Consider the following 72,089-nt stretch of genomic DNA (forward strand, 5'->3'; position numbering starts at 1 on the left):
CTGGAAACAGTTGTCTTGGTAACGGTTGCCATGGAAACCATACGAGTGTACTACGGACAGACGGACGCCAAAGCGAAACTATAAGGCTTTCGGCCCTGGGCCACGAAACCCTAAAAATGACTGGATGAGTTTTACATTTTTTTAGAACTTATTACTCGTGATATTTTTGAGTCACTCAATTAGAAGATGAAAGATCTAAAAATTTTAAAATGGCGGCTTTAATTTGACTATTTGTAAACCTGACATTGAATTTTGATTAAGTGAAACCAAAATCCTCATAACACTGAAGTTACCAACGTTGATTCGACGAAAAGAATTTTTTTTCCTAAGATTGAAAATTTCCTCGCCTTGGTTGAGGATGTATTTGAAACCAAAATAAAGAAGTTTCAAATTTTGAAAAATTGGTTCTTGTCCATTAAACTAATTTGAAACCCAAAAATTCGTTCGTTGATTCGTCAAGTCAACGTTGGTAACTTAAGCGTCATAAATCCTCCTAGTAATAATAATTGAATTCAATCAATTTTTGATAATCTAAATGAGGACAAATAATAATCAACAAGCTTAACCCTGCTAAAAATAAGAAAATGGAAATAAAAAATATAGTGCAAGAAGTTAGCAACGCTATTTATTTAAATTTAAATTTAAAAAACGATTTTTTACTAAGAAATATTAATTTCTTCAAAAAAAAATTTTGTGCTGAATTCTCCAAATTGAGCACAAAACAATCATAACAGTTACGAAAAATTAAAAAATTTTCAAATTAATTCAATTTTAAAATTCAAAAACAGCATTTTTTTAATCCGGAAATATTCAAAACTTATTATTTTTCTTTTAACAAATTTTGTGCTATATTCTGCAAGTTGAGCATAAAAAGATAATGCAGCACAACATTTGATTCTGAAAAATAATAAGTTTTGAATATTTTCCAATAAAAAAATATTTTTTTGGAATTTAAAATTTAATTAAACTACCGGTCAGAATTGGGAGACTACCCATTTTTGAAAATTTTAAAATATCTATAAGCATAAAATGTATAGGTACTAAAATAAAATTTTGAGAAAAATAAGACCTGAGAGAAGTGATTTCGTTAATATTTCATTTAGATATTATAAAAAAAACTGTCATTTTCAATGTTTTATGAAAATTTGAATTACTTCTAAAGTAATCAATACTTTTTATTATTCCAAGGCATATATTTTAAAGCAGAATGAGAATTATGCGCTCCAACATATAGTTTTTCTTAAAAATTGCAGGGCTTCAAAGTTGGTCCAAAAGTATATTTCTAAAAAATTTGAAGTGATTTTTTGAACAAAAAAATGATTTTTTAAATTCTAACAATTTTATTTTATGTAATTTCCTTAAAATATCTATAAGTTATATTTATGTTATGTTCAATATATTTTTAAAACGGTTTTTGGTATAAATAAATCATTGACAATTTTTTTTCATTTTTTTGGTCCGAGTTTGAGAGCCTGCAATTTTTAAGAAAAAATTATACGTTGGTGCGTAGAAGTAATTCTCATTCTGCTTTAAAATATAAGCCTTGGAACATTAAAAAGTGTTGATTACTTTAGAAGTAATTTTTATAAAACATTGAAAATGACCGTTTTTTTATAATATCTAAATGAAATATTGACGAAATCCCTTCTTTCATATCACTTTATTCTGCACAGAGGAACGAAAGAATTATTGCAAAAATTTATTATTTTTGGATGATATACGATTTTAAAAAAAAATTTATTTAAATATTCTCAAGATTTTTATTTACTTATAACTTTTTTGTCGGTGCTCCGAAAAAATTGAGGTTTTGCACAAAGATTTTTTTATAATATTCTTTACCTTCTATTAAAATCTTACGAAGGTGTTTTGCTTCGTTTTGGAGATATTAATTTTCAAAATTTTTTATTTAAAAAGGTTAATTAAAAGACTTGAAGTTAACTATCGAAATTCAAACTGCTCCATTTTTTATAAAAATATATTAAAATGTAGCGATTTGAAATTGGTCAGTTAACTTCAAGTCTTTTAATTAACCTTTTTACATAAAATTTTTTTTAAAATTATTATCTCCAAAACGAAGCAAAACACCTTCGTAAGATTTTAATAGAAGGTAAAGAATATTATAAAAAATCTTTGTGCAAAACCTCAATTTTTTCGGAGCACCGACAAAAAAGTTATAAGTAAATAAAAATCTTGAGAATATTTAAATAAAATTTTTTTTAAAATCGTATATCATCCAAAAATAATAAATTTTTGCAATAATTCTTTCGTTCCTCTGTGCAGAATAAAGTGATTTATGTTTTTGGTGAGATCCAACATCTAATTTTTAATAGTTTTTTAATAATAGCGTTTTTAAAAAAATTGAAAAATTTAAGGTTACAAAATCACATTGTGAACCTCCTACTTTTGATATTTAATATTTTTAAAGGGAATAAAATTTTTACCATAATATTATGGTTAATGAACTCAGGGAATCATCGAGTTTCACATATATTAAAACTAGATTTTTTTAAAATTTGGTCGCAACCACTATTAGACGAAAGTCAGTGGACTGACCCAGCACAAAATTTGTTAAATGAAAAATAATTCGTTTTAAATATTTCCGAATAAAAAAATGCTGTTATTGAATTTTAAAATTTAATTATTTTGAAAATTTTTTAATTTTTCGTGACTGTTATGATTGTTTCTTTTTTATGATAGACTAGCACAATTCAGCACAAAATTTGTTTTTAAATAATAATAATTTTTTAATATTCCTGAGTTAGAAAATCATATTTTGAATTTAAATTTGTAATTTAACATATTATATTAAGTATATTCAATATGTGAATATATAAGATATAAGTTAGATGTTTATCCAAAACCAAATGGTGTTAACTATGAATAAATATTAATTAATAATATAATAATTTCTTTTTGTTCTGGTCTTGCACAAAGGTTTATTTTTAATTATACATAGAAGTGTATTTTTGAACTAAAAAATGTTTTTTTTTTAATTTGAGTCCTAATTATTATTTTTTTGAAAAGATAAAATGTCGCTTACTTATTTAATCAAATTAATTTAACAACTGATGAATGTCGTTGAATCTATTTTGAATTTTTAAAAAGACAATGCTTAATTTGAAGATAAAAAGTCACTTAAAAATTTTTTTTTAAATATTAGGTAATAACTTTGACGTGGTAAAAAAATGTTCACTAATATAGGTCAACAGGTCGGTCTCAAAAAATTCTAAAATAAAAGAAAAATATCTATAGATGTATGTATGAATAAAATCATTTTTTTCGAGTCAAATATAATGAGAGAATAATTTTTTTCATACAATTCTCGACCAAGTGATAAATTCATCAATAAGTATATAATAATAAAAATAAGTTGATTCTTCTTGGGAGGGTTTTTTTATTAGACAAGACTCTTCTTTGGTCTTTTTTCGGTCCAAATACTGAGGAGACTAGCGATTGTTAACATTACATGGGTAATTAGATCAGATGACAGAAAGGATTCGAACGAGTTAACTTTGTTACTGAAAATTGGTTGCTGACAGAAGAAGTTCCGAGATCAATTTCACCGACACGAAGGGACCACGCACGACGTACTGAGAATTTTTCCTACTTTTTGTAACAAATTTAATTGAGCTTGACTTCAGTCGACACATAAATTACTGAAATCGTCTCGACACAGTCATATTCGACCTTCAGTCATGGAATTACACAACATGTCAAATATGTAACATATTTTTCGCTAAATTTCTTTTGTTTAAAAATAAAATTTAAAAATTCATAAAAATATGTAATTAGTTATATACAAGTTTCTCTTAATTGAATTAAAGTTGGAGGAATATAATTAAATCACTTGCGCGAAATAATTTTGTAATTAAAATTAAAAATTGAGTGGAATTATATATTTATAACTGCGAGAACTATAGTGTAATATAAAATGTAAATAATTATTATATATTAGCTTTAATATATCCATATGGTTGGGTATAAAATTAAATCTTATCTGAAAAGAGTTATAATGGTAAAAGGCGGCTAAATCAGAGAATCATAATCAGAGCAATGTGCGAGTATAAAAATGGCAAGCTGGATATAATTAACAAACATCAAACGCGGAAGTGCGCTGAAAAGCAAGAAGTAAACTAATCTAATTAACACTGCAGTCTTCCATGAATACATTTAAAAAGAATACAAGGCGGTATCGTTTTCATCGCTTTTCGCTGTATTGTGAGGAATAATAAAATAATTAACCAAATAATTAATTTTTCATCAAAGTACTATTGGACGTTCTGATGCATTTTATTTGTATATAGCTCAAGATTAATTTTTATAAATTACTATTTTTTTATAATTCACCTTTAATGCTTGTAATTTTTTAATAGTTATTAATTTCACAGTTAAATAATCCGTTAATGATTCGGTGAAATCAAACTTTTTTGCTTTTAACAAAAAAGGTTTGAATATTGATAAGAATTTTTAAAATCGTTTATTTTATTATATTTTATTAATTATAAAAAATTAAATTAATATCACGTTTTCAGCTTTAAACATTTTTTAAGGAACAATATTTTATTTTTGTTTTCTTTTTGTCGTTTGTAACTTTTAAGTACGATAAACTTTAATTAATGTAAAAATCACGAAAATAATCAACAAAGAATAAAGTATCACTTATAGTTATATCAAATAAATTTTTGTTTTTTATAATTTAAAGCCTAGACACTTGAAAATTAAACTTTATTTTTTAAAAACTAAGCAAAACACCTTTGTGAAATTCTAATAAGTAAATTTATCTAATACAATATTTTAGTGCAGTGCAGTTTTTTCTCATTCATATAAAATTGATTAAAAATTTAAAAGAAACAAAAAAAAATTAATTTTTAAAAATAATGTGCTTCCACATACATCAATTCTTATAAACTATGTTATAAGGTAAGATCATACTAATTGTAAGTTTTAATGTCTTCAATTTATCAAACCATTTAAAAATAAACTAATTTATATAAAAAATAAAAAATAAACATCTTGTTTCTTATGATTAAAAAAAAAACAAATGATAGAATTATATTCCTTAGTGTTAAAAACTATGTAATTTACAGAAAATAAAATATTATTAAAGAGGACCCGAACCAAGGGTCGAAACGTCTAACAAAAAAACATCTAGTTTCATTTGTATTACATTAAGGAACCTAAAAAACCACAAAATGTTCCATTCAGCAATAATAATAATAATAATAATAATAATAATAATAATAATAACAATAACGCAAATAAATTATATCGACATTTAAATACACGGAAAGAAAATAAATATCAAATTTTATAAAAGCATTTTCAAATTATGTAAAAGTATATTTTCAAGTTTTGGAAAATATTGTAAAAAGCGAAATTTCCATATCAAAAATACTAATCTTTAATAAACTTTTGTGAAATTTACTATAGTTATAATAAAATTTGGTAGATCGTATTTGATTTATTATTAAATGATACCAAATTTTATTATAACTTATAGTAAATTTCATATAAAAGTTTATTAAAGATTAGTATTTCTTATATAGAAATTTCGATTTTTTCAATATTTTCCACGACTTGAAAATACTTTAACAAAATTTGAAAATGCTTTTAAAAATTTGATATTTATATTATTTTCGTGTATGTATAAAACCTCAAATTTTTAGGAGATTTCAAAAAAAAGTTACAATGATAGAATGATTGAATGAAAAATGTGGTAAGAAAATAGCAAAAACTAAAAAAACTTCAAAATTTTGTTATACTATAAAAAATAGTGTAACTTAAACAATTTAACTTTTTAAATAAATTCTAGTAAATTTGTTAAGTTGAATAGATGTACTTTAAAAGCCCGCGCCAATAACCCATTTTTGAAGTTTAAAAAAAATCACCAAAAAATAAATAATAAAATCAATTTAATTAATTATTCTTATTCTGAATATTAAAATTTATTACAAAATTGAAAAATAAACAAATTTTATTTTTCCAAATTCATTTTTGAAAAGTTTAATATCAGTTTAATGTCTTTGTCAACGATAGCAAAAAATTTAGACTTTCCTGTCAATAATTCTTGGTCTAAAAGAACGAGATGGTGCGTTTTTGCAATAGTTTAAAAAAAAAATTATTTTTATTTACCTATTAAAATTAAACACAATTAGTAATTACTTACGTAAAAAATTTGGCCTTTCGCCAAAATCAATTATCACATAACCTCACTTTTTTGAAGACGCATCTTAGGCGAGCATTCATCCATCCATAATACTTAATTCCGTTTGACAAATTCAGTGTCATTGAAATGGATAATCTTCTCAATTTATTTCAATATGTTTAAATAAATCAGTAAACGGAATTATTACAAATTTGACAATTACTTCATTTTTATTCGTCTGTATTTGTTTTCTTACTGGAATATTTCCGCAAACTTTTTGATCTTCGATTTTCAACATTTTCTGTTCATTCTACATGTCTATAACTGACAAAGATAAATAAAATAATTGAATTTATTTCTCCTTTACTGTTTTCCAAAAAATAAACAATTTTTAATTAATAAGAATTAAAGAAACTGAAATTTTATATGAAAGAATTAAGAATATATCTGTATCGTCTGTAATATTATGAAAAAATATATTTTAGTTGCAGCGCCATCTGTTACAAATGGGACAAACACTTTTCTAGTACCGACTGGCCGGCATCAACCACTTATCAACTGTTTCAGACTACATAAACCGATGGTAATAAACTTTCGACAGCAGCGCCGTTTCGAATGATAAAACAGTGCCACTCCAGACCTCGTGCGTGTCTTGTTAGACATAACCTCAAAAATAATTGAAAATAATTGTCAGTTCGAGAAAACTACATGCAAGTTTAATAAGTTTTTTATTAAGTAAAGTTAATAAATATTTCACTTTTAAAATGATAAGACGACAAGCTCGTCTCCGTCGGGAGTATCTATACAGAAAATCCATTGAAGGAAAATTAAAAACAATACAGGAGAAAAAGGACAAGCTAAAGAAGAGCTTGGAAGAAAATGTACCGATTCATCCTGATCTAAGAAAAACTGCTCTTCATTTACAAAGAAAAGCAGAATGGGAGGATGCAGGACCGGAACTTGCCATGGCAATGGGCACAGAAATGGGAGGTGCCCTGGGCGACAGTAAGGATGACGAATATCGATGGGCAGGTGTCGAGGATCCAAAAATTGTGATCACAACCTCTCGGGATCCAAGTGCACGATTGAAAATGTTTGTAAAGGAACTTCGTCTCATTTTTCCCAATGCACAGCGAATGAATCGAGGTAATTATGAAATGAAGAAATTAATTCATGCCTGCCGGGCAAATGATGTCACTGACTTTATTATCGTTCATGAACATCGAGGTGTACCGGACACACTTATTATTTGTCATCTTCCTCATGGCCCAACCGCATATTTCACGATGTCGGGAGTTGTGATGAGACACGACATCCCCGATATTGGAACAATGTCCGAGGAATATCCACATTTAGTATTTCATAATTTTAAAACAAAACTCGGCATGAGAACAATGGATATTTTAAAGTATCTGTTTCCTGTGCCAAAGAAAGAGAGCAAGAGAGTCATGACTTTTGCTAATCACGATGATTATATTTTTTTCCGACATCACACATATCGGGAGGAAAAAGGAAAGAACGTTGAGATGACTGAAGTGGGACCGAGATTTTTATTAAAACTTTACGACATTAAATTGGGCACCCTGGACTCGATTGCAGCGGCTGATACTGAATGGGCTTTGAGGCCATACATGAACACATCTCACAAAAGAAGATTTTTGTCTGATGAAGATGGTTGGAATCAAAAGGACGATCAATAAATTATTGGTAAATTTAATTTTTCTTTTCATAAATACTTTGTTTTTTTTAATATTTAATGGTTTAAATGTTTTTAAAACAATTACTTTCTATTATCTTCTATATTTATAGAAATTTATTACAAATATTTCATGAATAGTTTTAAATTTTCATTTTAATTTCAATTATTCCAGGCCTTGGATTGTATGACTTTTACCACTTTCTTCAACTATTTTTCAAAAATGCAAATTTTTTCGACTGATTTTAAAAAGATGCGACTTTTTTTTACATTTTTACAAAAATTTTAATAAAATACGACTTTTTTATAGTATACAATGCAGCTCTTCCAAATTTAATTACATAGGTACTTAACAAATTTTTAACTATAATTCTTCGCTAAATTGATTATTTTCAATAATATAAATAAAATTTTTCAAAAATTTAATTATCTGAAAATATTCATCAATTAAATATTTTAAAAAATTCAATAATTATTTCTAATTTCAAAAAAAAGACAATTTCAGCAAATAAAATTATAAAAAATTTCAATTAAATATCACATGTAATTTATTTGTTTACAAAAATCTAAACTTAATAATTTAATGATTAATAATAATTTCAACGAATAATTTCCATCAAGTTTTTTAAAAAATTAATTATTTAAAACATATTTTAATTAAAAATTCTGTAAAATTTAATTACCTATTCACAGAAATTGAAAAAATTTTCAGCAATTAAAATTTTTAAAAATTTCAATTTAAAATCTTTTGAAATTGAATTGCTTGTAAAAATTTTAATTTAAAACCTTCTAAAATTTTCAAAATAAAACTTTCTGAAATTTAATTATTTCTTCAAATTTTAATTAACACCCTTCTAAAAGTCAATTATTTTAAAAGAATTTTATTTTAAGTAAATTATTAAATTGTTGTCAACCAATAATTTTTATCAATTTCTTCGAATATTGAATTATTTAAAACATTTTCAATTACATTTTCAATAAAATTTAATTATTGTCTGAAATTTAAAAATATCTTGAAAAATTAAAATTTTCGAAAACTTAAAATCTTTTGAAATTTAATTATTTCTAATAACTACAACTGTATCTCTTCCATAATACTATTATTTTTTATTTTTTTAAATTTAATTATTTAAAGAAGTTTCAAATTAAAACTTTTAAAATTTCAATTGTTGTCAGAAATTAAAAAACAAATTACAGCAACTCAAATTTGCAAAAATTTATTTTAATTTAAAATCTTTTAAAATTTAATTATTTAAAAAAATGTCAATTAAAAACTCTTTAAAACTTAATTATAGTCCGAAATTTTTTTATTTGTTAAAACTAAAAACTGTGACAAAATTTTGAATTTTGAATCTGTCTTACTGAATTATAAAAATCTTGAAAATTTTGTTTTAGTTCGATTTTGATATATTCAAAATAAATTTTCTTGATATTATTCCTATAGAATAATTCTTATCAAGAAATTAATAAAATTAATTTAATATTTAATAACAACAGTTAATTGAAATAAAATATTTAGTAAATAATTAAAATTAAGAATAAAAAGTAGACTTTTTCGACTATTCTTGGAATGTAGATTGAGTAAGACAACTTCTTTTGCGCCTTATAGTCGATCCGAGGCCTTTTATTCTATTATCAATAATTTTTATTTTTGTTTATATTTTCTCTATATTTAATAATTAAATAGGTATTATTTTCAAAATATTTTAAAAAATCCCTTTTTTATAGTTAATTAATACAAATAAAAATCATGTTTCAGCAATATTTATTCTGAAGAAGATGATTGACAGCTTAAGGAAGCTGATTTTACATATGTAAATAATATAACAGTATGTACATTTAATAAACGAACTTTGTAAGTTTTATTATCATCAACAAATTTTTATAAATTTTCATATTTTTATAAAAAATGAAATTGTAATTTGCTAAAAAATTAAATACTTTATTAAATAAATACATAAATAGGCTTAAAGAAAACTAAGTTTTAATTTATTGAAAATACCTATATAATTCATAATTTTGAAATTTTAATTTAAAAGAAAAAAAAAAAATTTTCATTGTGAAATGATACAAACATTTATCTGAAACTGACCAATAAATATTTTTTTGATACAAAATTTTTCGCTCATACACAAAAGTCTTACAAATCGTGTTTTGTTATTATAAATATTTTTATACTGTCATATCTACATACCTTGAGGAATTTTAGTGATATGACATGAAATCAATAGTCTCTTACATTGCAGAGAGTACATTTTTTCACTCTTCAGTGAAACTTTTTATTTTATTCTTATTACTTAGGGAGTTTTCATAAAATTTTTTAAAATTTTTATGAGTAGATCGGGTCTGATTTATATAACAAATTTTTTTTCTTATAATTTTTTATTGAAAAATAAGCGCTAAATTAAATAAAAACGTTGTAAATAATTTTGAAGTACCGAAGACGATGCGAGACCCGAATATTACCTACGGTATCGTGACGTCATATCGGTATAAATAAAACACTGTTGTCATGAGTTTTTTATGTAAAAACAAAGATTATTTTGGAAATCGTATTCGACATGCATGGCAATAAATATAAAATATCTCAGAAGACATAAAATAAATATGTAACAGGAATAAAATTAAAAATTTTATTTTTTAACCAGCTAACTGAGAAAAGAACTGTGTTAAATAAAAAAGTTTTTTCTCAACTAAACAAAATGTGCATTGAAATAAAATATTTATTTATTCTTGTAGTAATTATCAACACTTTTATAAATAATCAAGGAGAGGTTTGTATTTTTATTGCTGAAATATCTAAAACTATGAATAAATTAAAATAATTATACAATTGATTTGAAAATCACTAAAAACAAAGTTATATATTTTTGCAGATAACTCAGTCTGAATTGGATAAAATTGCCATTGAAAACTTTCGAAATTATCTTCGAATTCCATCCGTTCAACCAAATATTAATTATGGTATGTGTCTTAATATATTTTAATGAAATTAAATTATTAACTTAACTTAATTATTAACATTTTTTTGTAGGTATTACTATTTATGTAATTAATTTTAAAATTTATTGAAATTCTCTTATACTTTCATTACAGAAAAATGTTTAAATTTCATAAAAAGTCAAGCCAAGTCCTTAGGACTTCCTGTAAAAATTATTGAAGTTAGTCCTAAAAAACCTGTTGCAATAATTACGTGGGAAGGAACGGAACCTGAGAAATCGTCAATTATGCTCAATGGACATATGGATGTGGTACCAGTTGTTGAAGTATGTATTCCACGGGACTTTTATTCAAAAATTATTTTTAATTCAGATACAGTGCAACCTCGATTATCCCAACTAACTTAGACAGGACCGGGTTCGGATAAACGAAAATTCGGATAATAGAAATTTCAAATGTTTTTATATATAATTAAAGTAAAACAATGTCACAGTTAAACTATAATATATACTGAAAGAAAATTTATTTGATTCAAATACTTGATTACTTAAGTATCATCAAATAAATATTTACTTCAACTAAATAATTTTTATTTGAATTAAATAAATTTGTATTTTTGAACCAATAATTTCTGTATTTGAAACAAATACCGCATTTAATTGATTCAAATAATAATTATTTGTTACAAATAAATATTTATATTAAATTAAATATATATATACATATATTAAATAATAATTAAGATATAAATACATTAATAAAATGAAAAGACAAAAAAAAGTTCGGATAAAATGTTTTACGGTTCGGATAGCAGAAGGTACGGATAACAGGGGTTCGGATAATCGAGGTTCCACTGTACATTTTAATTTTTTTAGATTTTTCTTTAACATTATTTAAATTAAAAGTAAAACAAAGATATAAATTTTACGCTATTAAACACTTCAACCATAATCCATTAACAAATTAATATGTTTGCGAAAAACAGTATATCACGACATTAATTAGGATTAATATTAATATTTAAAAATTAATTTTTAATTAATTAATTTGTTACGTTACAAATTAGAAATAAAATTTAGAATAAAATTCCATGTTCTTAAACAATAATTGATAAATAATTTTACTTAATTGTTTTAATGAATTTTTAGAGTGAATGGAAATATCCACCGTTTAATGCTACAATGGATGAAAATGGAAATATTTATGCGCGCGGTGCTCAAGATATGAAAAGTACCAGTATTCAATATCTCGAAGCTATTCGACAACTGAAACTAAATAATGTGAGATTGAATAGAACAATTCATGTTACTTTTGTACCAGATGAAGAATTCGGCGATCCTGGTATGGAGTATTTTGTAAAAAGTCCAGAATTTCAGAGTATGAATGTCGGATTTGCATTAGATGAGGGTCTAGCTAACGAAAACAGTCAATTTTCATTATATTATGGAGAAAGAACTATTTTGCAAATATGGGTCAATTGTCCTGGTGAAGCGGGACATGCCTCGATTTTAGCGAACGACACTGCAGCTGAAAAGCTCAGAATTGTCATTGATCGTTTTATGGATTTTAGAACTTCAGAAAAATTGAAGTTGAATGATCCAAATGTTGATCCTGGCGATGTCACATCTGTCAATTTGTCGAGACTCAAAGTATTTATCTCAATTCTTATTATTATTATTTTATTCTTCTGAGATAAACTATTGTTTTTTTAAAAATAAATTTCAACTTGTCATTCTTTATACTTCAGGGAGGAATTCAAGATAACGTACTCCCACAAGAACTTTCTGCAATGTTCGATATTCGAGTTACTCCGAGTAGAAATTTAACAGAGTTTGAAAAATTAATTGAATCATGGCTTAAAGAAGCCGGAGAGGGAGTTAATTATACAACAATTTATAGAGGTACTCCAGTGCAAAGTACTAAATTGGATAACAATAATATTTTTTGGATAGCATTTCAAAAAGCAGCTTCTGAACTCAATATGAAGTATGTTACTCGTATTTTCCAAGGAGCAACAGATATACGATATTTGCGAGAAGTAAGATTTTATTATATAATAATAATAATAATAATAAGAAAATTACAAAAACAAAATTTTAATTAGAAAAACTTGCTTCTTTCTAATAATTTGAGTTACAATTTTTGAACGTGCACAAGCAACTCCATCAATTTCAAAATTCATTTTATGATATTAATCAAAAATAGCATGTTCTATTAACATAAGATACTATTAATTACGAGAAATATAAATCAATTTATTCTGCACAAAGAAATGATGGAATTGTTATAAAATTATTTTATTTTAAGATTATAATTGAATTAAAAAATTTTTTTAAGCATAACTTTTTTAAGTAAAAAAAAATTTTCAAAATGGAGCAAAATATCTTTGTCAAATTTTAATAGCTATAAATTATTATTACTAGTAAAAATATATCTGAAAAACATTAAAGTTTTTAGAGCTTTCAGAAAAAAATGTGAAGTTTTTTCAACGAAAAAATTACCAATTTTATTTATAATTAAAATAAAATAATTTTATAATTTATATTCCATCATTTCTTGGTGCAAAATAAATTGATTTATGTTTCTTATAATTAACAATCTCTTATGTTAAATAGTTTTTGGATAATAGTTTTCAATGTAAAATTTAAGTTTACGAACTCAGATATTCATCAAGTTTCACATATATTAAAAAATTTTTTATAAATATATACAAGAAATTTTTTTTTCAAATTTTGTAAAAGTATTTTTAAGTGGTGGAAAATATATGATAAAAAGTGAAATTTCCAGAAATACTATAATCTTTAATAAACTTTTATGAAATTTACAATATAGTTATATTAAAATTTGGTAAAATGTATTTATTACTAAATGAGACTAAATTTTATTAAATCCTGTATTATGTTTATAAAAGTTTTTAAAAAGTTTAGAATTTCTTATAATGAAAATTATAATTTTTAGCATATTTTCCACGACTTGAAAATACTTTTATAAAATTTGATATTTATTTTCTTTCGGTGTATAAATATATAGGTATAGCAGCAATTATTAAAAATTTTATTAATAAAATTTTGACTTCAATAATAATTATTTCTATTTAATTTTTTAGCTTGGAATTCCAGCATTAGGATTTTCTACAATGATTAATACACCAATTCTTCTTCATGCTTCAAACGAATACTTAAACAAAGACATATTTCTTAATGGAATTGGAATTTACATGAAAATTATTTCGGCTATTGCAAATGCTTAAATACATAAACGATTTTCTATATTATTCCTTTATTCAGAATATTTACTATAACTAATCCGGATAAAATAATAAAATGTAGTCATAAATTGATAACATTAAGTAAATTCATAAAATATTAATAATAAACTAGTTAAAATATAGCGCGCGTGCAGTTTCTACGTCGTGGAGTAATAAATTAATAATATATTTCTAATTTTCACATTATCATTAATTTAAACAGAGAAAAATCAGTTTGATGTTATATTAATAGTGATTTTTTAGCTGAGGCAGCTCATAATTAGCTAATAGCAAAATAATTTAGCTAAGTCAATTTTTAAATTTAATAAACTTGTAAAACTATTATTTCGATTGTTAACGGTAACAACAATGAAAACCCCAAAAAAATTCCACCGAAAAAGTAATGATGATAAGAAAGACATAAATTAAAACCAACATGTGACAATTGGATATGTAAATATTGATAAACCAATTTTCGTATCGCCAACATAAAAAACATTTTGAAAAATATAAAACAAAAAAAGTTTTGTTAATGTTTTGAAATTTCAACTTAAATTGAAAATTGGAAGCAAATTGACAAATTTTTAAAAATATAAGCAATTTATTTTCATATAAAAAAAAATTTGTTGTTTCTCTAATATGAAAAGTTTACAGTTTAAAAATATTATAATAATAATTAATAATAAAAATAAATTAATAAATAAATTTATAAATAGTATATTATTATTTATTCATAGTCCCCACCTTTCGGTTTCGGACGAACTTCCGGTTTACATCTTTCATATTCTTATATTACATCAAAATAATTGCACAAAACTTAAATTTAAAACTTAAATTAAATCAAAATGTGAGTAAACTATAAACTAAACTATAAATAAGTCTTAATTCTCTTTTAATTTATAAATAGTATATAATAAATAATAATGAAAAAAATAATAATTATATTATCTGTAATAATCATTATATAAAAAATATAAAATATTATTAATATATAATTTATAATAAATTATTTATTTATATAAAAGTTATATTATATAATTGAAACTTATTTTTCTATAAATAGCAAGTAGGATAGTAGCAAGAAGTATATATTACTTAATTTCAAGTTTAGCGTGGACAGACGGAATGAATGAATGAATACGGATATTATTATATGTAATAATAAAATAAAAAAAAATAATATTAAATTTTAATTTTCTAATCTCTGTGAATATTAATAAAGCGTACTGAAATTTGGCGCTGATAAAGGCAATTCTGTCCACAAATTCACAACGGACAAAACTACTTTACCTTGCATGAAGAATCGATCGGTAAAATGTGAAATGTCGACAAAAAAGCTTTCTTTTTTATCGAACTAACCCCATCGTCATTGACGTGAATTTACCGGATTCTTTTCACTGCGATTTGCTGGATTTGCGTTTGTTACTTTGATCCGTGTGTGTGTGTGTGTTGTATGTGGTTGTACCCGAGGTGTGGTATTTGCGGTGGTTAACGAACGTCTCGTCAAAGATAAGAACAAATTAAAAAGGGCGAGCCGCTGCGTTAAATAAAACATCATGCCTCTTGGACATCTCCCCGCGTGTGTAATAGATGTAGGCACAGGGTAAGTGATTTTGTATTGTTTCTAAATTTCCATTTTCAATGAGCACAGTTAGGCTAGGAAATGATGATTAACCCTGAAACAACTCCACTCTTGTGTCAGTGACAAAGTGTATCATCATCCGGCTTGATTATAAACTTCCGATCTAAGATTAAATATACTTTCTTTTAAAACGAATTTCGTTTCTTGTTTAGTGTTAAAAAAAAAAACTTATTTCTGTTTTTATATTGATAGGTCGATTAATTTACTTACACTATTTCACTTTTTGACATGCCATACCGAGCCTACTTTTTCAATACATTGTTTTCCATAACAAATGTTACTATTTTTGTTTTTAAATGTATAATTTTTTAATTATACCACAAAAACATCTACAGTTATAGGAAGGCTGGTATTAAAATTTACAAAATTATCTTTGAAATTTGCGATCAGTTCATTATTTGAGGTTATGCTGGATGCTATTATAATATGTTTCATTGTTTAATTAATTAAATCATTTATTTAAAGTTTTATTTTTAAACGAGATTTTTTTTAATAGCTTGGATAAAATTACTAGATTTGTTTTGATTAAGTTTGGAATATTTTTGGAGTAGTCTTTTGTCTCGTCATGGGAGCTTCAAAGTGTATCTTTATATAAAAAACAAAAGAAATGTACAGTAGTACAGTTTAGAAATGTAACTTATTTTGTTTCCAAACAAAACCAAAAAAATTTTACTATAAAAACCAATACATTTTTGTAAATAACATTATTAAATAGAATTTTGTTTTAAAAAATATATTTAAGTACTAAATTGTTAAATAATACGTTATTATATATAAACATTAAATTATTCACATTTAATTTATCTATTAATAAACGATTAAAAAATTTTATTGGAAAAGCAATTGCTTGGAAACTAGTTCTTCCTTTTACTTTTACTAGATATTTATAGAAAATATTCAATAAATAAACTTTCTGATAAATATGTTTCTTGTATGATTATGTCAATAACACATAAATTTAGAAACTACAAACTATTTTAAAATAAAGTAAACAATTGGTTTATTTTTATTAAATAAAGTAATTTACAAAAATTTGTATTATATTGATAGTGTAATTATAACTTTACTATTGATAATAATCTCGTGGACTAATAGTTTTTATAACTTGTAAATAGGCGAATGTAATAATAAATTTAAAAAATGGTTTTAGGTACACAAAGTTAGGTTTCGCAACCAATAAAGAGCCTCAACTAGTAATACCCTCGGCTATAGCCATCAAAGAAACAGCAAAAGTTGGAGACAATAGTGCAAGGCGTGTTACAAAAGGAGTTGATGACCTCGATTTTTACATTGGCGATGAAGCCTTCGAAGCTACGGGATATGCTGTTAAAGTAAGCAAATTTAAATGTTTCTATTATTTTTATACTGTATCACACTTAAAATATTCCCTGAAAAGAGAAAGAGACAAATTTAGAAAAAAAAAAAAATGAAGATAATTATTTCGCCTATTTTAGTACCCAGTCAGGCATGGCCTCGTGGAGGATTGGGATCTTATGGAACGATTCCTTCAGCAGTGTATTTTCAAATACCTCAGGGCTGAGCCCGAAGATCATTATTTTCTACTGACTGAGCCTCCACTCAATACTCCGGAAAATCGAGAGTACACAGCCGAAATTATGTTCGAATCTTTTAATGTATCTGGACTGTACATAGCTGTGCAAGCAGTGCTTGCTTTAGCTGCTTCGTGGACAGCGAAAAATCTAGAAGACAGAAGTCTAACGGGCATTGTTGTCGACAGTGGTGACGGAGTTACTCACGTTATTCCAGTGGTAAATCAATCTATTTCATTGTTTTTTTTTTTACTACTTTAAATCGTTAATTTTACTATTCATCTGCTTCACAAAAAATAAAGGTTTTTTTTGGATGTTTAATTACATTACTTTGTGAAACAAATTTTTAATTTGTATTTGACATACTTTTGTCAGCAAGAAGTATAATTTCCAATTAAAAAGAAACAAATTTTCTTTAAAAAATTGTTGATCAAGAAACGTTGCAAAAAATTTTTTAAATTAAAATTATATTAATAATGTAAATTTTACAAACGTTAAATTTTTACTGAAAATAAGTTTCGCATGAATCCAATAATTTTTGAAAAATTCGTTCACTATTTGTAACACGCTCTGAAAAAAGGGACCTTAGAAGCTTAGAAGCATCCAAAATATTTAATAAAAACTGATTTTAATTTTACAAAAGTAAAAGGAAACTATTAGTTCTATTCAGAGCGCGTAAAATTTAAAAATTTTGTAATCTAATGTCAGATTCTACGAGCCTAGAAATTTCGGAGTAACAAGTTTCAGGCACCTTCCATCAATGTTTTTTTTTAATTTTCCGACATTCTGAATTTTGAAAAATCTGACTCCGAATTCCTAATCAGCGATCTCGAAAACCTCTAATTACCAAATTTGATGTAAATTCATCAATCTTTATAAAAATTTAAATCTTTAGTTAAGAAAACAAAAAAGCATAAAATAAATCTTTTTTTTACAGGCGGAGGGTTTCGTTATAGGAAGTTGTATAAAGCACATACCAATTGCTGGTAGAGATATTACGTACTTCATTCAAAGTCTTTTAAGAGAACGTGAGGTAGGAATTCCTCCCGAACAATCGTTAGAGACAGCCAAGACGATCAAAGAAAAATATTGTTATATTTGTCCCGATATTGCGAAGGAATTCGCAAAGTTCGACAGTGATCCTAGTAAATTCCAAAAGTTCGAAGGCGTCAATAATATTACAAAACAGCCCTTCGTCGTGGATGTCGGTTACGAAAGGTTTCTCGGACCAGAAATTTTCTTCCATCCAGAGGTGAGTTTATCAATTATTCAAGACAAAATATATTTATTATTATAAATTATTATTACTGATGTGCTTTTTCTTAAAATTCTTTATGATTTTACTTTCTTCATTATTTTTATTTATTGTCGATAGGGCTACAATCATTTAAATCAAAGGATAATTTATATTTAATATATTTTTCTCATTCAATTTTATAGGTCCTAAATTTTAAAATTCAACTTTTAATTTATTGTCGAATACTTTACTGACATTTAATTTAAAGTTAGTTATACCTTTTAAAAATAACAAATTTTTAAAACATAACTTTTTGAAGTAATTATTAAGAATATCTTTGCGTCAAAACTATCATAACCAGTTAATGGAATATATAAAAACGTATCGATTGATTTATTTGATAATTTTACTATAAATTATTACAAAGTATGTTACTTTCTAAATCTGAATTAATAAAAATTTTAACTAATCTGAATTAGTGACTCACTTTTTGTTTTCGAATTAGTAAAATTTAACTAATTAACAGTCAAAAAATATTATTTTACTATCGAATTATTAAAATTTAACTGATTCAAAAGTAAAAATTGGATCACTAATTGAAATTATTTAAAGTTTTTACTAATTCAAATTTAGGAAGTATTGAGGTTTCAAAAATCAAGAATTTTTTTTTTTAGATAATTTGAGTTAAAAATTTTTATACAAGTTCTAATATAATTTAAAGAAAATACATAATTATTCAAACTTTATTTCGGAATTATTGTGATTTTTTAAAAATCAACAATTTTAAAAAACCTGAATTGTTGGACAGTTTTAATTTTTAATTAAGAAATGATACTTTCTTTGAAAAAAATAAATATATTTCCTAATAGTTGTTTTAGTAAATGTATCGTATAAGTATTTATTAAAAAACAAATTATTTAAAAATTAACTTTTGAAAAATGTTACGTAAGTAAAAATAAATTTGATTTAAGTAAAAAAAATCCTGATTTTTATCAGCTCTGATTGTCGAGTCACTTTAAGTCAAATTAAAATATCTAAGAAATTTCTTTATCTTTGATATTAAACAAAAAATAATTATTGGAGAAATAAGAAAGATTTGTTTTTATAACATAAATAATTTAGGTCATAATTAACTGTTGTTACAATAATCGCTATTTTTTACAGTTTTCAAACCCAGATTTTACCACACCGCTCAATGAAATCGTCGATGATGTTATTCAAAATTGCCCCATTGACGTTAGGAGGCCTTTGTATAATAATATAGTCTTGTCAGGTGGATCGACAATGTTTAAAGACTTCGGCAGACGATTACAACGAGACATTAAGAGGACAGTGGACGCAAGATTAAAACTGAGTCAAAAACTCAGTGGTGGCCATATTACGGTAATTATTCAAACAAAATCAAATAAAAACTTGTTTTTTAAATTAAATTATCATTTTCACTTGAATTGAATTGAAAATTGAATTATTTAGTTCAAAATAAATTATTTTGCTCAGAACTACTAATTTTTGTTTGTTTTAAGATTTAATTTAAATAAAAATTAAGTTTTTTCAACAATTTGCTTGTCACGTCAAATTTTTCTAATGAAAATATTTGTTGTTTAGCCAAAACCAATAGAGGTTCGTGTATTGTCACATCATAAACAACGCTGTGCAGTTTGGTACGGAGGTGCATTATTAGCTAGTGATCCCGAATTCTACCAAGTCTGTCACACTAAACAAGACTATCAAGAATATGGTCCAGGAATTTGCCGTTACAATCCAGCCTTCCGTAGTATGATATAAGGATTTTAAAAAATAGAATAACGCCAAAGGAGCGCGTTAGTTTGATCGAACGATGAAACTTAAACCGACGACCTACCTAAACGAATTTTTAATAAAATTTCGTTTGTTCTGCATTTCGTAAAACTACCGACCGTGTCCAGGAACGATCAAACGGGTCACTAAAATCGTGCAATTAATTCTTACGTAAACTGCCCAGAGTATTAGTGAACGTACAAGGAAGTCTTACATCTGATGCATGAAGATAAACTAACTGAAGATTTTAATCAAGTAACAAAAAAGAAAAAAAATGAAGCCTGCATTTAAAAGAGGGACTTTAGATAATCAAGGTATTATTATTAATTACTATGGCTACACGAATGACTAAAATGATTAAGTGAACTATGAAAACAATTGTATAGAATATGTACATACGAAGCGTGTGTTAAAAGAATCAACTTTTTAAAATAATATCTCTGTTTTCAAGAACCTAAGAACTCCTCAATAATTTCTCAATGAGCTGTAAAAAGACACACAGGCGCGTTTCCCATTGTGTGAATGTTGCCAAAACTTGTTATTGTAGCTAGGACTATTTAGAAATAAGACTAGATACTTACATTTATTAAAACTGTTATATTACAATCTCGAATTCCTTGCCTTTGCAAATTAAAATAATACATTTTTCACATCGACGAATTCGAATACATATTCAATGATATTCTTTCAAAGAGCATCAAGCTCGACAGATTCGAATACATATTCAATAATATTCTTTCAAAGAGCATCAAGCATATTTACAATAATTATTATATCTATAAACTTCATCAAGATCTCAACTGCATTAGAAACATATTTAAATTATTCTTTCCAATTAAGCTGGTGACATTATTTTAGGCATTTTCCTCAGGATTATCTCTGAAAAAAGACCATTTTTTAAGCATTTTTATTATTTGTTAGTTTTTTCAAAAAAAGATAGTTACTTGTTTTTAAGAAATTCAAAAACTGATACAAAATTTTGTTACCAATATCGTGAATCAACTTAATTACTAATTCTTTTATTGCTCAATAATTCAAATAATTATATTTTTAAATAATTTTAACTTACCCAACCAAAAAGCCATTAAAATCTGGCGTGTTACCTCCCACGTCTCTAAACAAAGAGGTAAAAAATAAAGATAAAACATTTGAAGCCTCATTTATTCTCCTTGAAGCTCTGGGATTAGAATAAATATCAATTGTTTCCAGAGGGGGTAAAGGATCGTAGGATAAAATTGGTCCATTACTTGGAGCTTGTTGAGTCTGTGAAATACAAAAAAAAATTGATAAGTAAATTTTCAAAATTTACTACAATGTATGTAAAGTGTAACTTTGTTAATATTGCAAAATTACTTCTGAAACCGCGATGGTTACACCTTTCAAATCCGAGAGAATAATGTGTCTCAATATATTTCTCGGTAATTTCCCTTGATATCTTTTGATACGTTTATTTTGGTAAAATTTCACAGCCTCATCTTTAGAATCCACTCTGTCTAAAACAATGTTTACTTGTTTTTCAAGCCAAGGAAGAACCTCGGCTTCTTTCCACACATGATAAGAACGATTTACAAATAAATCCTGCAATTTTTCTAAAGATGGTGAAGTAGTATTGGCAGCTTTACTATTAAAATAATCATGTCCTTGAACCTAACAAAAAAAAAAAAAACGAATATTTTTTGAATTGAAAAAATATTTTCAAAATAATTTGTTCCACGAACAGTTTATTCATAATTACGATTAATTTTGATTTCTTATCTAATTTAAAATTAATTGATTAACATGAAAAACTAAATTAGTTCGGGGTTGCTACAAAAATTTCATTATAATTTTCCCTTTTCTATCAAATTAATTCTATTTAAAAAAATTGTGATAAATGAAAATTCAATCAAATGAGAATTATGTTAAACAAATATTGTATAAAGAACAATTCAAATTCTTAAAGAAATTCACTTACATATTTTAAAAAGTTTAAAGAAATATCAATATTTCAATTATTTTGAAATATCAAAATTAAATTTTTACGAAAAATTTGTACCTACAAAGTTTATTATATACTTTTAAATATTTGCCAAATTTTCAATTGAAAATATTTTAAAATTTAAACATTAATAAAAAATTAAACTTCTAAACTACAACAATTTAATTAATTAACCAAATTTTAACAAAAATTCTTCGAAATTTTAATAATTTGAAAAAATTTTTAATTAAAAGTTCTCTAAAACTCAATTATTGTTAAAAATTTGTAAAAAAAAATTTCAGCAATTCAAATTTATAAAAAATTTCAATTTTAAAGCTTCTGAAATTCAATTAATTTTAAAAATATTTATAGAAATTATTATTTAATTATTTAACGGTCGCTGGACACATTGATTTTTAACACATGAACATATTAGGTACTTTATAATAACAAATCTAGGTTTATAACATTTTTCCATCACTTTTTTTAAAATTCCCTGACTTGTGGCAACCCTGCAGTTAAATGATGGAAAGTAAAGTGAAATTTATTAAAAATGATGAGCCAAAAGTATTGAATGTTCATATGAACGATATTTTTTTTCAACTTCTTCGAGTACGAATTTTATTACAAAATATTGTTTAAAATATCTAAAAAGAAGTTATTAATTTAATAATTGTTTAATTCACTGTTTTATTTTACGTGGTCATCATAATTTTTAATAATTTATAGATTGAAAAAAATAATAATAATAATGAACGTTCAAAACTTTCAGCTCATTAAAAATGAATTTAAATAATTTCCTACCCTCGAATCCGTTTGAACGCTGCATTTATCTAGCAGAGACATCAAAACGCCTGGAAACATAAGGAGAGCATTTTGAAGAAGTTCATTCGCAGTTTCTTGCTCTCCTAAACGAAAATGAGCGAGAGCTAAACTATAAGCGATATTTGGCAACTGAGTCAAATTTCTCGTGCTTTCCCATAAATTGCAGAATTTAATGAACCATTCATATTCTCTTGCTCTTAGGGCGTAGAAATCAATCATTAAAACAACAGCAAGTGGATCATCTACTGGATCTAGCGACAGGAGGAACTTAGAAAGTTCTAAACTAGTCCTGTAAAAACATTTTAAATAACCTTTACCACACTGACATTTAATTTTTTTTCAGTAATGTTTTTTTATGTATTCCAAAATTTGTTTACGAATCAGTTTTTATCCGAAGTCAAATTTCTGAATTATTCTTTTCTTATTAATTATTCTTCTATACCGAATTGGAGAGAAAGAATTTTTATTTCGAATTGAGAAGAAATAATTCTAAATAAAAAAGATCGCATTATTAAAGTGTGTCTACCTGTAACAAGCTCTGCCGCCAACGAACGTGAGATGCTTGAAGAGAACAACATAAAAGGATCGATTTTGTTGTTTCCTGTAATCTAATCGATGATTTGCTGTCGTTAAATTAAAGAGGGGATGAAAGGCATATTCGAGGGTGTATAAAGCTCGTTCAATTAGTGCTGCAGCTGTTGCTAGATCCTCACTTAGCTTGCAAAGCTCGGATAATTGAATAAGCGCATCAACATGGCACGGATGTTGATTTACCATCGACTGAAAAAATATAATAAAGACACAATATTTTTCATGATCAATAATACAAAAATTGTTCAATCGAAATAAAAAAATTTCTAATTTTATATTTAAATAAAAAATAATAAATTTTTATTTGTACTCTTGATTTTTAAAATTGAAAATTGTATATAAAAATAAAATGAAAATAACTATTGAAATTATATTCTAATATGGCGATTAAATTAAGTGACTTATGTTTTTCTTTATTATTATCTTACAATGATGTTTTCGTGATCCGAACTTTCAACGGCTTGAATAAATTTCATTTGAGCTTGTCGATATGATGGTCCGTGTTCGTACATAAAATATTGAATACCACCTTGCGATGCCATTGAAGTATCTAACATCATGGAAAGGCCTGTTTTGGCGAAAGGCAACCAACTGTCTTTTGGCGAAACCAACCATGTTTTTTTTAAATGACCCGTTCGTCTTTTACCCCTTTGTTTGCTGAAAAATCACCCAATTATTCACAAGTGATGAGAAATAATTTCTACTTATTTATATAATTTCTGATTAATTAATTTCACCTATATGAAAGAATATGTTAAAGATGGAAAAGAAATCAGTCAAGCTTCTCATTTTATAAATGAGATTACAACTATTTTATAAATAAAAATTAAATTTTCAATCTTTTTTAACAATACTTAATAACAAAAATAGTTTTTTAAATAATTTTATTCTAACAAATTTTTAAATAAAATGACTAATAATTTATGATTATATAAAACATTATTAACATTTTTTTTTAATACTGACCTGGAAATAAGATTTTGCAAAAAGTTTTAAAGTGAGCTTTTTGCTTAAATAATTTGATAAAAAAAATTTGTATAATATTATATTATTATTATTGAAAATTTTAAACTTTTGTTTAATGAAATTGTTATTCTTCCATATTATTAATATTAATTTTAAAATGTATATTAATTGCAAATAATAAAAACATAATTAAATCTATAATAAAAAAAACTATCAACAAAAATTGCTCACAAATAAAAAATATAATAAATATACGTATATAAATGGAAAAATACTTGTTATATATTGATTCACATTCACATAAAATAACAATTTATATTGATGAATTTATCAATTGATCGAGACTTATATATATGAAGACAACTCATTCTTTATGAGTCAACTACTTGATTTATTCTTCATCAATATAAAATAATAATGATTTATCTGCAGAAATACAAGAAGAAATTTTTTATAAAATAATATTCTTAAAATATCACTTATAAATATTGAAAAATTTAGTAAGATTTCAAAACTGCAGAGAAAAGTTTCTTGAATTTAAATTACGTTGATTCAAATATCATTTTTACTGAAAGAAAGCAGTTAAACGTTAATTATAAATAATATGAATAAATTTCCAAACCTATTAGAATTTGAATCTAATGGTATTTTTGAAATGAAAATAGCATATTTATTTGTATATGCTTAGGTCAAATTATACTAATTATTGTTAAAAATAGGAAGCACATTCAAATATTTTTTAGTGCTGCTACTTATTATGATTAATCATGAATTTTTTTTTATGAAATAAAAAATGTGTAATACTGCTAGTAATAAATTAATTTAAAAAAATGAGGAGCCAACTACTCTAAATGTATAAACAAATAATAATTAATATCTTTCTTGTCCCAAAATACCAAATATAAAATAAGAAAAATAATAAAGTGGACGACCCCTAAAAAAATTATCTTTAAAAAAAAACAACTAACTTTTCTTCGGCTTGAACTGTTTTACTTCCAAATATCCTTTTGAGTTCATTGATTGGATTTAAATGTTTATGATGCACTGACAGAACTTCTTCTTTAGATTTAAGAACAATCGATGTTGAGTCTTCAATGACTACTTGGCTTGTACTAGGAGTTGGTTCACCAAGTAGTTTATTAACTTCACGCACTGTTCTTTCGATCTCATCTTCTGAATCAATTTTTGTTGCACCAACATTTTGCGAGGCATTTTGATTACGATTTTTGCGTTGACGTTTCTTTTTTTTACGTTTTATTTCTTCTTTTTGTCCTTTTTCAATATTTTCTTCCTCTTCTTGACTTACTACATCATTATCGTCTGTAATGTCTTGTTTTTCGTCTTCAGATGAATTATTTAACTATCGGATTCAATCAAATATGTTAAATTTTTTCTTAAAAATCATACAATCCTTTATTTGTTTTAAAACAATTTAATGAATAAATAATACTAATACTATTAGTATGGAAATAATACTATTATTTTTATTAATATTACTATTTTTATGCGTATTATATATATACATAAAAAATGTTCACAACAAAAAGAAAATAAAGACTATATAATCATTTTGAGATACTGTAGATTAAATCTTTTATGATTATATTTGAACCATAAGAAAAAGTACAGTAGATTCTTTTTAGTTGCTTAGATTGTAGTTTTATAATTAAATGTAAATTAAATGAATTTAAATTATATAGATATATCTTTATCAAATTAGAGGTTTTTAGGTTAGGAATGTAAAGTATTTTATTTTGTCAAACTCACCAAAGTGAATGTGTTGAATTTTTTTTGTTTAACGTCTCGAATTGTTGTTTCTTCATTATCACTTGTATCATCAAAATCATTTGTTTTTGGAAATACATTTGAACCATAAACTTTTTTCATATATCGCGTGGACATTGCGATTATACACTCTTTCTCTCAGCTGTTAATGTTTACTCCAAACAAATACAAATTTACCTAAATAATTTACTTTTATAATTCATTAGTTAGTGAAGATTTTTAAAAAATAGAAAATAAAAAAATAACAAATTCACATGAAAAGAGTTAAAATATTTAACTCCAAAAGTAACTTTTCACGATTGTTAAAAAAAAATTGTGTAATAACTAGTTCACTTATAAGAAATTGCACGTCGAATAAAGCTTACTGATTGGTCAATTTTTCCTGAGGAACCAATCAGTGAAGGAAACGTAATTTTCTGATTATTCTCGATGAACTTTGCTTTATGATTATTATTGTCAGTGACACTAGCAAGTGAAACACATATTTTGACAGTTGAAAATTTATCAAGTTTATTTATTATCAAAATAACAATTAAATTATTTAACAACTTTCAATTACCAGTGTATTTTAACACAGTTTGACAGATATATAATTATTGCAATGGTTCATGTTTCTGGAGGTAAGTAGAAAGATTTTTTTAACTGAATATCAACCAGGAAATGACTTATCTGTTTTTGATATATTAACTTTAGTAAAATGCTTCTTTTATAGCATTTTATTAATACTATGCGTTTAAAAATATTATAATTACTTGAATTTTCATTAATTAAAAATCTATATCTTTAATGCATATCGTCATATAATTATACAAAAGTCAATAAAAATAAAAATAAATTTTATCAATCTAAATATTAATGAAAAATGAAAATTATAATTAATTAATTTTGCAGATGGACAAGTGGTTTCATCCAGACCCTGGAGTATAACTCGTTTTGTAGGAGAAATATTCAATGCCATCACACTGTTGTAAGAACATATTTTTAAAGGAATTAAATATGAGAATAAATAATAACATAATTAAAAAAAACAAATTCGATTTTACCTTTTAGTTTCAGTACACTAATTAGTCCAGCCTCAGGCCATTACAACAGTGGAAATTATTCTCGAGGATCTGGATCTGGTGCTGGTTCTGGGTAATTATTTCTTATTGTTTATTAAAATTCTTTAACAAACAAAATTTACAATTAAAAATTTTTCCTTTTTATAGATTCTAATTTTTTCACTGTTTTAATCATTAAACAATAATAAATCAATTAATTCATAACAAGAAACAAAAAATTTTTTTTACACTCTTACGAATTATTGTGTTTTTTTCATATATTTTTAATTGCTAAGAAAGTGACAATTTTCCGTACCTACTCCAATTCAAGCTCATATTTTAAGAAAAATAATAAAAAATTTGATTTTTTATTTAAATCAAATTGATTTTTCCTTACACCACATTTTTCAAAAGTTCATTTCTAAATTAGTTGTTTTTAACAAAATATTTAAACGATAAATTTAATAATAGAAGCTTCTAAAAAATATTTAAATTTTGTATCCACTTTTTATCAAAGAAAATAACAATTTTTGAATTAAAAACTAAAATTGTCCAACAATTCATGCTTTTAAAAATTTTTAATTTTGAAAAAGTAAATATTTTTGTAATATTTTACCTTAAAAAGTTTTAATTACTATAGATTTTGTTTAGAAAATATTCGAACTAATATAAAAATTTTGAACTAAAATTATTCGAAAAGAAATTTCAATTTTAAATGTTTTTTATTTTCAACTCTAATAACTTTGTAATAATAGTAAAATTGCTTGAATAAATCAAACGGTACGTTTAAAATATATTTTTTTAATTAATTGTAGTAATATTGACGTAATATACAGATTTTTAAACAAATACTTTAAAAAGTAGTTTTTTCAAAATTTTATATTTGAAAAGGTAAATAATTTTGCATAAAATATAACTTGAATATTAAAATATTTTCAATTTAAATCATCACGCAGTTCTGAAAGAATTATCTCTAAAAGTATCATTTTTTTAAAAATTAGGCTGCAACAACTTTGGTCAAAATATAATGATCTATACTTATAGTTTGTTGTGAATTTTTCATTTTATATAATTTGTTATTATTGTGTCTCTGTTTCATTATTTCAATTTTTTCCTATTAATTTAGTCTACATTTAATTTAAAAATACCAAAAAATTACAAATGTTTAATAATAGGCGAAAAGAAAATTTTAATTTAAAAATATGTAAGTAGTTTTATTTTTCTTATATTTATTAAAAATTTTTTGCAGTCCACGCCCACCACGACGACCAATCGGCAGGATAAATTTTGATGTTCCCATTCCTGGATGTCGAAGCTGTCAAGGTTAATGACAAATTATATAAAAATCATCAAATTAAATATTTACGAATGTTGTATAAATAATGACTCAAATATGTTGAATATCTGTCAATTTTTGTTTCTAAAAAAAGAATCTTATTTCAATTTATGAAAAATGACTCACTCTTAAAAGTGATTTAATAATAAGAAATTAATAATATATTAATAAAGTTTATACCTGATTTATCAGCATAATTTTTTAAATTATATTCTACAACTAAGTAAAGAAAAATAAAACAGAAAATCGGATAAGTTGCATAATAACGATGTACAACTTTATTAGATATGTTAATCTTTACATTTAAAGTATCACAAATTATAAATGTTACCTGTCATATTATGCATTAAAGACAGGATCAACAAGTAAGAAAAACGGGACCGTTAAAAAGACCACATTATACACATTTATGTTTGTTGATCATTCTCGAGTGTTTTTTTTTTAATTGTATAATTTAAAAAATTCATTTTGAAAAATGTACAGATGAAAAATTTAATTCTTTTGCCTAAGGCTTTTCACATAAACACTATTAAAGACTTGTTAACCGTTTAGTGATTCATTTGATCTTAGTAACAAGACCGGCTGCGACCGTAGTGCCCTGCACTCTCAACATAACTCGGCCAAGTTGTTTAATATCTCTGTACAATTCCATGCAAATTGGTCTCTGTGTTACGATTTCGACGATTGCACTCGAATTTTTCGGTAAGCAACGAGGTTTCTTCTTCACTATTTCGCCCGTACTTTTATTTAATTGCGCGATTAATTTCGTCATCACTGCCGGTTCAATCAACGATTGCAGATGCATTACAACGGGCATTCCCTTTGTGATCGGATTTGTTATCGTAAAAATAACAATATGTGCTTGAAAACAGGACGTTACTGGTATTGGATGATGTACACTGCTAACAATATCGCCAATGGCAATATTTTGTTGTTCCACTCCCGATAAAATCAAAGTTGGCTGATCTCCGGCGAAGGCATGTGTCGTAGGAGATTCATCAATTTGAATTCCTAAAACAAAAATTTACTTCTAATTTCATAGAACTTTACAGTGAGTTTTGGAATATTTCTATTTAATTTTCTTTTTATTATTTTTCAATAAAAAAATTGTTTAACTCTAATTTATTTATTTTTTTTTTGAGTAATTATGAATTTACAAACCTTTCACTTGGGCTGATTCGTTTTGCGGTAAGATGACAACTTTATCGCCTATGGAAAGCAAACCAGTTTCAACATGTCCCGAAATGCAGAATCCGGAACTTGTGCCTTTGAAGATATCATTAACGGAAAAGCGAAGAGGTTTATCGATTGGTCGCTCTGGACATTTGAAGTTATCGATAACACCAACTAAAGTTGGCCCATTGTACCTATATTAATATTAATAATTGAATAATTAAAATTTGATACTTTTTAATATTTTCAATTAAACTCATTCAATTTTTAACTATTTATTAAAATCATTATTTTATCTTTTTTTATAAATAAGATGAAAAATTAAGTTTTTATAAAATATATAAATAAACACTAAATAAATTAAAACATTTATTTCATATTAAAATAATTAATTTTTCTAAGACTTTTTAGATTCAAATTTTAAAAATAATTGAATTTTGGATGAGCTACACTTTTTTTTAAAAAAGTCAGGTATTTTGTTTTTAATTTAATAAATAAATTAATTTTTAATTTTATTTTCTAATATGTATAAGTGAAAAAAGTAAAAATAATCCGAGGCCTGAAATTAGTCTGCAACGACTTCGAGTAAAATATAATGAGATTACTCTTATATTATTATTAATGATTTATGATTTATTATAACTTACCAACTTGCAAGAACTTCTTTTGGCTTTGAAACAATGTTTTCACCAGATAAACCACTGGCTGGGACAAAAGTGACAGCATCCCTGAATCCTACTTGTTTCAAAAAAATGCTCATTTTATTAACAATTTCGTTGAATCTTTCCTTTGACCATTCAACCGTATCAAGTTTGTTAACAACCACTGCCAACTGAGAAACGCCTAAAAATGAAAATCCATAATATAATACATTTTCTATTTACCTAATTGAATTTAAAATTTACTTAAAAGTTATATTTCATTTAAGCAGACAATATTTTAAAATTATTTAAATTCTTCTTATAAAACTTTTACATTTGATTAATTTTTTTATTTTGAAATGTTATGTATTTTATGTTTATTTTAATACAAATTACATGACATTTTACGGTTTATTAAATTATTAATCAGTTTTATTATTATTCAAATTTAAAAAATTGTTTTAAAAATGTATTTTAAAACTCAAAATTGGTTATGAAAATTTATAAATTTATTTGTATGCAAATGTACCTACTAAGTTTTTTTTATTTTATCTGAATAAAAAATTTTGTTCTCATAATTATTTTTATTTTTAAATTCTGTAGCAGAAATGAATTACCTAAAGATCGTAAAAGAATAGCGTGTTCTCGAGTTTGGCCGCCACTATCAAATCCAGTTTCAAATTCTCCTCTAGTTGCATCCACAACCAAAAGGGCAACATCAGCTTGAGTGGCGCCAGTTATCATATTTGGTATAAAATCCTTATGACCTGGTGCATCAAGCAAAGTTATACATTTTGTACTGGTTTCAAATTTTGAGTGACCCACGTCCATTGTGATTCCTCGTTCTCTATAAGATTATTTTCAAAATTATTTAAGTGAATTTTTTTTTATTTTTTTTAAATGAAAATTAAAATGACTTATTAAAATATCTATTAAGACGAAAATTAAAAAATTAAATAACAGAATACCATTACCTCTCTTCGCCAGTTTCATCGAGAACCCAAGCATAAGCAAAGGATTGTTTGCCAATTTTTTTACTCTCCTGTTGATACTTGTGAATCAATTTGGACGAAACCTGTCCCAAATCACAGAGAAGTCTTCCTAGTAAAGTACTTTTCCCAGCATCGACGTGTCCCACGACAACCAAATGCAATTGTTCCTTGGAATCTCCTCGTTTCTTCCTGTAGATAGCAAAAGCGTCTTTCTCTTCAGCAATCTTATTTCTTGAATCCGGTTCAGGTGATGCTGTGCCAGAAATTGGAGACTGACATCTGGGTGTACCTGATTTTGAAAATCCAGATTTTTTCTCCTTGAAACTCGAATCATCCCTCCTCCTAATATCAGGCGAATTTCGCTCCGAGCTTGGACTTTGCGAACGTGGACTTGATATTCGAGAATGAAGGAGTTCTGTATTTTCCGTGCCACTCAAATCAAAACCCTTAACGATTGAACGAGCAGCTGCTGGAACGATTTTTATTGCTGGTTTCGCTAATTGCGAAGCTGATTTTGGTGTCGACTTGTTACCTAATAAAACACTCAATTCAATTAAAGCTAAAGAACTTTGAATCCCTTATCAATGAGACTCTTGCTTATGATTCTAAATTTTCTCTTTTTATTTAGCACAATTGTAAATACAAGTATATTATTTTATAATAACTAATATACAAATACAAAACTTCTCATTTAAGATAATATTACAAAAAAAATGTAGAAAATTTTGATGAAGATCAAACATTTTGAACTAATGGCTAAAATAGAAAAAAAGAGTCACGTATTTATAAAAATTTTATAAAAAGAAATATCGCACAAAAAATGAAGACAATTTTATTTTATATAATTGAGCAATTAAACATTTTATTTTAATGAAGAAAAAAATATCATTTTATTTTACACGTTTGACACAAGAATAAATTTCTAAATTTCAGTTTCATTTTCCTAACATTAAAAAATTTTCATTGATAAAAATTTTTAAATAAATTTAGTGAATTATAATAGAAATTTAATAATGATAGTTAAACACAATTAACGTTCAAAATTACTAATTTGTTTCTATTCAAATTTTTATTCATTGAAATTTTTCATAAATTATTGAAGAATTAATGGTTTAAAATTTGGGTAAAATGAATTTTGGATAAATTGAGGCTACCCTGCTTTAAATTTATTAAATTAAAAGTAAAAATGAAATTATTCACAATATTTTTAATTTATAAACTTTTACACTATTAAGAAATAATTATTAATTTTCCAAAATTCGAATAAATATAAATAAATAAACAAATACAAAAACTGATAAATGATAAAAAATTATTACGGTAATTTGTAAACTGATGTAAAATAAAAAAATAATTTTTAAATCACCAAATTTGTCTATTTCACTAAAATCCAATTTTTAATGGCTCATTTTAGTAAAAATTTAATTATTCTTTCTTTACTGAAAAAATATTTAGAAAACTAATTACTTGCTATTTACAAAAATGTTTTTTGATTTTGTGTCCAATTAATTTTTCCTACACCTTTTTCCTCAAATATTGAAGAATTTTACTATCTGGTGACAATTCCGAAAAGTCAAATCGTGTAATATGTGGAGAAGTTTGAAAATACCAAGCTTTACTTTTTGTAAAAGGTGTTTTCGTTTTCCACCTTCTACATAAAACTTTTCCCAGTGGAGATGCCTTTTTAAAAACAATGTCAACTTTTGTTTTATGTATATTACACGAACTTGAAACACTTGAATCAAGAATAATTACATTTTTTGAAGTATTTTTAGATTCTAAAGTTTGTGGACTTTTCAAATTAAGATTTTCCGTCTCTTTCACGACTATTTCCATTTCGTTATTTAACATATTTCCCTTTTTATCACTACTTGTGTTTTGTTCTTCATGCAAAGTCAAGGAAGAAACGTCTTTTGTAACAATATTTACAATACTATCGGAAAAAGTATTTTTCAAATTTGATAAGTTTTTAAGAGGATTTTCCTCTTTGTTTGCATTTAATGATAAAACTTTCTGTTCTTTGTTCAGTGAAAAAAATGGTTTGCTCGATTTACTTAAATGATGAGAAGTTAAATCTGACAATGAAGTAAATGACGGAGGATTTGTCGATTTTACATCCGATGTTAATTTTGTTAAATTCAATTTTTTGTGACCCTGAATCAAGTCAGATAATGAGGAACATTGTTGTGCTTCGTTATTTTTTTTTAAAGAATTTAAATTTGAAAAACCGGAAAATTTTGGTGAATCTTTTTTAGTATTTAAGACCGAAGAAGAACTCAAACTACTCAAAGATTTTAAATTACTTAAAGGACTCATGGATACATGTTCCTTGGTTTGATCTTGATCAAATTTTGATTGTTTTTGAAATGTTAATTTTGGAATTGTAAATGCATGAAGTTCTGTTTTGCTACCAAGAGCCGATTTATTAAGTGAGAGATCTTACCTTACCGACAAACGAAAACAGCACATGAAAAAGAACAAGAAAAATTACAAGGTCATAATTTTTTTTTTAACAATTTAATTTTAAGAATATTAAAATTAGATTAAAAACATACCTAACGAAAAATCCAAGGGACGTTTATTCGGTGTTTGTTCTGTAAATTATAGAAATTTATTTAAATTCGATAAAAATTAAAATGGAAATTGGTAGAAAGTAACAAAAACATTTTCTCGCATACATTTCTAATAAAAAGAAGTGCAGTAAATTATGAAACTTTTAAGAACTAAATATTTGTCATTTGGAAGACATTTTTTAAATATATTTATACCTTCGGTTTTCTTAGATGAGGTAGAATTTAGAATAGCATCTAAAACCGCTTCCGTATTGTAGTCAAACTCTATAATTCGTTTCTTCAGTTCAGATTCTGCTACCGTGTCACCAATAACGGTTCTAATTGAGTCGATACAGGACATTAATTTTGCAGTGTCTAATTCGCTAAGAGTTGGAGTTTTATAACTAGCCAGTTGATCTTCATGTTCCTCTTCATTGCCTTCTGCAATATTCGGCTCGGTTATGAAAGATGAAATGTTGGCCTGCTTATTTCTGTCATACATAAACTGTTCAGCTGAAAATTAATTTTAATTTAATTTATATTATAATTTTAATTATAATTATTTAATTTATTATAATTTAAATTTACGAGTTGGTCAAAAATATAACATTATTTCTTGATTTTCCTATTTCAGTTTCAATATTTAAATTACAGAAATTAAAGAAATAAGTTGCATCAACTTATAAATTTTTAATATTTAAATTATAAAAATTAAAGTAATAGGTTGCAGCAACTTATAGTTAAAAATTATACAATTAAATAAAAATCAACATTTTCGAGATCCGCTTTTCTTGTAAATTCTAGTTAAGTATCTTCAAAATATTTCTATTAGCATTTTATAAAAATTGACAATTTTATTTCTTGGAATTTAAAAATATAATTACTAAATTATAATATTGTAATTAGCACTTAAACATCAGAAAACTTACCACCAGGAGACACGCAGTAATCGTCTTCCACAGAATGTCCGTAAACATCATCGTAACCATCATATTCTGGAAAATTAAGTTTTAATTAAACTCAACGAATGTAAGATATCTTGAAAATATTTTTCTAAGAGAAAAAACTGAAAATCTAACTTTTCAAATAAGTAAGTCATGGGAACTTAACCTCAATTAATATCACTTACCATCCGAATAATTCATACAACGAACGTCTCTATGTCTCGACATTTTTACTGAATATGTTTATTTATGCTGTGTTATAAAATAAAATCACTGTATTTTATTTACGCTTTTTCATTTTTTTTTCTTTCTAAACAAATGGTATGCAATGGCATGCAATATGTCTCGATTTTACGTAGGATGATGATGTGTGTGTGGGAAGGAGAAGGAAAAGTCGAGTTTGGTCAACATCGACTTTTGTCGATATAGCCCTCTTCTGGTTTGGATTTTTATTTTTTTAATAAAATCAAGGAAGTAAAGTAAAGTAATGTAAATTAAAGGAAAAAAATTAGATATTATTCTAGTTGCTCCTGGAATTTTTTTTTTAAAAAGTTAAAGTTATTTCAAAAATCGACTTTTAAAACTCGAGGACTCAGAGTCGATTGTAAAGTCGAGAGTCGTTCGAGTTGCAATAATCGATTAATTTTTTGCTAGATATTGATAATCGATTTTCGGTTCACGGAAAACCGAGAGAGAGCGCCAAAAAACTCTCCCCACTTTGCCGGTCATCAATGACTTTTTTCATTGGTCCGCGTTTAGCCAATAAGATTACTGGGACTCTGAAGCTGTGGTGGGGATAGAGAAGGAACTGCGAAGCGGAGTGTCAGTCTGCGTTTGCATAAATTCGTTGCGCTTGAAGGGTTTGGAGGGGGTTCAAGAATTTGCAATATTTAATAGAAAAAATGGCGCTAATGTATGCAAAATGTGCAACATTAGATGGGGGGGAGTCGAAAATGGTTAAAAATAGTGCAACGTAATTTATGGATGGCCCCTTTGGTCTTCGAAGAGGTAAGTAGGAAAAATTAATAAATTATTCTGTTGTTTTTTCTTTTTCTCATTCTTACACAATAGATTATTTTATTAAGAACTTCCTAAATTTTTGTATCTTTGGATTAATGTAGTTTTTTAATTACTAGAATTTACTTAGTTTCGGAAGAAAAGTGTATTACTGTAACTTAATTGTTTATTCTAATTTTTGTCTTGTCTTCTATTTTACAGCTCATTGTCAAGAGGTTGAAGCAATCTGAAAGACAACAAAATACAAAATAGTGAGGATAATTTGAGGTCTGCCATGAAACCATCATATAAATCTCGCAGAAATACTTGATCTTGAAGAAGAAAACTACAAAAAAATCGGCTGCAGCAGAGTTTATGTCGTGCAACCATTATTACAACGACGTAGAAGTTCGCCCATGGTGAGTACTAAATGTTTTATTTGCCACTATTGTGATGTCATTTCTAAGTTTCTGAACAATGTGTCGAAAGATTTTAGAATTAAGTATTTTTTTTACAATACTAAATGAAAAACTACGGTTCACTAATCATATATATATCATATTAAATGATAAATAAATATAAGGTTAGGATTCCTGCCAATATATCAATAAAGTATTGGTGTTTTTTTTCACATTTGTTTTGCCTTTGTCAGCTTCTTTTAACCCCAGATAGTATACAACATAGCTGGCTTATACGTATAGAAGTATACAATTGGTGTAAAAAACAAATTTAATATATTTAAATAGTTTGTGAATAGATAATAGTTTTATTTCTCCATTGTGTACTTTTACAAAGTATTACATTTTTTTTCTCACAAGGCCCACAAGCTTAAAAAATAAAATAATAATTGTGAATAAAAGTGAAATACATCAACATAAATAATCAAAATTGTAGTTTGTGAATAGTGGAAAGTGTAAATATTTGACCGTAAAGTTTTTAAAGTGTTTTTATGTGAAGAAATATTAAATCAGATAAGTATTTAAATAATAATATTATTTAAACATTTTTAAATATTTTTTTAAAATTTATTTTCGTTTTTAATTTATAATTTTTAGTTTATTAATTTAATTTTCTGGTACAATTTTATTTTTTTCCGTTAACTTATGTACTTTTTTATTTATTTATTTTTCGTTAAATTTCACTTTTTCGATTGTAGCGCTTCAGTTACGGTGGACATTTTTAAAACATACGTTTGCTTCAAAGGTATGCATTTTCTTCCACAGTGAGGTTTCAGATCTAAGAAATCTGTTTATAATGTTCTCTAAATGAGTGACAGATGTCAAATTACTTGTGCTGGAAATTCCCATAATAAAGTCTGATATAATTTTTTAATAAAAATGGTTGATGAATCGACGAGAAAAACATTAAGTAGCATTCCTTTATTGCAAACTAAAGCTGGACCCCGTGAAAAGGATTTATGGGTTCAAAGATTAAAGGAAGAATATCAAGCGTTAATAAAGGTAAGGTTAAAATTAAAAATAAATAAGTTCCCATATGGTACAGATTCCTATAACCTAAGTAAAATGTAAGAAATTTACAAATTAATAATTAAATTAAATTAATTAATCTATTTCTTATCATCAATTGTTCAATTTAATTAATGTTGTACCATTAGACAATTATTATTTTTAATTTTTTACAATTTTGTAAAAAATTGTATTTTTTAAATTAAATTTGTTTTTAGTATGTACAAAACAACAAAGCTGCAGATAATGACTGGTTTCGTCTAGAATCAAATAAAGAAGGAACAAAATGGTTTGGAAAATGTTGGTACATTCATAATCTTCTCAAATATGAGTTTGAAGTTGAATTTGACGTACGTAATTATAATATTTTATGTTTACAAATTATTACATGACTTGATTTTTTCATATAAATTTAGAAATTAGTTTAAAATTTTTGTAAAACTTTTTTTATATAATTACATTTTTTATAGATCCCTGTTACGTATCCAACTACTGCTCCTGAAATAGCGTTACCTGAATTAGATGGGAAAACTGCAAAAATGTACAGAGGAGGCAAAATTTGTCTCACTGATCATTTTAAACCTTTATGGGCTAGAAATGTACCAAAATTCGGAATTGCCCATGCTATGGCCTTGGGTGTAAGTGAATTAAATTCTCCCCTTCTTTCTTTTCTATAAAAACTTTATTAAATATATTATTATTGTTTATTTGTATTTGAAAATTTATTTTTCTTTTTTAGCTTGGACCATGGCTTGCGGTAGAAATACCTGATCTAATCGAAAAGGGTATTGTATGTCACAATGATGAGGTAGATCAAGAAAAATAATTTTTTGTTAAATTTACTATTATGTACATAATTATTCACTATTTTCTATATTACGAAAGTTATTTAGTTTTCTTACCTATAATAATAATAAAAAATGATTTTAATACGAAAAATAATTTTACTATTTTATATTTGCCCTTTTAATATATTTTGCATATATTTTTGCTTTTTTACAATTTGTACAATATTTACAACTTTAATTGCATTATGATGTTTTTTTACTTGAACCCTTAATTTGATTTAATGTATTTTAAAGTTCTTTGGCATGAGGGTTCTATGAAAAAAAGAACAAAAACTTTTCCTTTATTTCATACGTTTCGGCAACTGATGTGTGCCTTCGTCAGTGAATATTTATTATACTATCTGTAATGATAAGTACAAATGTAACTGTAGAGTGGTGTTTAAAATTTAGATATTGTCGATATTTTAATTTAGTTGTTCAAATATATGAAATTAGTATAAAATTAAATTAACGTAGAAGTTATAAATAATAGATTTATATAAAGAATTTGTAATTAAATTTAACAATTTTTTAAACTGTAAACTTGTATAATAATAGTAAGAAAGATAAGGTGAAGGTGAGAAAAAATAATTTTTTTTTTTTTTTTTTTTTTTTATAATGTGTTATAGAAATTATATCCAAAGGAGAAATTTCATGCCAACAATTTTAACTTACAATCACATGTTTGAAGAAAGTAAGTTAAAATTGTTGGCATGAGATTTCTTCATTGGATATAATTTCTATAACACTTTATAAAAAAAAAAAAAAAAAATTATTTTTTCTCACCTTCACCTTATCTTTCTTACTATTATTATACAAGTTTACAGTTTAAAAAATTGTTAAATTTAATTACAAATTCTTTATATAAATCTATTATTTATAACTTCTACGTTAATTTAATTTTATACTAATTTCATATATTTGAACAACGAAGGCACACATCAGTTGCCGAAACGTATTAAATAAAGGAAAAGTTTTTGTTCTTTTTTTCATAGAACCCTCATGCCAAAGAACTTTAAAATACATTTACAACTTTTATAACGAATTTTTTTTTTTTTTTTACTATTTATCGTTATCGCTAAGTTTAATTTTTTTCGTTTCTTTAATAAGTTCATCGAGTTTATGAATATCTTTCAAAGATATTTGTCCTGTCCCGCGTTCTAATGGTTTTGGTTGCGATGGATCTGGTTTCCATCCAATCATAAAAATAATTTGAAAAGTCGCTGGTATATATTTTGAACCATCTTCTTTGGTTTTACCATATAATTGATTATAAATTGCTGCAGCAGCCATTGTTGTGTCTCTATTTAAATGCAGTTTACGATTTCTCGATGCATTGTTTTCTGCCATTCCTAAAATTAATAATTTGATGGTAAATAAACTTCATTTTTTAATAGAAAGACAGTTTTAGACAAATAGAAAAAATGTTGATAAACCTTTTAAATCCCACATAAGTTCGAACATAGTAGGATAACCCACAACAATTTCATCAGTATCTATTGTCAACATTGTAAATCCTGCCCTCGTCATTAGACTTCCAATGTCTCTAATTTCTGCAAAAGGTGAAATATGTGCAGCCACACCTCCTTCTCTTTCCATTTCCGCTAATTGCAAAGATCCTCTAATTAAATTATTAATATATTTATTAAAATTTTACCTCTTTTATAAGAGTTTTTATTGTCTTTATTCTTTTCAGGCTTAAGTAAGTAAGTGACATACTTTTTTACTTGTTTGATACTTTTTTTCAACAAGGCTACTTTTTTACTACTAATTTTGGCCAAAAGCCACTTAACGCTACTTTTTTCAAAAAATAATTTAAAAAAATAAAATTAATTAAATTAATTATTAATTAATTAATTAATTTAAAATTAATTAAATTTTAAATTTTAGCGAATTTTTTGATTCCTAAAAGCTCTTCGCCAAGTTGATGATTTATTATTGGCCGCGTGAATTACTGCTTTATATAATTATTTTTTACACGAATTTTCATTTTTCAAAATAGCATTTAACATATTAAACGATCATTTACTCAATAGAATTTTTAATTTGGCAATTTTTTTTGACAGAATTTTTTACAAAATTTCTCTTTACCTGTTTTTTTTTAATAATTCTAATTTAACCAAAATTCAGACAATAATTAAATTTTAGAGTATTTTGAATTGAAAAATGTTTTAAATAATTGAAATACCAAGATATTGATTAAAGTTATTAGAAATAATTATTTCAATAAAAAATTTGAATTAAAATTTTTAATAATAATTGAATTTCAGGAGATTTTAAATTAAAATTTTTGTAAATTAGAATTGCTGAAAATTATTAACAAAGTTTCAAACAGTAATTGAATTTTTGAATAATTGGATAAAATTTATTGAAATTATTAATTGAGCAAAGAATTTTAGATAAAAATTTTAGAAATAATTGAATTTTGTAAGAGTTCGAGTTAAGATTTTTAGAAATAATTGAATTTTTGGAGATTTTTAATTAAAATTGTTGTTTTAAAATACTAAATATATGTATTTTATATAAGCTTCCGATTCCAAGTTCTAGGATTTAAAAATTCGAATTAAGTACTTAAAATTCTACTGAATGAGAATTATAATAAATTAAAAATAGATTAAATTAGAATTCTGTTCAAGAAACAGTTGAGTAAAGAGAAATTTTGTAAAATAGAAATTCTGTCAAATAAAAATTCGGTACTTTGAAAAATCCGCTGAGTAAACATTCGTTTAAAAAAAATTCTGTGTTAAATGTTATTTTGTGAAATAAAAATTTATGTGAAAAATGATTTTTATGGAATAATCATATGCTTTTACCGTTGTGCCAAAAACAAAAAGTTAATCCAAATTTAAAAGTAGATAGTTTTTTAAAAAATAGTCAGGAGAAAAATGATGTTAATTTTATTCCTCAGAATTTTTCTTTCAATTTTTTTAGACAAGAAAATGTTTACACTTTAACGTCAAACTTAGAAAACTAATTCTATTTTATTTTAAAGATGCTACTTTTTTTCAATTTTGGGGATACTTTTTCATACTTTTCTTAGTCTCTTACGACGTTTCGAAGCCTGTTGTTTTAAATATCGCTTACCTAAGTTCGTAAAGTGTATCACCACCAAACATTGCACCGATAAAAACACCGTCCGGTTTCAAACAATTAATTATCCTACTAAAACATCCTGGTAGATCGTTAACCCAATGAAGACTCAATGAACTGACAATTAAATCCAAACTATTTGATTCAAGTGAAAATGTTTCTTCATCCATAACTTGTTTATGCACTTTAATTCCATCATCGGTAATATTAGCTTGCTCCAAAAAACTTGGACTCATGTCTGATAATATTACTTCTTCAATTGAATCACTGGTCATATGTTTTGACACATGTCCTCTACCACAACCTAAGTCGAGAGCTTTTTTAAATTTTCTTTTAACATCATAAATTTTATCAGCCAATCTATAACCAACTTCGTCCTTGATATAGTCATAGATTTTTGGATCCGGCATTTTTGCTGCACGTTCTCTTTGAAGTAATTTTGCATTTCTGTCAAATACATTCATAACACTGTTTGCCGGTAATGCAGAGACATGTTTAGTTAGTGTTAAATTTCTTAAACATGTCACAATAATGGGATTTTGTTGACATAATTGATTTGTAACAATTATATCGTTGAGGTTAATTCGAGTTTTGTTTTTAATTATTTTCAATGCACTGTATGATGAAGGTTGACAAAGCTTCAGTAGCATTTTACGTATTTGAGAAATTTATTCTTCACTTTGATAATTAAAATTTCAGTAATTTTCAGTTAAGAATAATTGTTTATTTTTTTTATGGCTAAATGAGGTTATGTGTTGATCACGGGTGACGCCATTTTTAAAATTCTCGAGTTCCCCTGTATGAGGGCAACCGGTTGTTCTTGTATGCGCTCGCATATAGCCTACTATCAGGGGCGTATTTTCAATTATTTATTTTTTGCAATTTTAATAAACAAAACTTTTTAATTGTAAAATAGAAGGAATATAAGTAATATAAATTTAAAAAAAGGAACAAATATTCTCAAGGAAAAGTATTGATAAAAATAATATATTTTTAAAAACAAATATTTTTAGTTTAAATTAATTTAATAATTTAATTAACAAGTGTGGATGTCTAAATGATAATAAAAAGTTCATTTAATAAATTTTTTATTACCAAATTAATTTTTTTATAAATATTATTTAAATTAATAAACTTTAAATAACAGTTAAACGTAAAATTTATTTAAACTAACATTTTTATTCAATTTTCGGAATTTTTTTTTTTTTTTTTTGACTGTCATTATCGGGCAATCGTATATTTTTTACGGCGGCATATATCAATGGCATGCGAGACTTAAGAATGTTTGTTCCATGACCGCCTCATTTGATGGGGCATCATGACAATGGCAGGTTATAAAAACTTGTGTTAAACTGTCCCACTTTTCCATGTTCCCTCGAAGCGTTGAATGGAATGCAATAACTTTAAATTTATCGTTGACTCGAATTGCCAATGTACATTGAAATTCAAACAATATTTGTTCATTCAACAATTATCCAAAACAAATAAACTTTTTTCGAAAATTCAACTAATCAAAAAAAATTAAAATCTAATTTCTAAATTAATAAAATTTATATAAAAACTATATTAAATTAGATTAAAAATATACTTTATAAAATGTAAATAGTAAAACGAAAATAAAAAAAAAAAATTAGCGAACATGTTTTCATTTATAAAAAATACGAACAATTTTTTCTGACTTAATGGAATGAAATAATTGCTTAAAATATAAAAATTTGTTAAAGATGAAATCTTTTGTTATACGTATGTATATAATTTAAAAGAAAAAAAAATTGCGAATGTCTTTTAGTATAATTTGGGAGTCTGTATCGTTGACCTAAAATTGAAATTCGAGACCACAATATAATGATCAGAAAAATGTGCCAGCAGTTTGAATCTGTTTGGGGGGCAAATGTTTCGAATTTTCTGCGAAGGGCCGTTATATCCATTTCAAAAAGGAGTCATCTTTATATATGTATAGTGAGGCCCTAGGGCCCCGCATTTTTACAATCATTATAAAGTCGAGCGTAGTCGCCCTTTTTCGCCTATTAGAATTACAAATACAGCTCATCTTTATAGGGTATATTCAAAGACGGCACGCGCCCTGGGCACAAAACTTTACCACAGTAATTTCTGGCATTTCGCGAGAAATTACTGGGCTTCAAAGTCTTAAAAGTGGACCAGCGGCGCTCCAACGTTATTGTCTGTTTGAACCGACTGTTTCACTTTGCTTATATATATATACCTATATTATTTCATTCCATTTTCTGTCAAAAGTTTTAAACTACAAACTTTACAACCAGAAAAAAAAGTTATACCCTTTACTTTGTATGTATATTAAATGAACGGAAATATATAGCTTGTTAATTAATATATTTAAAAATGGAGAAAAAATAAATTTTTCTTTGTATTTGCTTTTAATTATTATTTAATTATTTAATTTATTTAATTAATCACTATTAATGAAATAATAGGTAAAATAATAGCAAATGGCATATTCTCTATTTAATTAAAATTAACGAAAAAGATACAGTAAGACAATGAATAATAAATTAATTGAAAAATGAGAATGCAAATTAGCATTTTGAATAGAATATAAATAATTTGATTTTTAATTACTTAATTAAATTTTCGTGATATCGATTTATATAGAGAATAAATATAACAAAAAATTCAGACCCCTCTTTGAATAATTATTCAAGCGTAATTCATTTGGCATTCGAGTGCGATATTTTTAATTAAGTCTTCAATTTTAAGGATCCTCTTTAATTAATCCAGAATTAAATTAGACACTTACTGAAGATTTTTGTAAACTTAAATATATACATCACTTTTTAATTGAAATTATTAATTACACCAAGAGAAATCTTTCATTTACGTTTATTTGGGACAAATATAATTTATTTGAATTAAATAAAAATATATTTGTCTCAGAGCCTATACTCTTTAAATCTGAAAAAAATTTAAAAAATTTAAGGGCAAATAAATTTTTTATTCAAATCAAATAAAATTTATTTGAAACAAATATTTGAGATAAATACATTTTTTTTGTCATTAGAAGGCGACATAGAATTTCGAATTATAAAAATTTAATGTAATATTAAATTAATTCAATAATAAATGATAGAATAAAATACGAAATAATAAATTAATTTTATATTAAATTAATTAAAGTTTCGTCAAATTTGAATTTAGAGATAATTTTTTAGAGAAAAACCAAATGAAAACGTGTTGTAATGGAGAAAAGTAAAAGTTTTTACAATAGGGAATAATGTAATGAGAAAAGTTTGTTGAATTCTCATTACATGTATATATATTGGTTTGTCCGGAACATTTTGTCTCGATGTGTGGATTTATCTCCTCGTCTGGTTTGCAGACAAACCAGTTCGTCTTTTTGACAAAATCGACCTTCGTATACGTATACTGTTAAACTAGTTTGAAGCTTTTTCCTCGTTATGGACGAACAGGGACCGGAATGTAATTAAACTGATGGTCCGGATCCGCGGAAACCAAGACGCGTACAAGTACGCGTGCGTATACCTATATATATACACCATTAACTTTACATTCTATGTGAAAACCAACTGCTGGGTTTAAGGTAGACACTTGGGATTTACAACGATATTGAGTGTGTCGGACAGGGTTCTTCTGTTCAATAATTACTATTGCGGCTTCAAGCCCTTCCCTTGCATAGTTTTTAGTTTGTGAGTTTGCCTTACACACCTTCACCGCAATTACCAACGATCCTCTATATGTAAATTGAATTTCATTAAAAGTTCGAACAGTTTCTTATATTCTAAAGTTTGATTATTTTTATTGGATTGTAATTTTTCTGTTAATATCTCCGTATGGTTGGAGTTTTCTATTTCTAATAAGATTCTCGTAAGAAAAATTGAAAAGTATTTTCAGATACTGTTAGGTTGAAAAAGAATTTAAAATTTTAAAATAAAAGGAAAACAAATACTTAACAGAGGAGAAAAACTGATTGATTTTAATATTAATTTTATTATTTTTTCAAATTCTAAACCCAATTTAGCTATATCTATTTTAAGAAAACATTTTCAGATTCTTCTAGATTGAAAAAGTATATTTAATTTTTAAAAATTAAAAAATAGTTTACAAGGAACATCTTAACAGTAGAAGAAAGTCATCAAAAAGGGGTTGTCGTAGAAAACTAAATCGTAATAAATAAATTTCTATCTACGGCAATTACAACAGAACCTACACAGCACAGTATATATTACATCAAGTTTACAGAAAGCTTACATGTAAGAAATGTAAGTAGGTAACATCGTAAACTGTCAGTGGACTTACTATTAACTTAAAATGTATGTTTTACTGTAAGCATTACAAGTATGATCGTGGTAAGCTTACTTAATAAGGTCATGGTAAGTTTACATGTAAGGGACTGTTCACAAAATACGTAACGCTTCCAGGGAGAAGAGGGGGTCAAGTTATTTGTTACGGACAGCCAAAAAATGGCGCTAATGTTATGTAACTAAGCGTTACTTATTTTGTGAATAGCCCCTAAGGTTGTGGTATGTTTACCTTGTAAGCTTACTGCAAGATGTTACCTTGTAAACTTGCTGTAAGGTTACTGGAAGCTTATACTGTAAATCTACAATGCTATTAATAAATAAATTTTATTAATATTTATGCGCACTAGTTTTTTTTGGCATCATGTAGCTGCATAGTAAATTTTATTTAATAAACCCTACCATGGCCTAGAAACTACTTTACTCAATATACCATTATTTATTAAAAAGTTTATAATATAATGTAAATTATATTATATAATTATACTTAATATATTTTTATATTACCTACACAGAAAATTATAAGGTATTAAAATAAGCTGCAACGCTTATTATTTTAATACCTTTTAATTTTCTGTATAAGTTTACAGTAAGCTTACAGTAACCTTACAGTAACCTTACAGCAAACTTACAAGGTAAACTTTTACAGTTAGCTTACCTCAACCTTACATGTAAGCTTACCACGACCTTGTCATGCAAACTTACTATGACCTTACCATACAAGCATACCGCGACCACACATGCGTATGCTAACAGTGAATCAGACATTTTATAAGTTAACAGTATATGTCTACTGACGATTTACAATGTTACCTTACATTTCTTACACGTTTCTGTAAACTCGATGTAATATACTGTATTGCGTGGGAAGAATCATATATAGAGTATGCAATATTTCCCAATGAGTTTAATAATTCAGTTTAGTCCCATTACCGCAGCAATGTGGGTGGTACATATAAAATTTCTTCATAAACGTCTGGCTATAAAATGAGTTTTCCACTAATAGGATTTATTTCCAAAAACGTATATTCTTTCCTGATAGTTAGTACTATATAAATATGCGTATTTTTGTTAAATTCAAGCATATATGGTCGGCTCTTGTCTTATTTAGTCTTTAGAAGGCGGCGCGCATATATTCATGAAATATTGGCACGCTTGTATGTTTCGGTGCGGTAGTTAAGAGGGAAAGATCTTAAAATGTATATGCGATGCGCGGATATTAAATGGTCGCTATGATACACGCATGGGGCGTAGGCAGCGGTAACGAACAATCAGCGGCGCCCGTTACAAACGTGATTTTATGTTCCAATTTGCAAACACGACGTTAAATGCTCCCTGATGCTGGGCAACCACAGTTGCTTTCACGGTTACCAGTGTCGTCGTCGCCGCCACCGTAGACGCCGTACACCCGATTTGACGCATAAGAAAAAAGAAAAGAACGAAATATATTATAATCTTCCATATGAAATGCTCTTAAGGGTTCAGGGAAAATTTTCTCAGAATTTTAATAGTATACAGTAAATAGTGAATTATTGCCTCCGTAAATAGTGTCACACTTTTTTTCAATAAATGACTAAATTATTTGCTAAATATATTCATTTTAAATTTAACATAAAGTGTAATATAAAAGCATGGAATCATTTTTTAGATTTATATTGAAGAAATAGTTTACAAAAAGGAGCACTAAAAAATAAATTTAGATATTTTGATTGAATACAATTTATTTGATCCAATTAAGTCATTTGTTTGTCTATTACTCATTAAATGCGTATTTGAATAAAATAAATATTTACTGCACGGAGAAAAATGGAAAAACACGAATAAAGTAACTTTTACTACTTTAAAAGTAAAATCGGAACTGTCCACAATTTCTGCACATTTCTGTCAATTTTTACACCAGAAATAGTAAAATTTACTCCTGAAATAGTAAAAATTATTCCGAAAATAATAAATTTTACTATATCTGGAGTAAAGATTGCCAGAAATGCGCAGAAACTGCGAACAGTTCCGGTTTTATTTTTAAAGTAGTAAAAGTTACCTTATTTGTTTTTGAATTATTAAATAATTTAGTTTTCTTGTATAAACAAAATAACTTTATTGTGTCAATTTTTATTAATATAAAAATACTAAATATTTGAGTGAAATAAATAAATTAACTGTTTCAATTAACTCATTACTTAAATTAAATAAAATCATTTATTAGATTCAAATAATTATTTACTTGACCGAATTAAGATGCATTTGGTTTCAATAAATGTAATTCAAATAATTTAAGTTATTTGAATCAAATACATATTTCTTAGAACTAAATAAAAAGTATTTGAATCAAATAAATATTTTTTAAATAATTTAAATTAATTTAATCAAATAATTTTTTTTACTGAAAAATAATAAAATGTTGAGATGTTAAAATTTTTTAGAAATTGTTAAAAAAATAATGCATAAAATTTAAAATCTTTTTTTTATGAAATTATAGGGTTATATTGAATTAAAATTAGATAATTTTAACGAATTTGCTTTTTTCCCCTTTTGAATAGAGATTGGTAGATGAAATAATGATATTGTACCACCGCAAAATGTGTTTTTTTTTTGTTTTGTTTGGCGTCAGTAATAATAGAGGAGGAAAACGGAAAGAAATCTGTGGTAAGAAAGAAAGAGGAGACAAGTAGGTACCCCATTGCGGAATATAATTTACATAAACCATAAACATCACGATCGAACAATAAACGTAAATAATTACCTATATTCTTAAACTGTCGTAATAAATTTCGCACATCCGTCTTTATGTTTCGTTCAACTCATACTGACCGTTCATACTTTAGTTCGTCTTTCTTTTTTTAACAAAAATTTAAAGGGAAAAGGAATAAACAATTTCTATTTCCAGTGTGGCAAATAACTGTTTGTATTTCACTTATTGAAAACGTGAGAAAAATTCTTTTTTACGATGTAAAAATGGGGACATATAAATATTCCCCACACAATGAATTTGATGGATTTTCCATGGTGGCAAAATTAATAAGCTCGAATTTTTATGTTACCGAATTTTATAAAGTAGAATTTACATTTAATTGAGCTGCCGGATCAAAGAAGGGCACATAACCCATTTGAATTACATTAGTTATGTGCCCTTCTTTGATCCGGCAGCTAAATTGAATTTTTTTATTTAAAACTTTTTATTTAACTATGAATTTAAAATTAACGGAAATTTTTATTTAGTTGAATTTTGTTTTGTTTTAACTGAATATATACATATTCAAAAAAATTTTTGTATTTAAAGAATTTCAATTTAATCAAATTTTTATTTAACAGTATTCTTTTTTGACAGGATTTTTATTTGTACGAATTGCCATTTCCGTGAATTTTCATTTGACTGAAATTGCAATTGGCCGAATAAATATCCGACAGAAAAGTTTTAGCGGTATTTTTAAATTTAATCTTGGCGCGCCAACCCCCATTATTTTCCACCTTAATTATTAATATTTTAAAGGCTTGCAAGTATTAAAAATATTAAAATTGTATCTAAATTTTGAGGTTATGTTCGTTTCTTGGTTAGGGAAATCTGAAGTTATGTTTGTCGGACATGGCCTCAATCCCAATGGTCCCATGAGGTTATGTTTGATCCATGACCTTGAATCCTGGAGACCTTGGACCTTGAATTTTCAGGTTATGTTCGTTTTAATACTAATTTAGTCGTTCCACGTCAATTCGCCTGTGGGTTTGAGGTTAAAATCAGAACTAAAATATGTGCTACTGCTCTGAGTGTTGAATATGAAAATTCATTTAATAAATTTCGGAACCGTAGATATTCCAACAAATTCAATGTTTTAATATTCATGCATCCCGTAAAAATAGGGTTGAAAACAAGTGTTTTTTTCTTTTTTAAAGGATAATTCATTCATGAAATAAAATAATTTTGTTAGTTATCGATATAAAGAAAGTTTCCGATTAAAAAAAAAGGAGAATCCCTTTGCGCTGGAAGTATACAATGAATAGCCGCAGGTAATTATGTGAAATAGATTGGATATCTGAGTATAGGTTGGAAACGGTAGTCGACTGTAAAACCGATCAGAGGTCCCGTAACAAATGTCCATTACGTTCGTCGTCGTACACACGCGTTAGTCTACGTGTCGGCTGACAAGCCACAAAGAAGGGCTCAAGGGATTCTATCAGGTACGACGACGACGACGAACGATCCTCACCATTCACGATGTTCATTTTGATTATTTTCAAATTTATAATACACATTGATCATTTGCTACGGTCAAGACATGTTTTCTGTCGTTTCTTATTTTTGATTTTATGATAATATCATAATAAGATTCCTTCATTTTTCTCCGATTTCATCTTTTTCGTTTTTCTAAATCTTAAGGTAGTTCTAATTTATCAGTAGTCGAAGATTTCGAAGATTTGAAGCTACATTTACTTACAATTTTTTTTAGCTACTCTGTGAGTCAATATAATTGTATATTTGACCTAATAAGGTTAGTACAATTGTTTCGCTGGTAAAATACAAAAATAGAATTTTTATTATAGGTATTATTTGAAGCAGAAAGTATGAAGTTAAAAATTATGGATTTAGGTTAAATTTACTTGAATAATCAAAATGTTTAATCAAATAATTTTTTGTAAATTATTTTGTATTTGAAAGTAACAGTTGGCAAACATGAAGTTAGAGAATTATTTCCACCTTCATGTATTGGGTTGCTTAGATAAAATCTTTTAAGAAATTGACATGAATTCTATGTCAAGGGTCTTACCAAGTAGGGTTATGTTTTATAACGTTGAATTTAATTTATTATTGATTTTATTTTAAATTTATATTATTTATTATTACATTTTCGAGACAATCAGCGTTATCTACACTTTTTAATTATTAATTTTGCCAAGACGCCAAGTTATCTTATGGGAAATAACTAAACCTAAAAAATAGTTAAGCAATCCGCCAAGTAAATTTGATAATTTATTCTACTTAGGAAAAACTAAATTCAGCTCAGGAATTCCATTGCTACTTTACAGCAACAATAGACCGCGGTGTAGAAGGAAAAGGATAAACACCTTTAACTAGACAAAATTTATAACAATAACACTATTTATTAATATTCACTTCAAATTTTAGAAAAAGTAAAATAATGACAGAAGGCCGAAAGACAGGATTTATATTTTATTTATTCAAGTATTCTTTAATAATAATGAGATTGATTCTGAAGGAAACGACCCCTAATTAATTGGGACTCACCGTCCATTTGACGACGACGATGGCGCCTCGTCGCATTTTTATAATATTAAATTTTAATTATTTTACACGAAAAAGAATAGAACACAACTGAACTCTACGAATACCAGGATGAGAATGAGAGTAAAATGGTTGACGAGTGAAACTTGACAGCGTCGCTAATCAGCGGCCTCTCTTCTTGGTGTCGTTGAGATCAATTAATATTAAATAATATAATATCCGCGATCGATAATTGATACGCAGTCGTCGGTAACGCAGATCCCTACACTATCCGATGTTAAATTGATTGATGCGAGAAGTTGGGACTCTCATCCAAATATACACACCAGGAAGCTTTTCCCTTGATGACATCTAATTTCAATGATAGATAGTGACGTCCTCAACGTCTTTGTGACTCGGCGAGAATCCTCTGTGCCTCGCGAGAGTTTTCATAACAGAACGAAAGGACAATTCAGAATCGAATTTATTTATTATAGATCAACTATTAATCTGACGACTTTGGCAAGTTGGTTTCTTAATACGTGAATTTGTTATTTAAACAAAATGAAGTGAGTATCATAAGAAGACAATTATTATAATTTATAACATTTTACGGTCATAATGGCGGGATTCCCACCCTGGTGTCGTTTATTTGCAAAATTTATTTTTTATTATTTTTAAGTCATTTGTACGCGACAAAATGCCGCGTCACAGTTTACGATCTTGCAGTTCAAGTTTTGAAGAAACTGCCAACTCTATTTTATTTTGGACATCATTTGGAACAAATTTCACTAAAAATATATAAGTTTTTAACCCTAAATAGCAAAAAGCGCTACATAGCAACTAGCGCTATTCATAATGCAAATGGAAATTTCATCTTTTCTTGATTATTAAAACATTTGTGTAATTTTATGCGGATCATTAATAATGTTAATGTTTCAACATTGCCGCGCAAGACCTGTATTAATTGAGTCTTTCAAAATCTAGAATTATAGAAATAAAACTCGAGAAGCCCCCTGAAGCTAGTGTTCTTTTCCACGCGATGTAGTTGAATTTAATGTGTGGCTGCATACACTTGCTAACAATCGTTTCAATTCAGCAGAAGTCCTGTACATCCTTGCTTAAACACAGGAGATGTCTTTCTGCCTGCGTTTATATATAACTATACTTGCGAATGCTTATGCGTACAACCTGCTAGTCCTCTTTACTGCAGATGCTTGACCATGATTGCAATTAGTAGCCCGGCGGGAGCCAGTCCTCCTTGCATGGAAGCTGTGTCCTCTCAAGAATATAACGCAACTTCGAATTAATGTCGTTCAGATTCCTTTGCCTCCTCCCTTTTTGAAATCATCTTAGTGTAGGATATAAGTTTCAGTTCTGTTCGGTCAAAATCTTTCAGCTAAACTTCATTAAACAGGACTTTGTTTTTCTAAAGTTAATCAATTTTTTTAATCCTGCACTGAAAAAAAATTCTAGTTAGAATAACCAGAATTCTGGTTAGGTTAACCAGAATTCTGGTTATTTTAACGAGAATTTTAGTTAATTCAACTAGAATTCTGATTAACATAACTAGAAAGTAATGTTAAATATAGCCTAACCAGAATTTTTTTTTCAGTGTGGAAATTATTACACTTTTCTGATTTGATTATTTATGGTAGTCACAAATGAAAAAAAAATGAAAAATATTTTTATTCGATAAATGTCAAGGAAAAAACATTTTTGTTAGAGAAATTTGGAAAATTAAAAAATTTACAAAATTGTAATTCAATCTCTACAAGAAAACGGACCCTTAGAGTCTAAAAATTTTAGGTTTGTGAGTTTTGCACGGAGAAAAATGGAAAAACGAATAAAGTAACTTTTACATACTACTTTAAAAGTAAAACCTGAACTGTCCGGAGTTTCTGCGTATTTCTGTCAATTTATATTACGAAAATAGTAAAATTTACTCCTGAAATAGTAAAAATTATTCCGCAAATAGTAATTTTTACTATTTCTGGAGTAAAAATTGACAGAAATGCGCGGAAACTCCGGACAGTTTAGGTTTTACTTTTAAAGTAGTAAAAGTTACTTTATTCGTTTTTCCATTTTTCTCCGTGTGGATTTAAAATACACAAAGAGGATCAACTTTTAATACAAACGACTGAAATTATATGTGTATTAGATCTAAAATATTCAGTATAGAAACTGATTCTGATTTTAAAGATTTGAAAATGAACATTTAATCAAGTTTAAACTATCACAAAACATAACCTAAATTTTTTTGCCTTTAATGTCCCTTTTCTCGTGAAATGTCACATATTTGACTTCTTTTGAATCAAGTGAATAGAATCTACTGAATAGAACTGTTTAGAATTTTGGACTGTTATTATTTCAAAAGATATATCTGAATAATGATCAGAAATGCATTTGCATATTATTTATTGTAATAATAACTTGGATAACAATTAATGTTTTCGAGTTTTCGAACTCTGGCACGCGTGCACAATTGACGACGTACAAACTATAAATAGTCGTTTGGTTGTAGGTGCAACAAAGGGATGCCAGAAACATATAGCCGTGCCCACACAGGCGACTGGAAGTGTTGTTTAGTTGTTTAGTTTTGCACGAGGAAGCCGACAAGGCGGCGGCCGGCATATATACGCCTTGCGATTATCTCGCTCCTTTGCCTGGTTCTCGCACTTCCAAGCGAGTGTGTAGAGTTTATACGTGGGCAGGGTCAGAAATTCCTAGGCGTACATGAGTGTCTGGCATACATCGGCCCTGCCAGCCCGGAAATCAGGGAGAGTTCTCTCGAGGCCGTTCGCCATGCTGAGCAAGGACGCCAGGACGTTCGTTAGTGTATGTTATATGCATTTGCTCAACTATATATAATTCGAGAAAGGACAAGAATATAGGATCAAAATCTCTCATATATATATGCTTTCTAAGAATAGTACTCAGTTGCCTTTTGCGAACCATTTCCTATATGTCTGATCAACTATTATTTCAAACTGCATCTCTCATATACATACAATACAGGGAAGTGGGTTTTCTCATTTTTTTTCTCTTCTTTCCCTATTTCCTAATATGAATCTTGTCTGATTTAGTTTCGTTTTTTCCTTTTTTTCGTGATACTTTCTCGTTATTTATCATCTTTTGGATAGCTAAATACTTGCGGCAACAACTAATTTTAAAAATTACTAAATTTGTTGATTAGTCTTCATCTATATGAGGTTGGTTCCAGAATAGGCAAAGTCGTATAGTGTTGTCTTGAGCCTATTTTGGAACCAATTTTACACTGTAAAAACGAGTGTCTTCTAAATATGTCTCAAAAGAATAAGACATTCACATTTTGAGACATTTACAAATGTCTTTTTTAAGTAAATGTCTAATTTATGAATCTAAAACAAAAAATATAACCTCTAAATGTACGCATTTTTCGACACCAAAAAGTGTCTTAAAAATGACCATGTCTTCTCAAACGAAGACATTTATTTGAACAATTTGTTTTTAAATAGCACTCAAGTTTTATTGCAATCTCTGCTGGGTCTAAAATTTGCGCATCCTCTATATTTGAATCAGTGAGATTTCACTGATGAAATAGTTGGAATTTAGCAGCTTTATTACTTCAGTAAAATTTCTACTGAAATTCAGTCATATTTCACTAAAAATTAGTAGAATTCTTTACTGAATGAGATAGTTTTACCGATTTATGATAATGACGATTTGACTGTTCTGTTTTGATTATTAACTGTAATAGCGATTTGAGTGTTCTGTTTTACCAATTAATGGTAATTCAGATTTGACTTTCTGTTTTGCCGATTAATGATAATATAGATTTGACTGTTTAAATCAGTAATAATTCGACTGAATTTCAGTGGAAATCTTGTTGAAGTGGTTTAATTACTAAATTCCAACTATTTCCAATTGAAACATTTTTTTTCTATTATATTATCAGCATTTAATATTGTTTTATAGACAATAATTAATTTAATTTTTTAAAATAAAGTTTTTATTTTTTCAGTTCCTGACTATAAATAATAACCTGAAGGATAAATATGATATGGACAAAGAAAAATGGCCCCAGTATGCTTTTATATTTTCCCAAATTAGTGTTCGGGAATTGCCTAAAAGGCAATGCGAAATCATTTGGTCCGTCGAGAGATTCACCGATCGGTGAGTCGATTTTTTATAAGTTTCTACCTGGAAAAACTGTTTTTTGAATTGTTTATAAGATTATTTAATCATTTATTTAACTATTGTGTATTTATTTTGAAAAATTCACCATGAAAAAACGCTGATTAAGTGTTCATTCATACGATTACTATTTTAAAATAAAAATCGCAAAGTTTATTCAATTTTTATAAACAATAGTTTATTTTATTCAGTAAAATATTCTTTAGAGTAAAGTGTTTTATATTGTTTTTATATTGTTTTCAATTGTTAAAAGTATGTTGTTAAAAAATGATAAGCAATACAAATTTTATTTTTTGAATAATTTTTAACAACATACTTTTAACAGTAAGTTGTTAAAAAATTATTTAATAAGTAATATTTGTATTGCTTATAATTTTTTAACAAAACATACTTTTAACAATCTAAAAAATTAACGATTGTAGACAATATTTCACTGAATGAAATAAACTATTGCTTTTAAAAGTTAGATAAAAATTGCCATTTTCGTCTAAGCTTAAAAAAAGTCAAAATGTTAAAAAAAAAATTTTTAACATGAGATTTTAACTCATAATTTTTTTCGTATAACTAAATCTTCTAAAATTGTTTGAAATTAATTTTTATTAAATTTTTGTTTTCGTTAAAAACCATTTTTCGGTTCTAAGGTTATGTTAGGGTTTTTATTCTCCTTAAAGGGAAGTATCATCTTTATTTTAACGCCTTTAAATTTTAATGATCGCACGATGTTATATATTTTTTATTGCATTATTTGGGTCCTAAAACTTTCAAGGATTATCAAAAAAAGAAAATGTTAATTTTTGACCATTTTAGAATTTGTATTTTTTAAAAATACAAATTTTTAAAAATCAATATGAGTGATTATGAAGAATCATTAAAAAAAGTGTGTAGAAAAATTGGCGATGAAAAATAGTCAAATTTTTGAAAGTAGTTGCATTTTGAATAACCTAAATTTTTTCAAGAACTTTGAAATAGTCAAAAATTAAGATTTTTTAAATGTTTTTAGGACCCAAATGATGCAATAAAAAAATATAACATCCTGCGATCATTAAAATTTAAAGGGGTCAAAATTTAATCTGCATGACTTTTTAAAACCTCATAGTTTATACTGTGATAATTGTAATTGAAATAATTAAATATAATTTTCCAAATAAAATTATTATAGTCCTGAGGAATTATTCAATGTTTATCATATAGGTATGTGAGATTTCACTTTTCGTATTTAAAATGTCATTTCATTATAGTAAAGTACAGTGGATTAGTTATTGCATTGTCAAATGTTATCGATTATTGAATTTGCTACTATCATATTTATTGGCATATTCTTGCATAATAGTATAAGTCAGACGGCTTTATATTTTCCGGCACGATAAGTGCAGTGTCAAGAGATTATATTAAGTATTAATTAACCTGCTTAACAATTATTTAAATTGCGGTCTCCATGCTTAAATTATGTACTGCATAATTACACGGCTAATTAGGCTACTTGTTACATCTGTTTGTTTTACTTTCAAAGTATATCCGTAATCGCCATTACAGATACATATCTTAGTTTATCTCTCTTAAAAATGTAAAATTTTTTTTTTTTTTGAAAAAAATTAAGATAAAAAACGATACACTTTATCAATACAATCAAAATAATTGAAATTAATACATGGGAAATATTAATTTAATAATTAATAAATGTGATAAATATTTAACAAAGGGGACAGTATAAAATTATCACAGAAATGAATTATTTTAATAATTATTCTTCTATTTCTAAATAAATAGTTAATTATAAATTTTTTATAGAGAAAATGTGCGAAGTCATTTTATATGTAATCACAGTAATTTTTTGGTTTATTGTTCTGCAACAATGATAGTATAATTGAAAGTGTTTACAAAATCGTTGAAAAAGTGTGTAATAAATTAAATGATAATATATTATTTATTAGGATTCATTAAATCTTAAATGTAGAAACTAATCGAAAATGAAATGATGATTTTAGCTATTGTCAATGACAGTCTCGAGGCTTTTAAATGTTATTTAATATCGCTAATTAAAATTGAATAATACCTAGAGACTATAAATTACGAAGAATGCATAATTAACGAATAGAAAGATAATGACAGGAGATATAATAATTTAGTCACTTAACGCCCAATGTTAAAAAGTCCTCTTAAACATGTCCCTTAGTTGTCAGATTATGACATACGTTCCTTTTGTTTTTCTACTGATATAAGACTTTTTATATGTATATAAGGACAGTGCTAATTGGCTACCAGACACTGTAATCAACTTTGATTAAAATCAATGAATAATTCTTCATTCTGTCGTTCAAGAATATGTTTTTGAATTCCTTTTTGATTCAAATACGCATAGAATATAGAAACATTTTCACTAATAAGCACCTATGTCCTCTGCAATATGTGGGATGACAATATCTGCCAACGTTAAGCACTTAAATTCACTTTCACTCGACATTCTCGTGTGTGAGTATAGGAAACGATTGGAAATGATTTACGTCATTCAATCCAATGGGTTCTCACTCTTTTTGCGTTTATAAACAGACAATAAAGAGACATATCTATAAATATTTCTCTAGACGTTGTGAAAGTTTGATAATTCGTCTTGTTTAGAATTTTTTTTTTTTTTCTATTACTTTAGTTGTTATTTCCATTCTTGTTAGTTTTAGTCTAGGTGACACTTTTTGTCGAACAATTTTCCGTATTACTGAAGTTCGTATAAAAATTGCTTTCTTTTGTGTCTGACTTAAAATTTTCTTTACTACTTAAATAATCAAATTTTTTCTGTACGTCTTTTGTAATCCTGTGTGTTACTTATCGTGTCTGACTAGAAATTCTTTTACTACTTATAAAATTCTCCAATTTATCGCACTAGATATTCTATACTCTTCGTCTGACTAGTTTTCCCATTTCTACTTAAAAATTACATACTTTGTATTGATTCGAATATTTTAATAAGTGTCTGACCAATTCATCTATATTACTACTTAGACTTCTAATCTTGGCTATATTTAATTGTTCTGAATCTGCCTTATTTCTTCGCCAGGTTAAATATTTCTATTAATTTTTTTTTTACGAATTATACGTGAATTCCAGAACAACCTGCTTAATTATCTATTATCATTTTATATAAATAAATCCACATTTACCACGTTGTAATTATAACTATCAATCTATTGCTGTGAAATATTTAATCAGTGTTGGTAAATTATAAAAATTTAAATAAACTATATGAGAGACACAACGTTTTTCCTATCGTACAAAACGTCATATATATATACATACACTTCCTGAATGATAAAGTGGCAGTCCCCCAAAACAACAAGTAGGAAAATACTCAAACATTCTTATCCGTACAGAAGTTGCTTGAAAGCATCGTGGGTACACTTCTTATGTTGGATATTTATAAGATTTCCATGTGTTGGCGAGTTGCGTTTAACGATACTCATTACTTGGCTCATTATTATCGGTGAGTCCTGTTATGTACCTTGGCGTAATCGCAATATATTTTATGAGTTTTCTGCGCACAGAACCATTGCGCTAATCTATTTAGAGTTCGTGAGATTTATTTTTTTAAAAAAAGCACATTTGTTCATTTTACTTGAGAATTTTTCATAATGCCCAAAAAACAATTTATTATTTATGGAAAAAATATTTTAACTCTTTCTAACTCAAGTAGAAATTGACAACTGCACTGAAAAAAAAATTGTGGAACAAATTTGCTGTGGGGTCAAAAAAGTTTGTTGTGACACTAAATTTTAAAAAATATTGTTAATATTTTATTATTAAAAATATTGTTTATCATAGCAAACTTTTTCATTGTAATAGCAAAGAAGGCAAAAGGTCTTCCCAACAGTTTCGAGGGTGGATTAAGGGCTCCCAAGAAGGGTTGACGGGTTTTAGTGCGGGTCGGGGCTGATAGTAGTTCGCCAGCTTATTTTGTTTATTGTTTCCTTTTTTTACCAACCCCACATAACCTTGGCATGCGGAAGCCAAGGTATCTGTATACAGATTTCCCAAAAGTTCCTGAGCAAAAAAAAAATATCAGCATCTGTAACCAATTCCTTTTTTTTCATGAAAATAATCGATTACTGAGATATATTTTAAGATATTTAAAGAAACGCGTTTTAACGAGCAGCACTAATATTTGAAACATAATAAAATAATTACAATCGATATTAACTAATTTGGGTATGCTCTATTCAATGATGTTACATTTTTTTTAGAAATTTTCATTTTTTATAATAAAAAAGTCGATTACTGCCAAAAATTGATTCAGAAAACCTGGAAATACTGCTCGAGAGTCGGTACAGCCTTATTAATATAGAAATTCAAGTACTGACTTTTTGCAAGGAAAGTTGGTCTTTCTCCACCTGAAATCCTTGAGGCAAGAGTCGGTATTCGCGATACTGACCATCGGCATTAGGATTTCAAGGAAAGTACGTAAATACGTCATCATTTTGAAGCAGTAAAAGCAAATACCGACTATTTTGTCTGCAAGCGACTCTGTGAGAATGATTTCGCCAAAGTAGGGTAATTAAAGGCTAATTATCTCCAAAATTAATTAATATTGTTAACTAATATTACTACAGCTAGATTCCTTTTTTTCATAACGAATCCAGTGATATAAAAAACTCATTTTTGATAAAAATGTCGATTACCGACTTTCTTCATCAGGACGGCAGTATTGTTTATTACAGCAAAATTTTTTGTTGTCATAACAAAAAATTTAGCTGTGGTTACTAATTTTGATAGATTCGATAGCAAACATCAGTAAGCGTCTGTAAGCAATTTCTTTTTTTCCGTGTATTTTTCAAATAATATAATTTCCATTTCACCGAAATTCCATTCGATCGAATTATCATTTCATAGAACTTTTATAAAACGTCGAACTTTTTTATTTCATCGAAATTGCAAACGGCCGAACTTTCTGTCAATTGTTTGTTCAGACATTTGTAATTTGATCAAATGCAAATTTGACGTTTTAAAAGTTTTCTGAAATGTCAATTTGATCAAATGGAGTTAAGAAAATTATGTCATTTGTAAATTGATCTAATTATAAATTCTGTTAAATAATAATTTGTTCGAATGAAAGTTCAACTAAATAAGTGTTCTTTTCAATAGAAATTCTGTCAAAAATTAATTCAGTTAAATAAAAGAAATTCGATTGAAGATCAATTCAGTTTACTCTTTTCTGGAAATTTTGATAAATATAAATTCTCTTAAACGAAAATTGCTATAGAATTAGACAATCTGCTTTACAAAATTCGGTTAAATGAAAATTTCACGATGTAAAAATTCTGTTAAATTTTGAAATTTATTTTATAAAATTCTGTTTAATATATAAATTCGATAATTTTTAATTCGATACCTCAAAAATTCTAACAAGTTCAATGTGGGGAATATTCATGTATCCCAATTTCCCAAACAAAAAATTGAAAAACATTTTGTTTTTTGATTTTTAAAATTATTAATTTAAAAAATTGATGAACTAAGTGAGATAAAAAAAACATTTAAGTACTAACGGAAATAATAAACGGGACATTAATATTGTGGAACATTAAAATAATTATTAAAACTTGCCGACCAATGGGCTTTTGTGTTTGCGGGGTATATACAAAAAGATGTGCATTTGACGATGACAGTTTATGTCGTGTATATATATATGTGTGTGTTGAAGAAGCTTTTGTCCATTTAGAATATGTTAACACGTTGTTATTTTCGCGACAACCTATCACAAGAGACACGTAGGTTGATGTAAGGTTTGACAGCCAATTGAAGGCGCTGACGTGAAATTATATACATTTTGCATGTGCAATTCACCAACCAAGTCATAACGGTAATAACGATCTGAACCGCTTATGTAATTGACAATTAGTATGGATGCGATGGGAGAAATACGAAAAAAAAATTTTTTATTCTTTTTTTCATCCTATTCATTTATTATTATTATATGACAGAGCGGAAGCAATCTTCTGTGATAATTTTTGACCCCTTTTTGTAATTATTTTCTGATTCTTCTTTAGTAACTTTATTTTATAACCTGTCACTAAAATCATTCATATAAAGTCTAGTTAATCAAACTCGAAAATAATTTGCACGGAGTTTAATTTAAAAATTATTTTAAATAATTTTATTGATACAAATATTATATAGTGTTTAAATTTATGCAGGGTGATAAAAAAAATATGGAAACTTGCAAATATCTCGAATAGTACGAATTTTGGTAAAAAATGTTTAAAATCTATATTTTTGAACCCAAAAGTCTTTTTGTTGGCAACAAGTTTTGTCTTGAACATTTTTTACAAAAATCAGATGCCGGATTACACTGTCGAAATTATGTCTTCAGGATCCCATATTCCGAATCCCACATTAAAAATTCCGAACTAAATAAAACATATTTGAGTTAAATAAACGTATATTTGTCTCAGAGCCTACTAACTTATTTATTTGGCGTAAATAAAAATTTTATTTGTCATAAATAAATTTTTCTTTGGCTCAAATAAATTTTTTATTCAAATGAAATAAAATATATTTGCAACAAATAAATGAGTTAGTAGGCTCAGAGACAAATATACCATTTCTTTGAGTGTATTCAAGATTCCGGATTCCACTATCAAAATTCCGTATTCCGAATTCCACATTCCGGATCCCACTTTCAAAATTCCGTATTTCAGATTCCACATTCCCGATCCCACGTTAAAAATTCCGTATTTCAGATTCCCCATTCCGGATTCCACTTTCAAAATTCCGGATTAAACATTTCACATTCCGTATTTTGGATCCAACATTATGGATTACACATTCCGGATTACAATTTAATTTCCACATTCCGGATTCCACTTTTTACATTCCGGAATGTGGAAAATGGAATTCGAAATGTGGGATCCGGAATCCAGAATGTGAAAAGTGGAATCGTGAATGCGAAATGTGGGATCCGGAATGTGTAATGTGAAATATGGAATCCGGAATTTTGAAAGTGGAATCCGGTATGTGGAATCTGAAATACGGAATTTTCAAAGTGGGATCCGGAATGTAGAATTTAGAATCCGGAATGTGAAAAGTGGAATTTGGAAAAAGTTACGTAATTTACCCCCAGTATCAGTAATAATAATTGTTAAATAATTTTTTCAGGATATTCTAGACAAATAAATATTTATTTAATCTAAATAATTGTTTAGTTATTTTTTTAAATAAAATTTACAATTGAAGAAAGAATTAAATTGAACTCAAATGAATTTTGGTTAATTGAAATTGACTTAAATAATAATTATTCAATACAAATAAATATTTATTTAATAATAGTCAAGTAACTGATTATTCGAATGAAATAAAATATTGTCCAGAATATCCTGAAAAAATTATTTTAATATAATAATAGCAAGAAATATAAGAATAAGTTTAATGTTGAGTTTAAAGTTTATGTTAAGTAATCAGATAAATGTTATATGTTGGCTTTTTATTAGTCACAAATAAACTGTATAGTAAAAGTATGATTTAAAAGAAGTTAAAATTTCATTCTTTGAGCGCAAGTAAGAATAAAACGATTACGAAAAATAATGTCAAGTTACTAAAGAAGGAAAAACCAGAAGCGAGTTTTCGACGAGATAACTTGTTATTGAGAGTATAAAGTTTGTGTATAAAGAATATGGGATGCATTAAAGTTAAAGTGGTTTTGTTATATTGCGTGTGAGATGTTTCATGAAGGTGGCGTACAAGGTGCGAGAAAATAAGGCATCCCTTCCAAGACTATCGGTTTCAATTTAATTAACGGCTTTCGTATGTCATAACTCGCTAATTGCAAAGCGCGAATGTAATCAGCCACTATTATCAAAATATTTTTCTAACTTTTTTCACCTTACAAGTACAAATTATATTTTTCTTTTAAAAAGTCGAGATTAAATACGTTTGATATTCAAAAACAATTTATTATTTACAGAATAATTTCTCAAAAAGTAGTTTCAAAAAATAATATTAAAAATAAAATTTTCAATTGAAGAAATACGAAAAAACCAAATTGAGATTTAAATGAAAATCACGAAGAATATATATACCTAATTACAAATTGTGTTATAAATATTTTTAAAAATAAATACTCATAAAGTTTACGACATCTTTTTGTGCATTGTCGGTATAATATCAATAAAAAAATATTTTCCCAAGGTTATAACCACCATTAGCACCAATTTCCTATATCTTTATGAGGTGTTAAAATCCTTCCGCGTTATTAACGATGTGCAAAATTAAACCCTCGAAAGTCTAAATACTTACGATACTATATAGGAAACTCTCCCCCCCTTAAAGTTTCTTTTTAAATTTAAATTAAATTTAATTTAAATTTAAATTTTTTTATAGTAAAAAATCTGCAATATTTAAAAAAGGCTTTTAATCTTTATAATTTCGTTTTTGGAAAAATTAATGGTTACTTATTCTAGAAGAAAGTCACAATGTTTCATTTTTGACACTTGGGATGTACTGCAAAAGTATATATTTATAACGATAGCTTCCCTTGCCAGTGGGAATAATCAATTTCATCATTTAGTTCCCCTTGTCTGAAAAATAATGGGTTACCGAAAATTTATTATTTGCAATTCAATGGTTGGACATTGATTTGTCAGAAATGGGCCTGAAACTGTTTCACACCTACAATCATAATCAAACCATAATTATCGTTTGCCCACGTACCAGGACCAATTATCTCCCAAATCTTGTTCAACGACCCGTGACTCGATTTCAAGGCAGACACCTGAAAAACATTTAATCTCAAATCAAATAAATTTTTTTTAAGGTTTTTATTTTATATATTTGTATATTTAAATATATTTTTAAAAATCAAAAAAAAAAAAATTTAATACTGACTGATTAATTTTTGATTAATATTATTATATTATGCAATGATCGTTAAAAGAAATTAAAATGCATTGAGGTTATCACAAGGCAATTATATAGTGAAAAGTTGATTCATCAGTAATAAACTCATTCAGAAAGTATAATTTTGATGAACTAATATCGATGAGTTCAATTATCTCTTCTCCTTTTACATCTTGAAATGAAATCGTTTTCCTTTGCGTGTAATGAAATGATTGCAGAGGAGAAAATAAATTATTCGATCAACTCCAACTCGAGTGTGAATGGGGTGGGGGGAGACGCAATATAAGGCCCAAATTGGAACACCCACACTGTTCATGTCGTTTACAAGCGCTTACAAGGCAAAAATTACACGCTGTTGTTTCCAAACAATGACTACTCATTTACTGTAATTCGTTCCCCATACGTAAAAATTCTGTATTAATTCGAATGTTTCGGTTAGGATTTCGTGATATCAAATTATTTAATGTAAAATTAATCATTATTACACTGAGAAAACTGTTTGGTATCATCTACTGAAGTTTGGTTCTCCAAACCAAATTTTTTATTTGATATATGTGCAACTAATCCGTTTGGTTCGGGCTACTAAAATTTTTCGTTGAATCATTTTGTTCGGTCTACCAAATTTTTTGTTTTGCACAACTAACTTATTGTTTTTAAGCAAACAAAAAATTTAGTTAAATGAAAAAATTTTTTTCTTTTCTCAACCAAATTATTTTTTGGCTCACACTTATGTATTTTATTTTTCACTTAATTTTATCACTTTTGTTATCCTCTTTTATTACCCTATGTCTACTTAAATTAATTTCTATTGCGGAAAAACCTAACACTGCTGGAGATCGAACCCTCAGACTACGCAACGCAAATCAAGAACGCTGACCACTACACTAAGAATCCTAGTGACAATGTGAGTGTAAATTATTTTCATAAAGTATACAGGCTGGAGAAAAACTTCCGTTCTTTTAAAAAGCTTAATTCTCTCTGTTCGATATGCATCACTACACACACTTTTTTACAGAATTTCTGAAACCCATAAAAATCCCGAAAACACTTGAATAAAACTGGACGACACGTGTGACATCCGTAAACAGAGAAATAAGTCATATTTACGAGAACAGCGCATGCGCAATTGAGCATTCAGACGGTTTGGTTTGGAGAACCAAATTATTCAGTTAACAGACGCAAAAGCTTGAACGAAATTTTTGGTACAGCCAACTAAATTTCTCGATTGATTGCTTCTTTCGTTACTGTTATGTCAACTAAATTTTTGTAATCTTAACTAAAAGTTCTCCACCAAATTATTTTGTTAACATTACATTATTATTTTTCTCAGTGTACTTTTAACACTATTTTATTATTTTAATAATAAAATATGAAACTCGTTACCCTGAGTAACGCATACCTATCTTTAACGAAGAAAAAGTTGGTCCCCGATGCCGAAAAAAAACTCTTGAATATTTTGAATCTCTTTACCCAGAATAAACAAAATTTCAAAGATTCAAAATCGTAACTGATCCTCCTGCATGATCTTTTATAAATTTATTGTTTTTTTTATGCATTATAATGAAAAATTGCTTCATTACGGTGTGCAGATCAGTTGAAATTACTAGTGCAATTTTTATATACTTATTAAATGTAAAAATAATAATAACAACAGTTTTCTTGTGTGTATCAAATTGATACAAGAATTAAGATCAACTCATGCAACGTTATCAATCAATATAAGGTATCAAATTGATCCAAATATTTGGATCATTTTCAAGAAATGATCCAGAATATGGGATCATTTTTTGATACCTCAATTGGTATCAAAGTATAACTGTCATGGTTGGCATGCTCTTATTGACAAGTTTAATAATTAATTTATTCACTGCTCTGAATATTCAGATATTAAAAATACTTTTATTATGAATTTTAAAAAAGAGAGAAGCGAAAACTTATAAATTGCGAGCAATTAAATAAGAAAAAATTTATTTCGAAATAAAATGAAATACACTAACCTTTATTTATGTTTATCACATAAGATTTAAGTTAAGTTCACAATCACAACATTTGAAAATTTTTAATTATTTTTATGGTTCAAATAATTATCAATAATTTATTTATTATAAATGAACAAAATTTAACCAAAGCACGCTTGATAAATATTTCTAATGCGTTGTCAATTAATGCAATAAATAATTTCCTATTACACAATATCATAATCCACATATATGACATTTTTAAACAAGCAGGGTTGGGAAACAAGAGCCCAAAATATGTTCGTCCAAAGCAGAGTTGGGTAGGATTCTGTTTCACGTTTAAGGTTAACGCACATGTAATTTTGAAATAGGGAAAAAACTGAATAATTATTTTTTAATAGTTTTGTTAAAAATAATTTGAACTGTAACTGTGAACTTAACTTAAATCTTATGTGATAAACATAAATAAAGGTTAGTGTATTTCATTTTATTTAGAATTAAAGTTTTTCTTATTTAATTGCTCGCAATTTATAAGTTTTCGCTTCTCTCTTTTTTAAAGTTCATAATAAAAGTATTTTTAATATCTGAATATTCAGTGCAGTGAATAAAATTAATAAACTTGTCAATAAGAGCATATCAGCCATGACAGTTATACTTTGATACCAATTGAGGTATCAAAAAATGATCCCATATTCTGGATCATTTCTTGAAAATGATCCAAATATTTGGATCATTTTATTAATTTGATACCTTATATCGAATCAAAACGTTGCATTCCAAAATGATACCATCAAGTTTACAGTGAACAATAATCCTAAATTACTATAATTTTTGGGAATAAAAGTTGGATGATCAATATTGTAATTTTAAATCCGTACTGTCAACAAAAAGAATAAGAGAGTATTTTCCCTAGAACACCACAGATGTAAACGTTAGATTACACAGCCCCACAAAAAAAAAAGTGTCATGTACTTTTGACCGGAATACCCTAACCCTATGTATTTTGACGCGCTGAACACGAATCCGAAGTCCGTTTTGCTCCATCACGTCAGCATTTTTTTCTAACCTCAAAAAACATGTCGGATTTTGAGAAGTAGGCGATTTTTTAAAAAATTGATGTATTAACTTCAAACTTGGTATCTGGGGGTTTTTTGTGTCGCTGATTACGAATCTGAAGTTAGATTTTCAAAATCAAAAATGGCAGATCCAATATGGCGGACGAATTTTGAAAAAATTTTAAGATTTACTTCAAACTTGGTATCTAGGGGTTTTTTGGGTCGCTGATTACGAATCTGATGTCAGATTTCCGAAATTCGATATGTCTGATTCAATATTAAGGAATTATTTTTAAAAAATTGTCAGATTATTATGAAATTTGGTATCTACAGGTTTTCTAAGTTGCTGACAAGTAACACTAGGGAAGTGACATACGCCGATTTTTCTGAAACTTGGCAGTTTTGTAGTTTTTTGAAAACAATATGACACGTATGTTTTGTTTTTCCCCAAAAGCTGATTTATGGGGGGGAAATACCCCTTGAATTTTTTTTTGGTAGGGGGACATTATTTTACGAAATTTTTCAAAAATTAATGTGCAATAGTGTATCTGGGGGTTTTTTGGGTCACTGATTACGAATCTGATGTCAGATTTCAAAAATTCAAAATGGCATATCCAACATGGACTCCTATCAGCCACATTAGATACGCCATTATCAATTTTTGAAAACTGACATCAGATTCGTAATCAGCGACCCAAAAAACCCCTAGATACCAAGTTTGAAGTAAATCTAAAAATTTTTTCAAAATTCGTCCGCCATATTGGATCCGCCATTTTTGATTTTGAAAATCTAACTTCAGATTCGTAATCAGCGACACAAAAAACCCCCAGATACCAAGTTTGAAGTTAATACATCAATTTTTTAAAAAATCGCCTACTTCTCAAAATCCGACATGTTTTTTGAGGTTAGAAAAAAATCCTGACGTGATGGAGCAAAACGGACTTCGGATTCGTGTTCAGCGCATCAAAATACATAGGGTTAGGGTATTCCGGTCAAAATTACATGACACTTTTTTTTTTTGTGGGGCTGTGTTATCAGAATTTTCTATAATTTCTTATTCTTATTAATATATGCAACATTAGTTACTGCTATTGCAATTTGTATTTATATCGTGTATGAACATAAATGATAACAAGTTGGCTAAAATTAGTTCAAAGTTTTGTAGATGTAGTTGATTAAGATACAGCGCTAATGCGATTTAGTGGCCGCTGAATGACCTAGGAAAAACCTTATTAGCAGTTTATACAATTTAATGCCTTATTATTTTTATCATTTTTTCTATCAAATTATAATAAATCAGTATAGAAGAGAGGTGTTTTTTGTACAAATTATTTTTAGTGTTTTTAAATAATTTTCTGGCATATTTCACCATTTATATAGAACTGTATAGAATGTATGTAAATCTTCCTTATAGGAAAATGAGTTTTACTTTTGAAAGCTGGTGAAACATTAGAAAATGAGAGAAATAAATGATAGTTCAGCACACCTGTGAAGTTATGGAATGAATCGTAACACGAAGTGCATGTGCAATAATTATAATAACTAATGTCGCGTGCTGTAGAAGCAAGTGCGCACACACTATTCCAGCAGCGACATTTGTTCCTGTGGCGCGAACCGGAACGATCGCTCTTGCGAGAACGAGGCTCGAGGGATATAAGGCGAGATCCTTTCGCGGGCGTCCCGTCGCGAATTAACGAGACAATCGCGCGTTCGCGAACTCGCCTTGCAGCCAAGTGAGGTTTTACGACACCTACACACATGTGGATTTCTCTCTCTCTCTCCGGCGTACGGGCGTGTATACAATTTGTCTCGTCCATGGATAATTACACCATTATGACTACCTTTGTACTGTCTTGTACCTCAAAGACACCCTCCATACCATTGCCACCTTCGAGAGGCAAAAAAAAAAAAATTGAAATTGGCAACGAGAGATGAAGAGGCAAAAGTGTTGCTGATCGTGCAACGTTCGCGCACTGTCCCTTATTGCCCAGGCTATCTTAATTAATACGAGATTCTCTTAATGCCCACTCTGATTAATGCCATCCGGTTCTACTGACCAATGGGCACGTATTTCGCAATTTTATATCTACATTTGCACGCCTCGCTTTTTGCTCATGGCATTTATTTTTCTTTTTGAAAATAAAAATTTTTATTTTATATATACCATGAGCGTATGATTTTTCAGATTTTTGTCGATGAAAAAAATTAAAGAATAAATGACATTTGAATGTCATTTTTTTGTTTTGATAAAATTTCTTCTGCGCTTTATATTCTACATAAAATAATGTTAAGGGGCGGGGAGGAATTATTGAGTGCATTTTATATAAGTGAAAATATTTCTCGTGGAGATTTTATTATTATGTCTTTGAAACATCTCGTATTTCAGGACGTTTATCCCGACCTTCAAGAATGATTTATCCGAACGTCTATCTTTAACGACTATTGTCATGAACGCGTAAAGATATGCTGGTAGCACAACTATATTTCAATGTTGAGTATGTTTATATTCAAACTGCCCATTTTGCTTTCACTTTTAGTTATATTCTGCACGTTTTAAATGCCATATGATTGTAAAATGTCATAAAACAAAACGATTTAATAGACAAAGGCTTTCGTTTCCAATAAACTTGATTCAGATGATTTTTTTCTATGAATATTGAAATAATCGGAAATATTGAAAATGAAAAGTAAAAAAATACTCATTTTTTATTCCTTTTTTGCAAAAAAGATAAAAGGTGTTGTTTATATAAACTACGTTACTAATATAAGGGCGGAGGGGGTCATGCTTCTAACTACACTTTGTAACACGACAAAAAGTAACAATTGTAACATTTACGTAATATTAAAGTATTAAACAAAATAACTCAATTTAAAAATTTAAAAATAGGTTTTTTACTCAGAAATATTCAAAAATTATTATTTTTCAAAAACAAATGTTGGTGCTAGTCCAGTGCAAAAAGGAATAACCATAACATTTACGAAAAGTTAAATATAAAAAAATTCAATTTTAAAATTCGAAAAATGTATCGGGCGAGTGTCAATTCTGCTATCTTAGTGCCCGGAGAATTAAATGTTTTGACAAATGCAAATTTGGGAATTTCAATATTTGGATAACTAAAGATTTGGTAAGTTTAATATTTGGACAAATATGGATATTTGGGAAGTAAAATATACTGACAAATACAAGTTTGGGAAGATAAATATTTCCGGAAGTTAGATATTATGACAAATGGAAATTCGGAATGTTAAATAATTTAACAAATTGCGATTCGGGAAGTTAAATATTCAAATAACTTCGAATTTCGGCAAGTTCAATATTAAGACAATTGGAATTTGGGAAGTTAAATATTATGACAAATGAAAATTCGAGAAATTAGATATTTTAGCAACTGGAGATTCGAGAAGTTAATTATTCTGACAAATACAAATTTGGTAATTTCAGTATTTTGGCAACTAAAATTTCGGAATGTTAAATATTATGTAAAGTGGAAATCCGGAATGTTAAATATTCTCAAAAATGGGGAACCGGGAAGTTAAATATTCGGACAGATGGAAAGTTAATTGAACTGAAACTGAAAATTTGGGAAGTTAATTATTCTGACAAATAGAGATTCGGAAAGTTAAATATTTTAACAAATAAAGTGTTTGAAAGTTAAATATTCTGGCAAATAAATATTCGGGAATTTAAACATTCTGACAAGTGGAATTTTTGTGAATTAAGTATTCTGATCAGTGTACTTTCGGTTACATAAGTATTCGGAGAAGTAAGTTTTTGACATTTGGACGTATTTATAATAATCTTTTGCGAAAACTAATATTTATTAAAAAAAATGTATACAATTATTAAAAAAAACTTATTTGTATATGTATATCTGAGTTAGGAAGTATTATGAAGCACCCACGCACTTTTCAGAGAGCGAGAAACATTTTTCCCTCTGTGTTATAATTATATCGATCGCCTGCACCATCGGGTAGAATGATTTTGTCACAGATCTTCCCTATGTGTAAATTCTTCTCTATAGGATGTTCATTTGCCCTCTGGTTTTAGCCTACGCAAAAGATTTGTATATAAAAGGCAAGAATAAGAATCTACAGAAGTCAGTTCTTTTTTTTACCACCTTCACAGAAAATTAAAAGGCATTAAAATAAGCTGCAACGCTTCTTATTTTAATTAAATTTTGCTTATTTTAATACCAAAATGGATTAAAATAAGCAAAATTGGATAAAAATAAGAAGCGTTGTAGCTTATTTTAATGCCTTTTAATTTTCTGTGTTCCTACGCGCAGTTCTTCTTCTTATCCCCTTGCTACGCACAGTTTTCTTTCTTATCACTTTGCTACGCACAATTCTTCTTCAATACGCACAAGTAGTGAGTTATTTAAAAAAAATTTAATTCTGCTTATATGTTTTAATTGCCTCTTTTTGCGCTCGTGCGGTTGCCATGGTAATAGTTATCATGACAGTCTTTACTATAGCATTCGTTTCCATGACCGTTTTTTCCTTATCAACGGTAATATTAATATTGGCCACGAAATCCTCGTTTTTGTAGCATAAATTAGCACATATTGGCATAACAATAATTATGTCTCGAAAAATAATTTTTGCTGCGTTGTAAATTTTTGTAGTGAAAGGGGGGTTGTAAGAAAATTTAGGGTTGTCAATGAAGAGGAGGACGGAGTCTAAAAATGTAAGAACGTAGTTTTTTAGACGACCCCAAAAGTAAAAGTAGATAAAACTTTTTTTTGTGAATTTCTTTCATTTAGATTTTTTTTATTTAATGGAAAAAAGCAGAACATGAGAATTTGAGTATAAAATGATTTTATCTTGGTTTGAATCTATCAGGTTTTACAAAAGCGTAAGGACATTTTACAGCTCGTTTATTTCTCTCGAGGCGCGCAGTGACTTACGAGTAAATGGGGTGAAGCTGAGGAGAGTCAAATAAAAATTCAGTTGCCCATCAAGTGGCGAACCGCAATGCAGTAGCAAAATATGTGTTGCGGGTAAAGACGAGATATTGTAAATTGTATTATACTGTCGTATGCAGATACTTGTGCGCGTCCCGCAAACGCAATTGTCCTCCAATG

The 72,089-nt window shown here is 27.0% G+C and overlaps 7 protein-coding genes across 7 annotated transcripts; 4 read left to right on the forward strand and 3 right to left on the reverse strand.

Annotated features, from left to right (window-relative positions):
• Nucleotides 1-6,775: 6,775 nt before the first annotated feature.
• On the forward strand, nt 6,776-9,818 carry LOC127288586 (U3 small nucleolar ribonucleoprotein protein IMP4). Its single transcript, XM_051316125.1, has 2 exons — nt 6,776-7,852; nt 9,601-9,818. The coding sequence occupies exon 1, from the start codon at nt 6,910-6,912 to the stop codon at nt 7,843-7,845; it is 936 nt and encodes a 311-aa protein (XP_051172082.1). The 5' UTR covers nt 6,776-6,909; the 3' UTR covers nt 7,846-7,852; nt 9,601-9,818.
• A 338-nt stretch (nt 9,819-10,156) lies between these two features.
• Nucleotides 10,157-14,746, forward strand: LOC127288582 (aminoacylase-1A-like). Its single transcript, XM_051316120.1, has 6 exons — nt 10,157-10,615; nt 10,718-10,805; nt 10,938-11,107; nt 11,930-12,430; nt 12,529-12,819; nt 13,888-14,746. The coding sequence occupies exons 1-6, from the start codon at nt 10,544-10,546 to the stop codon at nt 14,029-14,031; spliced, it is 1,266 nt and encodes a 421-aa protein (XP_051172077.1). The 5' UTR covers nt 10,157-10,543; the 3' UTR covers nt 14,032-14,746.
• Nucleotides 14,747-15,436: 690 nt separating this feature from the next.
• Nucleotides 15,437-20,689, forward strand: LOC127288583 (actin-related protein 3). Its single transcript, XM_051316121.1, has 6 exons — nt 15,437-15,631; nt 16,821-17,001; nt 17,125-17,439; nt 18,158-18,472; nt 19,622-19,840; nt 20,063-20,689. The coding sequence occupies exons 1-6, from the start codon at nt 15,585-15,587 to the stop codon at nt 20,240-20,242; spliced, it is 1,257 nt and encodes a 418-aa protein (XP_051172078.1). The 5' UTR covers nt 15,437-15,584; the 3' UTR covers nt 20,243-20,689.
• Nucleotides 20,690-20,831: 142 nt separating this feature from the next.
• Nucleotides 20,832-26,667, reverse strand: LOC127288578 (transcription factor 25). Its single transcript, XM_051316117.1, has 8 exons — nt 26,361-26,667; nt 25,562-25,953; nt 24,056-24,284; nt 23,563-23,816; nt 23,016-23,325; nt 21,608-21,901; nt 21,324-21,517; nt 20,832-21,133 (listed from the first exon to the last, which is right to left on the reverse strand). Exons 1-8 carry the CDS (start codon nt 26,493-26,495, stop codon nt 21,109-21,111), a joined length of 1,833 nt encoding a protein of 610 aa, XP_051172074.1. The 5' UTR covers nt 26,496-26,667; the 3' UTR covers nt 20,832-21,108.
• Nucleotides 26,668-29,005: 2,338 nt separating this feature from the next.
• Nucleotides 29,006-35,598, reverse strand: LOC127288576 (protein HBS1). The gene is made up of 9 exons (XM_051316113.1): nt 35,242-35,598; nt 35,042-35,107; nt 34,329-34,625; nt 34,116-34,154; nt 31,543-32,092; nt 31,186-31,415; nt 30,575-30,770; nt 29,916-30,121; nt 29,006-29,765 (listed from the first exon to the last, which is right to left on the reverse strand). Exons 1-9 carry the CDS (start codon nt 35,282-35,284, stop codon nt 29,311-29,313), a joined length of 2,082 nt encoding a protein of 693 aa, XP_051172070.1. The 5' UTR covers nt 35,285-35,598; the 3' UTR covers nt 29,006-29,310.
• Nucleotides 35,599-37,305: 1,707 nt separating this feature from the next.
• On the forward strand, nt 37,306-38,460 carry LOC127288587 (ubiquitin-fold modifier-conjugating enzyme 1). Its single transcript, XM_051316126.1, has 4 exons — nt 37,306-37,512; nt 37,737-37,868; nt 37,989-38,156; nt 38,258-38,460. The coding sequence occupies exons 1-4, from the start codon at nt 37,390-37,392 to the stop codon at nt 38,342-38,344; spliced, it is 510 nt and encodes a 169-aa protein (XP_051172083.1). The 5' UTR covers nt 37,306-37,389; the 3' UTR covers nt 38,345-38,460.
• An 845-nt stretch (nt 38,461-39,305) lies between these two features.
• LOC127288584 (arginine-hydroxylase NDUFAF5, mitochondrial) lies at nt 39,306-42,206 on the reverse strand. The gene is made up of 3 exons (XM_051316122.1): nt 41,430-42,206; nt 39,782-39,966; nt 39,306-39,697 (listed from the first exon to the last, which is right to left on the reverse strand). The coding sequence occupies exons 1-3, from the start codon at nt 42,083-42,085 to the stop codon at nt 39,408-39,410; spliced, it is 1,131 nt and encodes a 376-aa protein (XP_051172079.1). The 5' UTR covers nt 42,086-42,206; the 3' UTR covers nt 39,306-39,407.
• Between the last annotated feature and the right edge of the window lie 29,883 nt (nt 42,207-72,089).

This window comes from Leptopilina boulardi, unplaced genomic scaffold (genome assembly GCF_019393585.1).
Source record: "Leptopilina boulardi isolate dan_hultmark-lab unplaced genomic scaffold, ZJU_Lbou_2.1 LbouV2_392, whole genome shotgun sequence".
NCBI lineage: Eukaryota > Metazoa > Arthropoda > Insecta > Hymenoptera > Figitidae > Leptopilina > Leptopilina boulardi.

Excerpts from the sequence above, each read along its gene's own strand:
- LOC127288586 (XM_051316125.1), top strand. The coding sequence starts at position 6,910 with ATGATAAGACGACAAGCTCGTCTCCGTCGGGAGTATCTATACAGAAAA.
- LOC127288584 (XM_051316122.1), bottom strand. The coding sequence starts at position 42,085 with ATGCTACTGAAGCTTTGTCAACCTTCATCATACAGTGCATTGAAAATA. Across the intron at positions 39,967-41,429 it reads GATACACTTTACGAACTTAG|AGGATCTTTGCAATTAGCGG; the intron begins GTAAGCGATATT and ends TAATTTAATTAG. Across the intron at positions 39,698-39,781 it reads ACTTATGTGGGATTTAAAAG|GAATGGCAGAAAACAATGCA; the intron begins GTTTATCAACAT and ends TATTAATTTTAG.
- LOC127288587 (XM_051316126.1), top strand. The coding sequence starts at position 37,390 with ATGGTTGATGAATCGACGAGAAAAACATTAAGTAGCATTCCTTTATTG. Across the intron at positions 37,869-37,988 it reads AGTTTGAAGTTGAATTTGAC|ATCCCTGTTACGTATCCAAC; the intron begins GTACGTAATTAT and ends CATTTTTTATAG. Across the intron at positions 38,157-38,257 it reads CCCATGCTATGGCCTTGGGT|CTTGGACCATGGCTTGCGGT; the intron begins GTAAGTGAATTA and ends TTTCTTTTTTAG.
- LOC127288583 (XM_051316121.1), top strand. The coding sequence starts at position 15,585 with ATGCCTCTTGGACATCTCCCCGCGTGTGTAATAGATGTAGGCACAGG. Across the intron at positions 17,002-17,124 it reads CTACGGGATATGCTGTTAAA|TACCCAGTCAGGCATGGCCT; the intron begins GTAAGCAAATTT and ends CGCCTATTTTAG. Across the intron at positions 18,473-19,621 it reads AAATTTTCTTCCATCCAGAG|TTTTCAAACCCAGATTTTAC; the intron begins GTGAGTTTATCA and ends TATTTTTTACAG.
- LOC127288582 (XM_051316120.1), top strand. The coding sequence starts at position 10,544 with ATGTGCATTGAAATAAAATATTTATTTATTCTTGTAGTAATTATCAAC. Across the intron at positions 11,108-11,929 it reads ATGTGGTACCAGTTGTTGAA|AGTGAATGGAAATATCCACC; the intron begins GTATGTATTCCA and ends ATGAATTTTTAG. Across the intron at positions 12,820-13,887 it reads ATATACGATATTTGCGAGAA|CTTGGAATTCCAGCATTAGG; the intron begins GTAAGATTTTAT and ends TTAATTTTTTAG.
- LOC127288578 (XM_051316117.1), bottom strand. The coding sequence starts at position 26,495 with ATGTCCACGCGATATATGAAAAAAGTTTATGGTTCAAATGTATTTCCA. Across the intron at positions 25,954-26,360 it reads AATTCAACACATTCACTTTG|TTAAATAATTCATCTGAAGA; the intron begins GTGAGTTTGACA and ends TGAATCCGATAG. Across the intron at positions 21,902-23,015 it reads GCGTTCAAACGGATTCGAGG|GTTCAAGGACATGATTATTT; the intron begins GTAGGAAATTAT and ends TTTTTTTGTTAG.
- LOC127288576 (XM_051316113.1), bottom strand. The coding sequence starts at position 35,284 with ATGTCGAGACATAGAGACGTTCGTTGTATGAATTATTCGGATG. Across the intron at positions 31,416-31,542 it reads GATGAAACTGGCGAAGAGAG|AGAACGAGGAATCACAATGG; the intron begins GTAATGGTATTC and ends ATAATCTTATAG. Across the intron at positions 29,766-29,915 it reads CGAATCAGCCCAAGTGAAAG|GAATTCAAATTGATGAATCT; the intron begins GTTTGTAAATTC and ends TTTTTGTTTTAG.